Source organism: Ambystoma mexicanum, chromosome 9, assembly GCF_040938575.1.
Source record: "Ambystoma mexicanum isolate Mex_15411 chromosome 9, UKY_AmexF1_1, whole genome shotgun sequence".
NCBI lineage: Eukaryota > Metazoa > Chordata > Amphibia > Caudata > Ambystomatidae > Ambystoma > Ambystoma mexicanum.
This window is the reverse complement of record NC_090931.1, coordinates 1,158,721,962-1,158,794,050: the sequence shown is the minus strand read 5'-3', so window position 1 is coordinate 1,158,794,050 and position 72,089 is coordinate 1,158,721,962.

The following is a 72,089-nucleotide window of genomic DNA, read 5'->3' as shown; positions in this document are numbered from 1 at the left end:
CATTGGAAGCCTGGAAAAAGAGGACTTTCATATTTGTAAGTATTCAGCATGAAGCAGAGGAGAGTCACACGGTGACAATCTGCAGTGGGACTATATCGTTTCTGAGATAGCTGGGATGAAGGAAAGAAAAACAACATATTTGAATGACTTCATAAAATAAGTGATATTGAAAGCCAAAGGATGTGATAAGACAAACTAGGGCAAAGGTATGGACTCTAAAGAGCAGTGTCCCCTAAACTGATCCCGGGGGGGGGGGGGGGCACTGACAGGGAGAGAGGTGTGTTTAGAGGATTAGACGTTCTATGCGATCGCAAAGGAGCAATCATCCAGGGAGGAGGCAATCCAAACTAGAGAGCAGATTTACTTACACCACGGTCCTTGAGCGTGAGGAGAGGAGAGGGGTGGTCAGCAGTGTTGAAAGCAGCGTAGATGTCCCAAAGAATGAGTATTGGAAAGAGTTTGGAGCAGTGAGCATCAGTGTGAAAGTTGTAGGCATGTATGAGTGCAGTCTCAAAGGAGTGCTTACTGTGGAAGCCAAATTTAATTGGATTTCCAAGGCCAGTGTTTACAAGGTACTTAGTGATGTGGCTGCTGACCACATACTCAAAGGCATAAATAGATATTCTATCTGCCATTTACTTAATATTTTTCAGTACAGTGTAGTCTCTCGCCTCTACTCCTCTGTATTCCTTTCACCTTTTTCCTCCTGCTTTCTTCTATTCTTTTATGGTCTTTTATTTTCTACTTCCACGTTACTTTCCCATTGTTGTGCTTATCAGTTCTTAAATATTTGTTTTCAGACTTTGGGAACAGAGCCTGTCCAAATAAAGCCCTCCTTACCCTGAATAGACATGGCTAAAATGTTATGATGGAAAAGAAAACATCTCCAGGCAGCCCTTCAGCCAATATAGAATAACTGACCTCAAGCAATTTGATCCTCACATCCAATTTCTTCTGATTTTTCAAACAGTATATGTGGTTCAAAATTAAAAAGATGTGACTGGTAGGGTGACAAAATATTACAAATCATCTTGACATTGAGCATTTCGTTGCTGAACTCCCTTTGTGGGCAGGACAAGACTGTGAAGGGTGCAATGCCTAAAACGTGGTTGAAGACCCCCCTTAGTAGGCTACATCCCACAGAACATGACATTTCAACCATGTTGGTTCTCAGTGACCTCAACAATTGTGTATACTTTTAAACCATCAAAGAAATACCAACCATCTCCATTTATCAAAACATTCATATATGTTCATTCTAAAGGTAGGTTCTGCAAGCCTATCAGGAAAACAGCCATTACAGGCCCTGTAAACATTTTGCAGTAATCTTCTCAATCAATCTATTTATATATTTAGATTGAGAAATGATAATTTTACAAGACACTGACGGAATATGCCAAAAGTGATCATATTCATCATTCATCAACTCACATTGCTGTACAAACACTAATTGGCAATTGAAACCACCAATAGGTATAACTTAACTTGCAGAGAACAAGAACTGTTCTTCTTTTCTTCAACTCTCTCCAATAGGTGAACAGAATAGTTGGCTTTTCAGTCTAAATTAAATATTTTCTTGTAATATGTGTATGCCTGGATGATCTAAATGAATAGTAGCAAATGTATCGTTCATATTGTGGGGCACTCTTATCCCCAGACTACGACTGCGTTCCCCTTCAAGGCTGGAATATAACGTTTCATATATCCATGTATGTAATATTATCCATCTCCTGTAAACAAATCATTTTGTGGTTGCTGATAAATGCATGACAACCTGTTTCTTACACTTTTCCCGCTGACCCTCCAATGCTCGAAGATAAAAGATCTGTGTCAACTCTTGGGGCATGATATTTGCCATTTCCTTTATTAGATATATCAACAAGACATTTGAATCAACATTAATGTGGTCCAACCCAAGAGGGGCCAATGATCAAACCTGGGTGGTCTATGTTTTGGATGTATGAGTAGTTTGCTTTGTCTCAAGAAAAACCTCTTGTTATGACCCTACAAGATGAACTGTGGGTTCTACATGTTGTGTTACATTAGAACACGGTTAAGTTTCAATGCTGACAAAAGGTCTAAGTGGCCTCGAATGCTGGACCCCTTTGGAGTATGAGTTCTAAGGCCTATCCCTGGAAAGTCAGCTAAATAAAAAGCATTGGACAATTTCATCTCAGTCGTATTCTGCATTGCACCAACATTGGTCTGATGTCTAATAGCATCTATAAGATTATTTTCTATTACAGATTTGCATCCCCTAATCCAATGACAGCTTTGTTGTATTTTAAATACATGCTATTACAGAATGTACAGCCCTTTCTCCTCAAGATATCAGGCTTTAGTAAACAAGCACTCGGGGGAGAGAGAGAGAGAGAGAGAGAGAGAGAGAGAGAGAGAGAGAGAGAGAGAGAGAGAGAGAGAGAGAGAGAGAGAGAGAGAGAGAGAGAGAGAGAGAGAGAGAGAGAGAGAGAGAGAGAGAGAGAGAGAGAGAGAGAGAGAGAGAGAGAGAGAGAGAGAGAGAGAGAGAGAGAGAGAGAGAGAGAGAGAGAGAGAGAGAGAGAGAGAGAGAGAGAGAGAGAGAGAGAGAGAGACGGACGGACAGGTAGAAAGTGTACACAGAGAGAAAAAAAAGAGAGCGCAAGTGAGGGACAGAGGGAGAGAGAGAAAGGCAGAGAACGAGAGAAACAGACAGAGATGGGGAATGTGGTGTTTCTTTGGTTTTCCATTTTACTGTATCAGGCCTGTCATTTCAAGGCTATTCATACACGTCTGTGTTGGGACCTTCACGAGCAGTAAAGAGAGTAAGGGAGAGAGGCATGTTTAATTCTGCCAGCAGTATCTTGTATTTTTCTACGCAGAACATTCAGCAAATCCGTACAGCTGTGGGTGCACTGATGGCACAGAACATGGTGGGGAGTGCCTCGAGTTGCCCTGCACAATATAATCAAGATGGAACAATTCCTCAATTATTTACAACACATGAAAATAACTGATCACACAGGCTGCATTTGAATTTAGAAAACGCGAATACCTTTACAACATGTTTATCATATTGCCACTTAGTGCAGTTGCAAACAAGCAGGAAACCTTTGAACATATTCTGCCTTGTTTGTGCTTTTGTGTTTATGGTTGTAATCACCTTAGTTTGGTAGCAGATCTGCACGTTACATTACATGTGTCCTTTTTCTCCTTTGAACATCAGTTCTATATATTGTAGCGGCTTCTGATAGACTTTGAACAGTGCTGTCTGGGTTGTGACTCCGTCGATTGTGTATTGTGTATTGTTCAAGAAATCAATCTGATGTTAAGTCTAAACGTAAAAATCCACGTAAAACCCTCTGACAGAGGTCCGCACGGAGCACTTGAAAGCAGCACGTTAGAAATCACTCACAAGAAGTCGCCTCTCGTTTTTCTAAAAGTACTTACGAGTTGACTTTGAAGCAAGACTTTGAACACCTGCCAAACCCTCTTTGTATTTCTGAACGTCCACATCAAGAAAAAGCAGTAAATACTCTTCGCGTTTAAGGAAAAGGAAGCTATCAGCATTGTTTGCTTTTTAAGATAAAAGGAGCACTCCAGTGCAAAACTTCATAATCTCCAAAATGTGTATTTTGTTATGTGGTTCGATTAAAAACATTTGTCATCTCAGAGGCTATTTTAATATTTCTTCCAGAGCTCTGCAAACAAATGCCATGATATTTTGTTTAGCTGATAGCTTTTGTACGCCGCCTAATTATGAAGGAGTGAAATTACTGCACTTGGAGAGTTGAACATTCTGGCAACTTTTTGAACACAAAGTTTTCATAACTATTGACGTATGGTAGAAACACAACGAAGGTGCGGGTAAATTGAAAAGTGAAGAGGTTTCATATACAGAAGTAAATAGCTGCCCTACAGTTAAGGTGCAACCTATCATCCATAGGAAAAGCAAATATTCTATGGTTAGTAACTTTTGAGCTGTAGCACAAATCAGCAAATCGGTTGACATTCCTATATTTGTGCCCCGGCACTCCAGGAATGGGAAGATTTCTGCAAATTTGTGTTATGGTTCAAAGGATATAAAGTGTAAAAAAGGGTGTGTTTTTTAACTTTTCCATTAATTTTCCTATGCAGAAAATGTCACATTTTTGCTCACGCATACAGCCCAAACCGCTCGAAGGATTAGCGCCAAATAAGAAACAAGTCAGGCACGAAGCGCTCAAAGGAAATCCTTTCTTGTTTTGGGGTAAATCCATCCATTGGGTGTGCTGCTGTAGTGAACATGTTAGTCATATCTCCCATAATGCATTGCTGTTGCCAATCTTTTTCAGTTCTGAAAGACAGGCATTATGGGATTCGGGAATCAAGCTCTGAATTGAAATTGAAAAGTACACTAAAATGATATAAAGGTTTATAATTAGGGAGTATTGGGGGCAGGGAGTATATGGGAAGGCTGGGGAACAGTGATTGGTGAATCTTTGGGGTTTGGGGAGAGTGTCATTTCTTTTTCTAGCATTTTACCGAGATCGAGAAATGGCACGAATGGTGAAAAGAAAGAGTAAATACTTGTAAACTATAATACATTGAGATGAGTATTTCACGTAAATTTCGGATTTTCTTTTTAAAAACATATTTCAAAAAAATGCTTTCCAAATTAAATCAAAATGTGTATGGGGGTTGTATTAAGATTATTCAATGTCTCGTAATTGTGTATTGGGATGGAGAATTGTTTTATTTAATTATGTTTTGTGGATATAAAGTGAGCCATTTAGGTGCATTCATGGCTGAGCCATGGTTACATTGGGTCTTTTTTTGATTGGGTAGAGGTTTTCACGTGATGTGAAGAATCATTTCTCAATACAGTGTACTCTTCGGAGCAGTTCTCGAAGTTATGATTAGCATAGAAGTTGTACATTTTGATTTTTGGTTTGTTTAACGTTTGATTTGTTTGAAGGGAGGATGTGAGAGGTATAGGATGTAGACTAGTGTTGTCAGTTTTGGGAAAGAGGCAATGGGCACAGAAATACATTTGCACTATTTTGCCTGATTTCTCAATGTGTTAGATTTAACTAATGAAGAGTATGCAATGTAAAAAAGGTGTCTCTTAATCCAGTATTCTCGACGGAGTGGTTCTCAAATTCAGGATGTGTACTAAAGTTTGAACGTTGCTTTTAGGATTCTGTAATGTTTGATTTGTTTGAGGGGTAGATGTGAGGGGATACAAAAGAGGTAGAACAGTGTTGCTAGGTTTGGGAAAGGGGCAGCAGGCACAGAGATAATTTTGCACTATTTTTCATGATTTCTTGATTAGTAAGACATGAGTAATGAAGAGTAGTCAATGTGAAAAAGAATATGATTTTTTTCCGAAAGGAAAAGATGCATGAGTATTGATTCGAGAACTGTGATTCTCAATTCAGAATGTATATTTGTATATTTGAAGTTGATGGTGTTGTGTTAACTTTGTTATGTTATATTTATATGAACAAGAGTTCAGGAGGATTGCACAGTGGTGCAGCATAAGGTAAAGGTAAGCTTTCTTTTTCATTGGTTTGTTTCTTTACGTTTATGGTAGTGGGCGCTATCAAATCAGAATGCTTGGAACATGGGCTGCATTCTTTGGCATAAGCCTTGTTTATTTTTCCAATAATAAACACCTTTAGCATCTGCATGGTGCTAAGGGTGTTTTATATATATACATATATGTTTGTCAAAACAACATTAGCCATCTGCAACCTTATATAGGTGGTGCCACAGGGCTGGATTTGATAAACTCCAAATGTATGTGTAAAACAATCTCCCACGGCAAAAAAGCATACGCCTATACTCACCAAGTGGGAAAACAAAATTGCCCAGGCACACAAAACCTTATTGGATTGTAAAATGCATTTTATTTAAAGCACAATATCACAACGTTAAACGGACAAGCTAATGGCATACACCCAATACAAAACAACAACACAATTGAGCAAGAACATGGTGGTCAAACTCATGACTCGAACTTGCTGCTTCTGACAGAATAATAGAATCTGAACTGACACTATTTGTTGATTTTGACACTGCTATTGCTATTTGATTGGTTTGCAGTGGATGAAGCAATACAAATACAAATTAGGGCATAGGAAATTCAGTTTACAAAGAATACATGATATAGTACATGGGTGTATGACATCAAATAAAAAATACTTGACGATTGAATTTTAACAAATGCATTCTCTAAATCTCCTGTTTTGGAGGAAATGAGACATCATTGTTTGCAAGTGTTTCAGCTACAAAGTGGGCATATAAAGTGACAACAATCAGGGTTGCAAGCCAACATACACAATACAAGTCGACACAAAAGTTTTTCGGCCTCTTATGCTACATGTGTATAGCAGTTGTTGGGTAGGCCTTCATCAGGACGGGTGAATTCTTTTGTGGGAGGGATCCTATGAAATCTGTCAAAAAATAGACAGAACAGATCATCAGAAGGGACTGCAAGTGGGGTAGTCTACAAGTAAGAAAGCAACAATGCTAGTGGTGTTCCCACGGGGGAACTGAGAAGATTGTGGTGCTTACCGTAATCAAATGGCACAATGGCATGCTTCATCAGAGTGTCCAAATACACTGACGGGACTGGGTGTGTGGTGCAAAATGCCACAAGGTTCCTGTGGGAGAATGGCCAAAACACCAATCAATGTTACGTTCTAAAGGTTAAGCTCATTATATGGTGGGTGGTAGGGCTCTTACCATTTAAATTGGCTGTGAGATCACAGGGTGCATAATTATTGCGCGTGGGTCCAGATGTTCACAGAGGAAACGGCATACCACTAGGAACAAGAAAACAGAATGGGTCCTAGTATGAGAGATGCTGTAATGTAATGTAAGCATCTATGTGCATGGCCATGTTGTGAATACCAACGGCTGTGTGACATGCTCTAAGAAGTGGTCAGAGGTTAATAGCACCAAGTTTGGAGGGTGCAAAGTGTGAACAATGTGTGCCATTGATTGTGTGCAAAAATGACACATGCGTGACAGTGAAGGTCATAGTTATCACCGTGAGCTATGCGAACACGTCTGCTATTACTGTGCCTCCGCGTGCACGGGACCCACCATTGCTGCATCCCGTATCTTAACTAGGACAACAGGGGGGATCCCAAGTGTCTGCGCATTGTAAATGAGGTTGCGATCGTCATGCTTATTTAGACTAGAGGTGCAGTATAATGTTAACAAACCTGTGTGATTAGCTGGTGCCGGATGAAATTGATGTTCATCCTTGCAAAATAACACAAGCTTGCCAGTCTTTACCTTCCAAGCCGCATAGTATCGTGCGATGAAAGAAAGGGCTGCGTGCATCAGAGATAAATGCGGGTTGCCTAGCAGCTCCGGTGTTTATAGTCGTGGCCATTTTGTGGTCTAGGGTGGCTGTGGATACTGCCTGAGCGGCGTGCTGTCTCATAGTGATAAGCAGCCGAGGTGGACCAAATCAAAATAGTGTCTGATGTGACTAAGATACAATACACATTATGTGACTGTAAAAAAGGGTTTAATACTCAAAGGTTCATATTACGCAAAACCAAACAGGCACCTCGGTCGTCATGGAAACATGACTCATGAAAATGCCAGGTGAGTAGTGACGCGCAGACAGTGTTATTATGTATGCCCATGGTGACTAGGAGTGAGTCAAAGTGGGACTCAATGGGCTAACAATTTCAATTGATTTTTGGGTATTACGTTGTAGCATTTAAGATTAGGAGAAAAAGTAATTACATTCCGGTCATGGGATGCTGGGGAGGTTAAATGCCTCTGTCTGCACTAAGTGGGCAGTATCCAATGCTTCGAAACAAAAGACACATGTCAAATTAGTGTTTAATGTGACTATGATACAATACACATTATGTGACTGTAAAAATGGGTTAATACTCAAAAGTTTGTATTACGCAAAACAAAACAGGCACCTCGGTACTCATGGAAACATGACTCCTGGGACTGCCCGGTCCGTGGTGCTGCGCCGGCAGTGTCATTATGTATGTCCATGGTGACTGGGAGTAAGTCAATGGGACTAGATGGGCTAACAATTTCAATTGATGATTGGATGTTTAAGCTTAGGAGAAAAAGTAATTACATTCTGATCATGGGATGCTGGGGAGGTTAAATGCCTCTGTCTGCTCTAAGTGGGCAGTATCCAATTCTTTGAAACAAAAGGCACATGTCAGTTCACGTTCAGTTTTAAAATACAAGTAAATATAAAAACATGATGTTACAGCAGACCATTTTGCTATTTTCTGGTGCATCAAATAATTAAATAATGTTCCGGTGGATCACACCTCACTATTTATAGGAAATGTTTCCATTCTAGGGAGATGTTTAACCCTGCTCTTACTGTGTTGAGTCTATGCACCCACTTTTGTTCGAGTTGGGTTAGAATTTCGTTGATGTTGCCCCCTCTCCTGGTGGTAGCAACTTTCTGTATAATTAACCATTTCAAGTCTTTATTGGTGTGATTTTTCTTGATGAGATGGTCAACCAGTGGTTTTTCCGGTATCTTTGTCTTGATGCAGGAGCAGTGCTCACAAATCCTTGTTTTGAATGCTCGCATTGTTTTACCAATGTATAACAGCCCGCATGGGCACTCAATGGTATAGATGGCCTGTTTTGTATTACAATTGGTATGGTGTTTCAGTGTCCAATTCACCTTTCCATGTTTGAACACTTTTGTTGTTTCTGTGAACCGGCAAACAATACATTGTCCACAAAGGAAATGTCCTTGTACTGGGGGCAAATCCCAGAGCGTTGTTTGTGGTTGCACCGGTTCAATGAAAGTGTGTACCAGGTTTTCCTTAATGTTTCTGTTCTTTTTGAATGCGAACAGGGCCACTTTGTTAAGAGATCCTGTATTCTTAAACAGGTGCCAGTTCTTCTTGATCATCTTTTTCACCAGATTGCTCAGTGGGCTGTATGTTGTAACACACACTATCCTGTCTGTAGCTTTTTTTGTTGTATTGGTCAGACATATGGTTCGATCAGTGTTTGCTGCTCGTTTTCTGGCTTGTTTAATCGCTTTCTTTGGATATACTCTATCCATAAGGCGGGTCTGCAGATCTGTTGCATATTTCTCATAGGTGTCACGATCTGGACAATTCTTCCTGATCTTTAGGAATTGTCCATAAGGCAAATTGTACTTCTTTCCGTCCGGATGGTAACTTCCGAAATGAAGGAGTGTGTTTCGGTCCGTTGGTTTCCTGTATAATTCAGTTTTTAGCCAATCTCCTGATCGGTAGATGTGTAAGTCGAGAAAATCTATGCAATGAAAATCCCATTGCATTGTGAATTTAATATGTACGTTCCGTTGGTTCAACCAGGTTTCGTTGGTTCCTTTGCCAAACGAGGAATGCATCGTCAATGTATCTTTTCCATAGGCAATGTGGTCTTTGTAGGGGTTAGATGTTGCTGTGACGTGTTCAATTTCATATCTTGTCATATAAAGATTGGCTACATCTGGTGCAAAGGTTGCACCCATGCTCACACCTTTCACCTGTTTGCATATCTGATCGTGGAATAGAAAGAAGTTCTGTTTCATCGCCAGTCTGACGCACTCGAGTATGAAATTAGTTGGAGTGGATTCAATGTCATCCCATAGGTCTAGAAAAGTTCTAAGTGCCTCGAGGCCTTCCTGTTGGGGTATTGACGTGAAGAGGGCCTCCACGTACATGGTGGCCAGAATGTATTCTGGCTGCATAGTAATATTGTCAAGCATTAGGATGGTATCTGTGCTGTCTTTGATGTATGACGCCATTTGATTTACGAAAGGTTTTAAAAAATAGTCTGTGTAAACCGAAAGTGGTTCAAAGATGGAGTCACAAGCGGAGACAATGGGTCTCCCTGGAGGATTGGTTGCGCTCTTGTGAATCTTTTAAAATGTAAAACGCCAGAATTCGTGGATGGGCTTTATTAAAAAAAGAATATTCGTCGTCACATATCCATATACACCCAATACAGGCAGACCAGGTGACGAGGCCCTTACCCCTGTGGCAAAAAAATGCCACGCGTTCTGCTCAATCTAGAGCTTCCTCAGGCAACATTGATTTGTTTGATATGCGCATCCCGTTTATTTAAAAAACATCGATGTTTGCCAGGCTCTGACCCTCCTGTGGCAGGTCAGCTGACCACATGTCATGTGACCACCTTTGGATGTATGGCTCAACGTTACGGCCATGTTGGAATGGTAAAGAACTGCCAAATTTACTCTTAAAGCCTCAATGGACCAGAATTCATAATAAATATATTATAGAGTAGCATATACTTATGAATGCATTGTTAAAATAACATTATTAGCCACATCAGCGGCCCGGCCTGGCAAACCTTTTACATAATTCTAATTCAATGAAGGGAGCATTACGTATCAGTGTACACATAAATCATTAAAAGTCACAGCTGTCTGATATGCATATCAGTACCGGTGCAACACACCCTGCAAAAGAAGTGCAATTTAGACCAAACAGTACTAGCAGAACTAGACTAATCAACAATAGCACAGCACCTACACCCGTATGCTATACCAACCATTCTTTCTAGGACAATGTCCTGTAAAGAATTACTCACACACCAATTGATGCTCTAGCACAGCAGGCATGGGCCATTAGCTCAAATAGGAGATCAAAAGCAGAAATTCTGGCAAACCAACTGAATCTCTCTTTTAGTAAGCAAATACCCAATGTGCAAAGTTCGCTTTTCAATGCATATGGAATACATATGTAATGGTATGGACATGCAATTTGTTGTGCAACATTGATATGTTTTCTTCTAAAGTTTCTAAAGTTTTAAAGAGATGTTTGGATGTTGTGCCCAAAAATAATAATGTTCAAAGACAGAACAAGATGCTACAGAGAATAGATGACTGTGAAGTGTGTGAAAAAACAATACTTCTGGGTCACTCTATAGCTTGTCTTGATACAACTAGATGAACAAGAAAGTTGCATTATATATGGATGCTGGCTGCAAATCATCCTAACATGAAATACCTTATAGTTAAACTATATGAGTGCAAAACACCAAGCATGTCTCATGCACTTTTAAATCAAAAACCTTTGACTAGAACTGTAAAAGGTTTAGTTGGTACATTGCAAATGATATATATATAATGCATTAAAAAAATTATGGGCCTCATTACGACCCTGGTGGAATGGGTTAACGGGTGCCGCTAATGGAGGCGGACCCGTTAAACCCATTCCACCTGATTACAAGGTTCCCCTCCGGGACCCAGTAAGGACGCCTGGTAAGACCAGGCGTCCTTACTGGGTCCCGCGAGGGGACCAGGGAGCTAACAATGGGCCGGTCGTAATCGGCCCGTTGTTAGCTCCCTGCACCCATTCCCATTGAGCCCTATGGGGGCTCAAATGTGAATGGGGAAGGTCCGGGCCCGGTTCCCTGAAGGAGGAATTACCGGGCCCTCCAAACTTGGAATGACCCGGTAATTCCCCATTCAGGGAACCCGGACCCGGACTCAGTTTTGGTGGCAGCCATGCCCTTATTAAGGGCATGGCTACCACCAAAGTCGTAATGAGGCCCTATGTGTACATAGATGAAAACATTACAGGAAGTGCAAATGATGATCCTATGCTTTCAAAGGATATAGTTCTTCAACAGTATAAAACAAGTATTGCAATGTTTGAGTTGTCTTCTACTGAAGGATGTACATTGTTTGCCTATCTTGTTGATGCATATTTTTATAAGTCTCAAGTGCAACTAGTGTACATTGAGGAGAAAAATAAACAGAGTGTACAAGATGTTTGGAAATAACGTTATCTGTATTTGTTTCTAGAAAAACGATTTGAAACAAGTGAGCCACTTTATATTTGTAGATACTATGTTAGGTTTTATAATCAAACAATTATTCTTCCACAAAGTGTCTTGAATGACAGGGTAGTGCCTGATTTCCCTGTTGTATTAAAAAATGTAACATGTTTGAAGTGATTGCATTGCAAACTGTACATCCTTTTCAAGTTATTGTCAGATTAAAAACAAAGATTTCGAACATTCCTAAAATATCATTAGTGCAAGGTGTGAGAGGCAATGTGAATTATTGGAGGGTGGGAGAAGAATAAAGAAAATGCTCTCACTTTGCCAAATATCATAAAATGATGAAAAGGGATTAAATTGGAAAAGTGTCAAGGGCTGACATTTGAAAAAGATAAAGAAGGCCTGGAAATTGTTGTTCAGAAGTCTTGTTTCTTAATAAACTTTGTTGGTTTGGGGCTTTGTATTAATATTTGTCCTAAAGAAGACCCGAAGAAAAGAATGAGAAGCACTAGTACGAGTGGATACTTTTTGTAAAGGCTGAAACACCAAGAGTCGACATGTTTTATGGTGGAAATACAGTATATTATTTATAAAAAATATGGTGTGAGAAGTTAGAAACCTAGACTGAGTTGCATAATGTCCCGGTCCGGTTGTTCTATTGTAAAAAGTATGGTCAAGATCCATCTGTTAAAAGTATATTTTAGAAAAGAATTACCAGCTTTGAAATGTCACCTTAAGGAGAAAACAATCCAGACCAGTATAGTGTGTTCCCTGAGTGCAAATACTGTCGCTAAAAATTGATACGATACATTGTCTTGGTGAAAATATGGCACTGTAGTACTAACCCCACAATTGAATAATTAGTTGCAAAAGATATTGTTTGTGTGTGTGATTTATACTACATTTTACACATGCCGCAGGAACCGTAATTATTTAGCAGTGCCTGTGGCACCGGGAGATTACAACCCTGGGAGCCGGGAAAGTAAGGCGTCGGCAAGTTGTAAGTCCCCATTCTCATAAAGTCCTACTCTATGGAAATGAGGACCACAGAAGCAAAGGCACCATTGTTAACAGTGCCAGCGCTTCCGTTTTGGGTATGCCTACCATGGCCGCTGTGCCCAGCATAGTCAGACCTGTAGGGCAAAGCAGCTCCGGCAGGCAAACCCATTGCTGGTCCAGAAACAACTGTGTAAGTTTACCTGGACCGTTGTTTCCAGACCGGCAAACTGAGAATGATGCCCATTTTCTTCTGTTTTATGGTGTATACTTTTTTATCACTGTGAACTAAACAAGAGATATATATATTTGTATATATGATTTGGATAAAAATAAGAAAACAGGGTTGAAATAGGTTAAAATATCAGTTGAAATCCAAAATGCTCAAACAGGCTCCTAACTCTAATGTTAAGTGGTGAGAATGAGTATGAGTGAATGAAGGGCAGATATATAGAGAAACAAGTGTCTGTATAAGGTGCTATGTTATATGTTGAGGTAATAATACAACATCTATTGCATCTATACTAAACTGCAGGTAGCCCGTCTCTTTGAACCTATTATTATTGTAAGTTTTTTTCAACATAATGTTCATTTATATAATTGTTAGCATTTGTATTTAAACTGTCATATAGATATATTTGTAGAAAGTGAGCTAGTACATAATATGTATTACAAGTAGGGGTGTAACGTTATAATGGTATACCGTTATAGATACTGTGAACAGCTTAATTGAACTATAATAACCGTCACGTTGTTTATACTGGTATACCGTTTTAAGGCCTACAGCTATTAAGTGAGCTTGTTAATCTGATTTGGAAAGACTGCAGTAAGCAAGTGCTGCACATTCTGTATCTTGCACTGTATGATGTGGCGTTTGGCAGACAAGAGCATAGGGAAAGTGAGGCCACATTAGTAAATTGAGCTTTGATGCTGTGACCACTCTTTCTCTGTGATCAGTAGAGTCCGGTTAATGATCAGCCGATTTGTAGTTTTCCCACCAATTTGAAAGATGGGACACTACACATCCCAGAATTCAAAGGGGGGAATGAACTGGATGCCCTTCTGATGCATGTCCACAAAAAATGTTATCTCTGTAGTCTGTATGAACACTGGGCCTATCAGTGGTTTGTGCTAATATATAAACTGCCCCCTACCCCACTGTCCTCCATGTCGATTTACACATTGGCACTAGAGTTGTTGCTTCACTTGATCCTTCCCCTGCCTTCTGCATATGGCGCTGGACTCAAGCAGGCGGGACATATCCTACATTCAATTTGAAGTATCCAGAGCAATAGGGGTGAGATATTTCTCAGGTCTATCCTCGATTTGTGACACCACCCATGAAAACTTTTCTCCGTCTCAACTCACATGACAGGCTGTGGTGATGTGGTCGTCTAGGCCATATGTGTGCCGATATGTATTTTAACTTTGTCATTTTCAAAAGATTCTTGTGCCACTATCTTTAAGAAGGTAAATGAACATGTATTGCAAGAATCAAGAAAGAAATCAACAGCGCCCACTGAACACTGCCCTGTTAGGATTACATGGTCAGTGGTGACTCCAAAATCAGACCTTTATAATACACCAGGTAGATGGTAAACAAGCTATAGTGATTTGATCAATATGCAACCTTTCGGTGAGTGTGTGTTGGCTATGACATTTTGACAAAAGAAGCACAATGACATGGGCTTTCAGACCTCACATGGGTGAGTTTTCTCCCTTTAATGGGATAAAGCGTTAACAAAATAAACTTGTATGACTAATCGCAGCGAGGGGGCATGATACCAATGCCATGTGGTTCCAAAATAATGCAGGTCGAGGCTGATTTTCAAAGTGATGACCTGTGAAAAATTTGCATTTTAACACTTCCACTAGTCACTCTTTCAGTCAAGCCGATCAACGAGTGAGGGCCATGAAAGACCACATCTTCAGCCACCTTAGATCCCTGGAGGATTAGCTAAAAATGTGCAGAGACAAGTTTCAAAATGCTGACAATTCATAACCTTCAAGAAAATATTTGTTAAGATTAATTAACTCCACGATAGTTAACTAATTATTAGTTATAATAATTAGTTATTTTTTTAGAGATTAGTTATACCGCGATAACCATGATATACCGTCATTTGGCAAGAACGTAATCATACCGCCATAAATGCAATACAGTGACACCCCTAATTACACGACATGCAGCAGCGGACGTGTAGTTATGGGTAAGTTGCTCAACTCATAGGAAGAACAGTTTTTGGGCAGCTTATAATTTTCTCCCTCTAGACGAATCCTTGCCAGACTTTGCAAAAATATTATTTGGCCCGCTCAGAATTTCTTTGGTAGGTTTGGTGATGTTTCGTCAAGGGGGTGCAAAGTTATAGGTGTGCCCCAAAATCTTTTTTTTTCCACAGACACAATGGAAAAATGTTTTGCTCAACTCTACAGCCGAACCGCTGGACAGATTTTCACCAAATGTGTGGCAGGAGCAGTGGCGTGGTCCCAAAAGTGTGCTTTTGTAAATTTGGTGTGAATCCGTCCAGTTGTTTTTTTTTAAACAGACAAAATGTAGGTCCCAAAAAATGTGTGATATCTGCGTCTGCTTCATGGACCCATTTGCCTGTTCACTCTGATTGGCCCGGAATGCTGTGTGATCTCTGCGGACACCCAACACACCAGCTGATTGGCTGGAGCAAAGCGTTATGTGCGTCATATTTTACCAATACGCCTGCCATGTTGTATTCATGGATATCCATGGATAGTGCAGTGACGGACATGTTTTGGGGCATTTGGTGTTGGGTAGAGGGGCTGGAAAGGGTGGGGGGGTGAACGATGGTTCATGTGATGTATTTGTTTAGGTGGAAGAAGACTGTGTTGTGTGCGCGGCAGTTCGTGGACACTACGGTAGTCTGCGGGTAGGTCATCAGGGGAGCAGCTTATCTGGGGACTGCAGGCAAGCTTCATTAGAGTAGGGGAGTGGGATGTAGATGATATGAGGATGTTTGTATAGGCTGTATTATGCTGTGGTGGTTGTGGCAAGCCCCTAGACTGTGCGCCCACGAGTCTGCCCACTGGTTGCAAGCACTGTAATAGTATGTGTACAGGAAGGAACAGGGCCTCAGGCGGCTGGGTTATGTGTGTGTGGGTTGTGGCCACTGGACAGATTCCTGGGTACATGGCTGTATTGTGCTATGGTGGTTGTGGCCAGCAACTAGACTCATGGGTGCATGGCTGTAGGCCATGCACCCAAAAGTCTTCCCACTGGCTGCACACTTACTGTAATAGTATGGGCACAAAAGTGGACACTGCCTGTGGCAACTGCCTTATTGGGCTGCCCCGAGATTCTTGGGTATACGAGATTCGCACACTGGGTGCAAGAAATGTAATAGTATGTGTACAAAAGTGGACAGAGCCTTGGGCACCGCAGCAGTTTGTGGGTTGGTACTCGGGTGAGCACCTTATCTGGTGACTGCAGTTAGGTTTCATTAGGGTAGGGGAGTGGAATGTAGATGATATGAGGATGTTTCTATAGGCTGTATTATGCTGTGGTGGTTGTGGCAAGCATCCAGACTCTTGGGTGCATGGCCATAGGCCATGCACCCAAGAGTCTGCCACTGGTTGCAAGTACTGCAATAGTATTTGTATTGAAGTGAGCAGGGCCTGAGGCGGCTGCCTTATGTGTGTGGGTTGTGGCCACTGGGCAGATTCTTGGGTGCATGACTGTAGTATGCTGTGGTGGTTGTGGCAAGCCACTAGACTTATGTACCCAAGAGTCTGCCCACTGGCTGTACGTACTGTAATAGTATGTGTAGAGAAGTGCAGAGGGCCTTGGGCAGCTGGTTTATGTGTGTGGGTTGTGGCCACTGGCCAGAGTAGGGGCTGCATGGCTGTATTATGCTGTGGTGGTTGCTGCCAACCACTAGACTCTTGGGTGCGTGGCCAGAGAGTCTGCCCACTGGTTGCTAGTACTGCAATAGTATGTGTACAGAGGTGGACAGATTATGTGGCCTTATTGGACTGCCCCGATATTCGTGGGTGTATGAGAGTCTGCCCACTGGGTGCAAGAATTGTAATAATATGTGTACAGAAGTGGACAGGCTCTCAGACACCTGCCTTGGCACTGGCCAGGTTCTTAGGTTTATGGCTGCATTATTCTGTGGTGGTTGTAGCCTGCCCCTAGACTGTTGGGTGCATTAGAGTCTGCCCATTGGGTGCAAGCACTGTAATAGTATGTGTACAGAAAGGGACAGGGCCTTGGGCACCTTGATTGTGTGTGTGGGTTGTGGGCACTGGACAAATTCTTGGGTGCATGGGTGCATTATGCTGCAATGGTTGTGGCCTGCCCCTAGAGTCTTGGGTGCCTGGCTGTATTATGCTGTGACCCACGATAAGCACACACTAAGCACACCTGTATAATATATTTACAGTGGTATATTTTAGATATGATTGATAGTATGAGTCTTGCAGTTTAATGGAAGCTCTAGGTGCGGGGAGAAGAACTCAGCCTTGACATCTAGGCTGGGGCAAAGTGGACAAAAAGAAGTTCCCTTTTGGGGAAATCACGTCCCCTGCACGCTGTCTATGGCCTATGTCTTATAATGTTTGTAAGGTTATTAAATGTCAACCTTCACAGAGGGTGACAGGTCTAGCTTGTCAGTAGCTAATATAGTTTGCAGTCATTTGTAGGAAAATAATCAAAGATGTTTTCAAGAAAATAAACATTCAATTTGACAGTATGGGTTAAAAATAACAATAGTTATTTATTATACAAGTAGCCCAATGTGTTTCAAGTTTTTCCACTCTTAATCAGGGGCACGTAGTAATTTCAAATCTTTTCTACAAAGGAAAACATTGAAAAAATATTCTTAGTTCAACCATTCAAGATTGTGTATACTTTTCACACATAATTAAGTATATCATGACAAGTAACCCATAACAGGTGCTTATATATATATTTCAAGGGTTTCGAGAAACACATGTCTACATACTTGTACAAAGAAAGAAACTTTTGATTGTTTAACATTAACTTCATCTTTACACCACCACCTTAACAATTAGTCATATGGATCCTTTTATGTAGGACAATGTCAAAATCGAACACTTTAGTGAACCAGTAGTTTTTAGTCCTGGTTATAAACAGTATTCTTATTTAAAAGGTGATTGTGTTCTATGACCTTCTGAACAAACATCATATTTCCAAGTTTAAGGTGCATATATAATCAATTTATTGCACATGTCATGGCTAGCACCACAAAGTATTTGATGGAAAACCAACTACTAGTTGAGTGGGGAAGTCTCGTTATTGATAAGATTCTAAGTAAAAAACGTTTCAGGATATAAAGCCAGGCTAACCTTTCTCTGAGTCCTTAAGTTCCAAGGAATCAGGAAAACATTTTCATCCAAATTGGGGATGCTTTTAATTGTCATACTTCTAGTATGCTTCCAATCCTCATAAGAATTATAACGTGTGCTGGGATTTAAGAATATGTAAAGGTATATCTATTAATTACACCAATGCTGAACAGCAGAGCTGATTTGCGAGGTTAGGAATTGAATAGGTCTTACCGGTCAGTTGATGCTTTCTTTATTGAATATAACAAGGTTAGTGGATTCAGCCCGTTTAATACCAATACCTGGTCATTATAATTGATCTGGGTAACCCTTCGATAAAGGGCGATGTGGCCTAAAAGTTGATATTACCAAAAATGACAAGAGATGTCGCCACTGCTGACCAGTAGTAGTTACCTACTCATATGTATGTTCACAAGATTTATCGAACTCTCTCACCCGTATGAGAAAATCCCTTGTGCGTAAGAATGCGGCTCTTAATTTTGTGAAGTCCTTCAGTTGTCTATAGTGAGAGATGACAGGTTTCTTTCCCTAGTTAAGGAGAAGTACATATTCTCAGTACCATTGTATGTTAGAAACTGGATAGTGAACATAAAAAAGGCAGTTCAAATCGGGGTCTTACCGAGAAATGTGTTTGTATGGTAAGTTTATGATGTTTTACAGATGACGTTAGTCATAGGTAATAGTTAAGATCTTAGTCTTTCATGGAAAGTAGATCTGTAAGTGGGAGCCGTCTTCCCTGCTATTTCTGTAACCAAGTGATAATCAAATTTAAAGAAAGTGCTGACAGAGAGCAAGAGAAGAACCCCCAGTCAAAGTGACTTATTTGTCTAACTCAAGATTTTACGTGTTGCTTCTTCGGGATCGTATCGACGTATGGTAGCTGAAGCTTGAAGGCTGTAGGTGCTATTTTGTGAATCCTACTGGCTTATTTACAAGCTGGGTAATGACATCACTGTGCACATGCGTAGGTGACATCATGTACATTGTTATATTTTGTAAATTTGGCTTCATTTTTCAGTGGGCCATATATTATCTAGATATAAATGGCCAGTAGAGGAATAAGTTGACACAAGCGTGTGTGACATGTATCGCACATGCGCGAGTGACGTCATGTCCATGGACACAAATGTTAAACAATTGGAGAATGATATCAATGATCAGAATTGAAGGTGGTAACTACACTAATGGAAGTTAGCAGACGTTGGTAATAAAGTTTTGAAGATATTAAATGTTTTAGTTATGTGAAGTATATCCATGTGAAAAAGACTCATACCTGGCGATCACTAGATAGACCACTGTGTACAGTTTAAAGCATTAGTCCAGGTTGTACTATGGCTGGAAATCTGTGCAATAGTTATCATTTTGTAAAAATAGATATCGTTTTTAATAAGGAACCAAGGGCCACAACTGTCAACTTGGTTAAAAGAGTGAAATGGTTCTTAATGTTAATAATGACCGGTATGGTAATATAATTACTAAGACTCCCTTCTAGGCCATAATATACAGGTCCATATCTACCCATAGGTGGTAGATGGGAACTAGTCCCTACAAAAATTATGACCGCTTCTCTCTGGGTCTAATGGGTGTTTGGTTTAATCAGTTTTAGATTTAGGGGCATAGAACATCTGTAGTTCAAATGGCTATGTAAATCCATGTGACTTTATCTGTAAAGTGCAATAAACTGCATATATTTATCATTCAGCAAAAAGGATGTCTCTATTGTGGATGATTGAGAATGTTTATCTATTAGGAACAACTCCACTATACAAGAGAACTTCCCCATTCAACAACTTGCAAGTTAGATTGGAGTGCCATTGCAGAAGAACATGATTATTGTAACAATTTTGCTAACATGAAGATGGTAACAATGCCCTTTTTCTGCAATTGTTTTACTACCCCAGACCTGGGTGTACAATCTATTTGTTAACTAAATCACCTTATGAGCTCTGTGTGTTTGGGCTGTATTTGTTTACCTTAGCTAGAGGATTTATAAGAAGTCTTCATTAATTCCAAGCAGAGGTCATAACCTCCAATTTGTGTCGGGTGGGTGTACCAACTATTTGTCAACTAGACAACCTTATGAGCTGTGTGTTTAGACTGTATTTGTTTACCTTAGCTTGAGGATTTATAGGAAAGGGCCCAAGTAGTAGTCTTCATTAATTCAAAGAAGTGTCATTGCATCCAATTTATGGATCCAGAATAGTTCTTTGTGTTAGGAGTGGCAGGGAGTGGGAGTGGGTTTAATACCTCTAAGATGACTACTCCCATTTGCAAGATGTTGTGATTATTGTCCCTAAAGTGTCTAAAGATAGGTGACTTGATGTTCTTGGTCCTTATGCTTGGCTTATGTTCCATCCACCTATCCTTGGCCCTTCTGGCGGTCTTCTCCACGTAATATTTTCCACAAGGGCAGCGTAATGCATAAATTACGTTCTTAGTGTTACAAGTTGCAAAGTGTTTCAACATTATCTTTTTACCAGTGTTTGGGTGACGGATGTGGTCCCCTTTGATTATGCTCATGCAATGCTGACAATTGAGGCAAGCAAATGTCCTGTTCTTTTGTTTGCTCAGCATGCTTTGTTTTTGTTGTTTTGGTTTGCCTGCTTTAATCAGTTTGTCCCGGAAATTCATTCCTCTTTTGTAGGCCATCATGAGTGGTTCAGGAAAAAGTTGGTTAAGTGTTGGGTCTGATTTAATAAAGTTCCAATTTTTGTGGATGATCCTTTTGACTTGAAAACTATGGCTTTAGAATTATAAGGTGTGTATTAGGTTCTTGTTGTCCTTCTTCATGTTGCCTTTGAGGGGATCCACCCGTTGATGTGCGTTGATTCTTAGGATGGCCTTATCAAGTGCTTCTTCGGGAAAACCTCTTTCAACAAATCTGGACTTCATGTTCACATATTCTTCTTGTAATTCATCTCAGTCTGATGAGCTCCTCTTAAGTCTCAGTAGTTGGCTATAAGGTAGGTTTTCCATTAGATCTTTGGGGTCGAAACAGGTCTGGTGCAATGTGTTGTTGACGCTGATGGTTTTCAAAATATGTTTGTATTTAAACCATCTCCACTCCTTTTGATAGTGGCGTCTAGAACATTGACAGAAGGTTTCCCAATCTCCATTATGAATTTGATCATTTCGTTGAATCTTTTGAGGTATTGCCAGAATTGTGCTAATTTGTCTTCTGAACTAAATCCCAAAGATGGTGTCAATGTATCTTAGCCAGGTCTTGATTTTCTTTGTCCAGTGTTGGTTCTCAAGCACGTGGGTATTTTCAAAATGGTACATGAATATGTTGGCATATGAGGGGACAACTGAGTAGCCCATTGAAGTACAAGATATATGTAAATAGTACTGTGGCGTCTAGAACATTGACAGAAGGTTTCCCAATCTCCATTATGAATTTGATCATTTCGTTGAATCTGTTGAGGTATTGCCAGAATTGTGCTAATTTGTCTTCTGAACTAAATCCCAAAGATGGTGTCAATGTATCTTAGCCAGGTCTTGATTTTCTTTGTCCAGTTTTGGTTCTCAAGCACGTGGGTATTTTCAAAATGGTACATGAATATGTTGGCATATGAGGGGACAACTGAGGAGCCAATTGAAGTACAAGATATATGTAAATAGTACTGTCCATTAAACCAAAAAATAATTGTTATAGATTATGATGTTGATGGGTTCTATGGCAAAAACCTTGTGTATGGAGATGTGTTCATGTCTTTGCATAAACCATTCTAGGGCTTCTATATCTTCATTGTGAGGGGTGGAGGTATATAGACTGCTACCCTTTAGGTTTGGTTCACTTAAGGTTAGACAGTTGAAAATTTGCAAAAAGCCAGTTATGTCCTTCAAATATGTTGGAGTTTTTAGTACTATGGTTGGAGTGCTGTATCCAGACATATAGCAAAAGTTTGAAAGATGCTATCAGTTCCCACAACTATAGGTCGGAAGGGAGGATCCATTTTGTTTTTACAGATCTTTGGTAGTTCTCAGAAGACCAGTGTTACTGGGCATTTTTTGATGAGGTAATCCTTAGTTCTGTCGGAAATCCATTCCATTTTCAAGGCTTTGTCTATCACCTTGTTGATGATGTCTCTGATTGAGGATACTGCGTCATTATCCAGGGTTGTGTATGTTCTACTATCTGCCAGTAGTTTTAAGCAACCTTCATTGTTAAGTGTGGTGTACATGAGAACTAAGGCCCTTCCTCTGTCTGCCTGTTTAAGGGTGAGACTATTGTCCTCTGCTAGTTGCTTAACAATATTGAGTTGGTGTTTTCTGATGTTACTTAGGCCCGTGCTGTTGTATTTAAAGCCTTTCAGATCTTTTGTTGTTCTTTGTTTAAATAGGTTAATCAGAGGGTGGTTTACCTGTGGATGAAATCCTGTCTTCTTTTTGAGTTGTTCAAGAGTGGATTTCATCATTTACTGGTATCGTTGTTACTGGACCAACATTCTTATAATGAGGCCACTGGTGTTTTCTAATTCAGTCATGGCTAATTCTGATTCATTTACTATGCGTGGCTCTCCAAGTGGTTCTTGGCTTCCTGTAAGATAAGGTTGACTGCTCTCAGGAGTGTCTACATTTAGTTTTGCTTGAGGTTCTTCCTCTTGTTGGCTTTCATTGTCCAACATGCTTTTGTACTGCTTGAAATCTATATCTGTTATAGTGCTTTCACTCGCATTGAAAGCATCTTCATAGGAGTCATAGGTGTCCAATAAATCTTCTTCTTTTCTCCATGATTTAAAAAGTTGCAGTTGGGACATGTAGGAAAGTTCTCTATGTTGAGGAGGTTTAAATGATAGCTTCATATGATTAATCAGGCTGTGGTTGGGATGATATGATATGATATGGCATTTATAACGTGCCTATACAAAAGTGTTTCAAGGAGTGATGAGGCAAGAGAGGGGGAAGAGAAGGAAGACAGAGACAACGATATTACTAGGCCAGGTGACATTGAGATCGTGCAAGAGCAGGGGAGGGGGGAAGTGCAGGGGGAAAGAGGGAGTCGGCAGTGCATTACATAGGATAAACAGTAACATAAATGAAACAATAAATAAATAAAACAATAGATAAAACAATACATAAAAGTGCAGCCAGCTGGTGGCAAGTACAAGGGTAAGAGCAGACATCAGGTGTCAAGTACTGGTAGGGGGCTGTAGGGATACAGAAACAGCCCCCGAGTGCAAGTGTTGCCAGGGGGGCAGTGCAGGTGTGCAGCTGGTGGGGGTAACCTGGGCCCGAGATCAGAGGGACAGTTTTAGTTTCAGCCAAGAGATCAGCAGTGGAGAGGAGGAGAGAAAGCAGAAGCAAAGAGGAAGGTCTTGAGGTGCTTCTGGAACCAGAGATGGTTCTCTTCAAGTTTAAGAGAGGCAGGGAGGATGTTCCAGAGGGAGGCCCTAGCTGAAGAAAGAGATCTACCACCAACTTGTTGCTTGGAGAAGTGACTGACCCTGAGGGAGTTGGAGGCAGATGAGCGAAGTTTTACCAGGCTGCCTTCACAACCTTTGACTATGTATTTACCTTTTTCACATCTGGTTTAATATTATTTGTGTATGAGAAATGTTAGGCTATGTGGTATAGACACATTGGGCCTCATTACATGTTAGGCGGTAAGGGTTTACCAGTACCGGTGAGGGCACCGGTACCGGTAAACCCTTACCGCCTTACTACGAGTTCCCTTTGCGGGACCCGACCTTAATGGCTGGTTTTACCAGCCGTTAAAGTAGGGTGCCACAAAGGGACCTCGGTGCTAATTACGGTACCACAATTTGCGGTACCGTAATTAGCTCCTTCCCCATTCCCATTATGCCCTATGGGGGCAAAAATGGGAATGGGGAAGTGCCTTGGTGAATGGGGAATTACCGCCCCCGCTCACCTTGGAGTAGAGCAGTAATTCTGCCATCCACCAAGGCGAAAACAGTAAAATACCGGCAGCAACCATGGCGCTAATAGCGCCATGATTACCGCCTACCGTGTAATGAGGCCAATTGTTTCCAAAGCAGTACCCCTGTTTGGGTAGTGTATGTCCAATGGACACATGGTTTCCAAAGCAGTATTCCTGTTTGGGTAGTATCTGTCCAATAAATTGTTTTTCGAAATGTCCTGGCTGTTGGGATCATTTTTGGCTATTGTTTCTATGTCTTGGTACGATTTCAGGACTCTTTTTCTGGATGCAGCAGGACCAAGTCTTAGCCAGACTATGTTTTGAGATATCTCATATAAGGATGTACCGGTTAAATGGTCTGTGGCTTCATAGCAACCACATTCTCCAAGTGAGAGCATTTTTATGCCAAAGCTGTACAATTTTTGTGATAGTGTTTTGTCAGATAACATGTCATCCCAGTGTTCTTTCAGCTCTGTTCTCTCAGCTTTGGTTAAGTAGGCTGTGACATATCATGCAACTGCAGTGGAATTGTCTGCAATGTACTACACAACTATGTTTGCATTCCACTAGAGGGCAATGATTGCATTGTAATCATTGATGTACTTTGATGTTTCACTTCTTTGAATGCAGTATGTGTTCTTAGGCAATTTGCCTTTCACACTGTGTCTAACAGAATCATGAAGCTGTTTACTTGTCTTTTTGCTGAAACTGGTCAAGGGAAACCAAAGTGGAATTTGGTGAAGTATCTGTGTCGACAATACTTGCCACATTTATGTCTTTGAAACAGCAAAATGTGTGCATGTAGCTCACTAGGTGCACTTTCAGAAGGGATTTCACAAGTGACATATTTGTGAATGAACTGCAAAACAGTGAAATCACTGTCCTGACTAAATTTAGGAGCATCTTTTATCCACAAAAGCATGATATTCTTATCTCCAAAAGAAGTGTTGCACTTCTCCGAGGGGAGGAATTCTTTTATTACAGATGAAGTGCATGGCAATAAAGGGGTGATGAAAGTACCTTGACACAGGGTCAAGAGAAAAGAGTTCCCCTGGTGTTTTCATTCTAACTCTGCTTTGTTTTAGTTTGCTATGCATGGGAAATCTTGCAAGTCTTCCTATGCATACTGTGCACAACTTAAAGTAACAAACCAGGTGGGAGGGCCAAGGTTGCATAGCATACACCGTACATCTGCGTGATGTCAGAACCAGTATTCTTGCATACCACGCATGTTTTCCAAAAGATTTGTGAAACATGACTGCAAAACTTCATCTTTGTCTTGCACCTTTTGAAGTAGCTGTGCAGCAGACATGTTAAAAAAGTAACCTGTTTTTAATTTGTGTGCAACTCCAAAACATAGAGTTGCTAGATCATCTTCAAAGAATATCAATTCAACGCTTCGTAAAAAGCGGTATTCTGATGCTGTTATTTGTGTGCATCTTTCATCAGTAGGAAAGAGTAGAGGAAAGGCTAGTGCTTCTACACTTCTTACCCATATGCTGATTGGTGATCCTTTGTCTTGCCACATTTATGCTATCTTTGGAGTGCAGAGGGTGAATTGTTTACTGGTCTAAAATATTGGATTGTTTAATAGGATCTACAAGTTCAAATTGGCCAGTTGATGAGGAGTCCTGAATTATTTTGGCTGTTTCCCTCAGGTTTTCTTCAATGTTTATTTCTTTGTAGTTTTCGTTATTCCCTTTAATATATTGTAGGGCTTCTCTAACTTTGTTTAAGTCTACTAGTTTTTGCCAATTTGTTTTGTCTTTTGTAGGTGCACCATTCACCAGGGTAATCAAAGATTGATTTATTGGCCTTTGCACTCCCAGAGTGTCTACATCTTCTTTAAAATCTAATGGCAAATAAATTACTTTGCCACAAATGCCTTTTAGTAATTCAGAAGGAGGCAACTTGGCTGTTTTAGGTTGAAGGCATATTATAGCTTGAAATGGGTGTTCTGTTTAGATTATAATGCTCTCATACAAATTAAGCTGTTGGAGTGGTTTTGGAAGTGGGGATATTTCCAAGTTATTAGTGATAGCCTGTGAAGGCATTTGGTTATTATCTAGCTTTGAAGTGCAATATGTGCAAAGTATTGAGGGGTTAGTAAATTCATATTTGTTTTCTGCTATAATGTAGAAAGCTAATTGGAACCATTGGGATTCCTCTTTGTTTTCTATTTTATACTCTATATCTACAGTTTTGGTGCTCTTTGTATAAAAAGTTCTGCAACAACACACAAATTATTGGTTTGGTACTTCAGCAGATGTGCTTTTAACTTTGCTATTTCTTTTTTGTACGTGTGTATGAGAAGGTTTGCATCTGTGAGGCTGCCGCTACTCTTCTCTAAAGTACTGGTTTTTGTAAATGCTCTTTACTTCTAAAATACTTTCTCTGGATGTGCTCTATTTCTTGCTGGAGTTCTTTGGCTGGACCATGTAGGAGAATGTGATTTACATGTTCCAGTTCTAAAGCAGGACTTTTTGCATAGTACAGTCTCTGGACAAGATTCTGTATAGTGGAATGGTGTGTCGCTAACATTTTGATGTGGGGGAAGGTGCTTCTGCAAGCAGGCCAGCAAATGCAGGCTAATGAATGTCCTTGCAGTCCTGTGTATTTGCGCACTGGACAGGAGTCCAAGGTTTTCAAGATTTTAATTCTCATTTTCTCTTTCGCTTTTACATAGTAATTGAGGAATTGCCGTAAAGATTTGAAGGATTGTTTTTATTGGATGCTGTAGTAGGATCTACAAGTTCAAATTGGCCAGTTGATGAAGAATCCTGAATTATTTTGGTGGTTTCTATCAGGTTTTCTTCAATGTATATTTCTTTGTAGCATGCATTGTTCTCTTTAGGATATTGTAGGGCTTTTCTAACTTTGTTTAACTCTACTAGTAGCTGCCATATTATTGTGTCTTTTGTAGGTACACCATCCACTAGTTTAATCAAAGATTGATCTATTGGCCATTGCACTCCCAGAGTGTCTACATTTTCTTTTAGATCTAATGGCAAACATACTAATTTGCCACAAATGCTTTTCAGCCATTCAGAAGGAGGCACTTTGGTTGTTTTTGGTTGAAGGCATAATATCGCTTGAAAAGGGTGTACTGTTTGGATTACAGTGCTCTCATATAAATTAAGCTGTTGGAGTGGTTTTGGAAGTGGGAAGATTTCCAAGTTACTAGCGTTAGCCTGTGAAAGCATTTGGTTATTATCCAGCTTTGCAGTGCAGTATGTGCAAAGTATTGAGGGGTTAGTATTTTCATATTTGTTTTCTGCTATAAGGTAGAGAGCTAATTGGAACCATCGGGATTCCTCATTGTCTTGTATTTTGTATGCTATATCCACAGTTTTGGTGCTCTTTGTATAAAAATGTCTGCGACAACAGAGACATACTTGGTTTGGTACTTCAGCATATGTGCTTTTAAACTTTGCTCTTTCTTCGCTATTCTGTTCTAAAGTTACTGGATTTTGAAAGTGCTGTCTACTCTGAAAATATTTGCTTTGGAAGTGGTCTATTTCTTCCAGGACTTCTTTGGCTGTGCCATGTAGGAGAATGTGATTTAAATGCTCCAGTGCTAAAGCAGGACTTTTTGCATAGTACAATCTCTGAACGAGATATTGGGCCTCATTACACGGAAGGCGGTAAGGGTTTACCGGTACCGGTAAGGGCACCGGTACCGGTAAACCCTTACCGCCTTACTACGAGTTTCCTTTGCGGGACCTGACCTTAACGGCTGGTTTTACCAGCCGTTAAAGTAGGGTGCCGTAAAGGGACCTTGATGCTAATTAGGGTACCGCAATTTGCGGTACCGTAATTAGCGCCTTCCCCATTCCCATTATGCCCTATGGGGGCAAAAATGGGAATGGGGAAGTGCCTTGGTGAATGGGGAATTACCGCCCCTCCTCACCTTGGAGTAGGGCGGTAATTCCGCCATCCACCAAGGCGGACACAGTAAAATACCGGCGGCAACCATGGCGCTAATAGCGCCATGGTTACCGCCTACCGTGTAATGAGGCCCATTGTATAGTAGAATGGTGTGTTGCTAATATTTTGATGCGGTGGAAGGTGCTTCTGCAAGCAGGCCCAGAAATGCAGGCTAATGAATGGAATTGCAGTCCTGTGTATTTGCGCACTGGACAGGAGTCCATGGTTTGTAATATTTTCATTTTAATTTGTCTTTGTCTTTGACATACTGATTGAGGAATTTCCGTAAAAATGTGAAGGATTGTTTTCATACATGGCACACTGAGGTGCACGGCCATTTGTAGACATGACGTATTGGTTCGGTGCAATGGAGAGTTGATTGTAAGTTTGGTCGGGATATTTTTTCAATCAGTGTTTCTTCTGCCATATTTGTGCTGTCTACCTTTTCAGACCCTCATCCAGTGCTACGTATGGCCATTTGGTTTCTTTGCTCTTGTTTGTATGACTCTTCATTGAAATATGTCTCTGTGCTGGTTGTGTGAATCCCCTCACCTGCACAGAAGTTTACAAAGGTATCTATGTTGATATTGCGTATGTTTCAAAGACTTTTTGTATTTTACTAATTATTTGGTTAGTGGTTTCATTCTGTTTAAAATTAATATAAACAATGTCATTTTGAGGAGCATTGCACTGTCTATGAGAGCTTCCAGGATCAGTTTTCTCTGGTACGTTTGAAGGGTTGAGTGTGATTTCTCCCCTGTTTTTATAAGGTTGTGAAAGATTCTGTGGTGGAACATTTTTTTATAACATAAATGTTTTGGAATGCCTACCTGTGGCTTTGTTAGCATTGTTAGATGCAATGTTAGCACTAGTATAGTTGCATTGTTCTTAATACATTTCTTTTTAGTTTTACATTTTGGAAGAGGGGTCACATGTTTTTTCCTGCTACATGGTTCTGTTTTGCTCAGTGACTGTATTAGCTATTTAGTTTGAACTTTTCGTACGATCTCTGCCAGAGGCGGATGGCTATTTTGAAAGTGTTCAGTTTTATCTGCTCTATTTCTGTGTTGTTTTCTATGGAGTTGCTTTTTGGTAGGCATTCTCTTGTGTCTGTTAGAGAAAAAAGGAAAATGCGGGTTTCAAATGTATTTGTGTGTACTCTGCATGAGTGTCTGTATATGAGGATAGGCATACATAGAGTGGTGTGCGATTGTGGAAAGGGTTGCTACCTTTGGTTGGGAAGCTTGTACTGGTATGTTTGTGTGTTCCTTTGTGAAAGGTTTGCTTCAGTGTGTATGCAGTGTACGGTGCCTGAAGAAGTAAGGACATTACAATGTTTTCACAAAACTAGTGGGTGTTAACATACTGGTATTCAGATGACAATAAAAAAAGAGTGGACCTGCTAAGCTGCAATGTGTAAGAGTGAAGCAAGTGATGTTGGGTTGGATAGAGTTTTCTAGGCTACAATACAACAACACTGCACTGTCTGAGTAACAGGCAGAACACAATTACAGTACTGCACTTACTTTGCTCGATGTGAAGAGTAGGTTTTATGTTCCAGTAGATACATCACTGGCTTTCAGGAGGCTGTTCTTCACTGCAATTGTGAAAGAAGGAAGTTAGTGGGTATGTGTGTTAATTGCACAGCATTAGCACTAGGATAACACATTATTTTAGATTGTAGGAGGATTTGTTGGCAGGAAGAGTTAGTGTGTGTGTACAATTGAACAGCACTGCATAGGAGTGGGGACTTGGGAGCATCAGCGTCGTTGTTAAGGGGGCCAGTGGTGTAGTGATATGTGCGCCCTATGGGCTGCACTTTTGTAAGTGTGTGATATGCGGTTGCACTACTTGCTCTGGAAATTGATTAGTGCAAGTCCTAGTAGGGTGAGAAAAAGGGCAGACAGATGTAATGATTGGAAAGGAGAATGTTACCGTGTGCGGAATTTTATTACGTTTCCCACACATAGATGCTTGCTACATGAGTGTAGAAATCCTTTCCTGTACTTGCATTTATTTATTCAAATTTACAGATAGCACTGTTGCCAATGTACAAATGCATTTCTTGCTTTCCTTCCAATGGTGCATTTTGGTAATTTTGCAATGTATGTACTTGACATGCTTTGCTAACATACATGCAATTTCCCTTTTCTGTGTGCATTCGGGGCCTTTAACATAGTTCAATGAAGAAGTTTATAAACAAGAGCAACAAAAAACAATTGCCATCGACAATAATGGTCGAGGGTATGAAATGGTGCAACACACTTTTATGGCAAAAGAAACCCTTAAAGAAAAAAAGTCCCCAACAAACTTTGAACCAAATGTTCCTTTCACCCAAACAAACAGTTCAGTGTGCAAATAGACGTGCAGCACAATGTGTAATATACGCCAACAATCCTTTAAATCTTTACAACAATTCCTCAATCACAATGGAAAACTAAAAGACAAAAGTAACATGAACACTTTAAAAACCATAGACTCCTGTCCAGTGTGCAGCCACACTGGTCTTCGGGGACATTCATTAGACAGCAAAAGCACTTTTCACCACATTAAAATGTTAGCGACACACCATTCTACTATACGGACACTTGTGCTTTGACTATACTATGCAAAAAGTCCTGCTTTAGAACTGCAAAATTTAAATAACATTCCCCTACATGGAACAGCCAAAGAACTGCTTCAAGAAATAGAGCACATCCAACATAGATACGTTGGAGCTGAAGGTGAATTAGAAAATGTGATACCTTTAGAAAACATTACCTAAAACCTCATGAACATCATGATCCTAATAAAGACATACAAAAAATAAATAGGCATGTTTCAAAATACATCTGCTGGAATACTAGACCAAATGTATGTCGGTCACAGAACATTTTCTAAAAAGAACAGATAAATAGTAGATTTTGCCTACAAAATAGAAGACAATGAAGAATCCCAATGGTTCCAATTCCCCTTATATCTAACAGCAGAAACTAAATGCAACATACCTGACTCCTCAACAGTTTGCACGTACTGCAACAAAAAGCTTGACAATAACCAAATGCCACCACGTGCTATCACTAATAACTTAGAAGAAGTATTTTCACTTCCGAAAGCTCTCCAGCAGCTTTAACTTGTACACGAGCTTTACAAAACAAACAGTGCACCCATTGCGAGTTATAATATGCCTTCAACCCAAATCAGCCAAATTACCTCCATTTGAATTACTAAAGGGCATCCGTGGCCAAGTAGTATATCTTCCATTAGATATAAAGAACGTAAAGACTCTAGGAGTACAATGGCCAATAGATCAATCTTTAACTGTACTAGTTAATGGTGTGCCAACAAAAAACAACAAAAATTTGGCAACAACTACTCAACTTAAACAAAATTAGAAAAGCTCTACAATATCTAAAAGAAAACAATGAATACTGCAAAGATATAATCATAGATAAAAACTTAAGAGAAACCACCCAAACCTTTCAAGACACAGCAGCATCTGGCCAATTTGAATGTGTCGATCCTGTTACTACAGCCAACATTTTAGACCAGTATGGAATTCACCCACTACACTCCAAAGACACAATCAACAATGCATTATACATATATCCAATGCACTAAGCTCAAGGATCCCCAATGAGCATATGGGAACAAAGTATAAAATCATGTTCTTTTCTGTACTCTTTCCTACAGGAAAAGGAGGAAAATATGATGAAAGTTCCATGCAAATGAGTGCATCACAATATCGCTCTTTAAGAATGTATTCTGAAGACTCCAGATACAAACACAATTTCAAATACATGCTCCACCTCCTCTTTCAAAGTGAACTAGCAACTCTATGTTATGGACAGGCTCTAAGTTTTTAAACAAGTCAGCTACACAACTGCTTAATCAAATAAAAGGCAAAGGTGAGATTTTGCAGTCAAGTATCACACATCACTTGGCAAACATGTGTGGTAGAAAAGAATACTGGTTCCCATGTCACACTGATGTATGGTGCATATCATACCCTGTCAATGTATCAAGGTACTTTTACCATTGCTTCATTGCCATGCTGCATTTTATCTGCAATAAAACTACCCCTCTGCTCAGAGAAGTGCAACAATTCTTTTGGAGAAAAGAATATCAATCCAGAGGAGCACCACACATCCACAGGCTTTTGTGGATGAAATATGCTCCACAATTTGGCCATGATAGTGAACCACTGTTTTACAGTTTATTGAAAAATACATTACCTGTGACATCCCTTCAGAAACCACAGAAAGTGACCTACATACACAAGTGTTTGTCACAGGTTTCCCCCTTCTCACCTGTCTTTGTTGTTTGTGGGAGTTCTTCGATGGAGTTTTCTTTCGTAGAGTTCGGGTCTTGTATAACCCTGAGTGCAGGTCCTCGGGTTCCAGCGTGCGTTCAGCGTTCCGAGTCCTGGGAACGTTCAGATGTCTGGAAAGTCCGAGGAAATCCAGGAAAACAGTATAGAGTGCACACGGAAGACGAGTGCACGGAGATCCAGGATGCAAGGAGGACAAAAGGAGGGGGAATGAAGGAGGACGCATTTAGGGGAACCGGGAACCAGGAATCAAAGGAAAAACACAAGCAAACTACAGCAGCACACATCTAGCCACAGCAAGCGGTAGCGGTGAGACGCGCAAGGCCGCGGGGGCGTGTCCGCTTTATAGTTCATAATGCATACGGCGTAGAAACTGGTAAACAGTATTCCACGTTCGGTGGCCATGTTGGGAGTACTGCTGAGTGCAAGCCCCTATGGGTCAGGAACCAGGAAGTCCAGAAAGGACGCATCCCATGGTTCATGACAGTCCTACAATTCCAAAAACATAAATGTGGCAAATACTGCCAACACAGATATAAAAACAAAGGCAAATACTATACCAAATTTCACTTTTGCTTCTCTAGACCAGTTTGCAAAAAAAGGACAAGTAAATAGCTTGATGTCTCCTGTTAGTTACAGCTTTAAATGCAAATCCCCTAAAAATGCATGCAACATTAAAAGGGGAAAAGCATCCAAGTACATCAATGATTACAATGCAATCATTGTCCTCTTGTGGAATGCAAACATAGACATACAATACATTATAGACAATTCCACTGGAGTTGCAAGATATTGTGAAAACATAAAAATAATATGAGGCCGGGAAGCCCAGAAAGAAACACACCAACACAGGTTACAAAGACCATACAAGTGCTTTATTTAAAAGCTACAACAGTTACCAAAGTCAATTGACAAACGGATAGCTATTCGGCTCTCAGAGTAACATAACGAACTTCAACGAGAGTTCAATGCGTTAGTGAGAGAGAGCGCACATTGGAATACTTGGGTCTTTTATACTATTTGTCCAGCCCTTGGCCAACCCTCTCGCGGGTTAACCATTCTACGAGCCGGGCCTATGGGCTCCTTGCCAGGTCAATCCTATAATATATGCATTTTGATTAGTTTCACTGATATAGTTGTACATTTACACATAGGTCAACAGTAGGACAAGGTCTCAGTTCGCGACCCCGACAATTGGCCTGCAGGCATATTCATTATTCATGTGTACGGAGGTCACAACGGCCAGAATCTTACTCAGAATGTCATTCGGCCTCCATTTTGATGCTCAGGGTGACTTCCATATAACAAGAGAACCTAAAATGGCGGCTTAATCCAAGATGGCGACTTACATTACTTTCTCTAAGGTCAAGACCTTGCCATGGAGTTTGTTCGCATATGATGTTTAGGCAACTTGGCGTAGGCCAATGCACATACAATTGTTGCGATAGGAGGCATAATATTGTTTCATTTCTGACAATATGTCACAGCTTATCTTACCAAAGCTGAGAAAACAGAGCTAAAATACCTCTGGGATGAGGTATCATCTGACAAAACACTATCACAAAAATTGTACAGCTTCATTTTAAAAAGGCCGTCCCTTAGAGAATGCGGGTGCTACGAAGCTGCAGACCATTTAACCATTACAGCCTTATATGGTAAATCTGAACACATTGACGGGCTGAACCTTGGACCAGCTTCCTCCCGACAAAGAGTACTAAATTCCTACCAAGAGATAGAAAACATAACCACAAATGATCCCAACAGTCAGGACATTTAAAAAAAAAAACAATATAATTGACACATACTACCCAAACAGAAGTACTGCTTGAAAAAAATGTGTCTGTACAACATTGCCCAAAACTACAATTACAAAAACAATGTCACACCGAATGACACAAATGGCAAATATTCAATCTCAACTTGTGAAGGAAGCCTAGTGAAACTCACCAAACACAGTCTAATTAATCATCTAAACTTATCATTTAAATCTCCACAAATAGAGAACTGTATTACATGGCTCTACTCCAACTTTTTAAACAAGAAGGAAAAAAGACAATGGGCCTCATTACGAGTATGGAGGCAGCCTTAATAAGGGCACGGCTTCCTCCATACCGGGTTCTAGCTCCGGGTTCTGTGAATGAGGAATTATCAGGTCATTCCAACCTTGGAGGACCCAGTAATTCCTCATGCACAAAACCAATCCCATTCCCATTTAACCCCGCCATAGGGCTCAAATGGGAATGGGGATGAGCTAATAAGGGGCCTGTTAATAACGGGCCAGCTATTAGCTCCTTGGTCCCCTTACGGGACCCGGAAAGGACATTTGGTTTTACCAGACGTCTGTTCCGGGTCCCTCTAGGGGACCTCATAATGAGGCATCCCGTAATGAACAGTGCTGGTCACGTACCGGCACCCATCATTACGGGAGCGCCAGCCTCGTAATGAGGCCTAATGAATTATTATCATTTGAACCTGCATTCAAAGCAAATGAAAGCAGTATAACAGATGACAATTTCAAACAATAGAAACAAATGTTGGACAACGAACGCCAACACGAGGAAGAAATTGAAGCTCATCTAGACAAATGCACTTGTGAGGGCAGTAAACCGTCCCTTACAGGAATCCAAGAACCACTTGGAGAACCTCCCATTTTAAATGAAACAGACATAGCCATAACTGAGGTAGAAAATACCAAGTATCAATAAAAACAATCTGAGGAAGACCTGTCCATGCTCGAATCACAGCTAAATGATGAACAACTCACCATTTATCTAGACGTCACTCATGAAATTGAACATGGTTTAAAACATTAAACTAAATCCTGTAGCTCTAAAAATTATAAACCTCTGCTCCTGCATGTAAGTGGTGAAGCTGGTTCTTGCAAAACATTCTGAATTAAAATATTCAGCAAATTTCTAGAAAACTTAACAAACAACAACCTTTCAGCTGTAGAAATGCCCCCCACAGGTTTAGCTGCCTACATCATACGAGATGTAACTTTACACAGACTGGTAATCCTCCGCGTGGAACACCAAAACAAATTAGAATACTACAAATTATCAGCAGAAGCTGCTACTGAAGTACACATAAGTCTAAAACAAATGAAAGTGCTCCTGATAGATGAAGTAAGCATGGTTTACAACCTCATGTTGGCTTTAATTCATCTCAGAATGAAAGAAGTCTTAAAATCCAATTTTAAAGAACTGTTTGGAGGAAAACATGTTATTGTTTTCGGAGGCCCAAAACAAAAAAGCAAGTGACAATTACTAATTTTATAAGCTTGGCTGACCATGAAAACAAAAAACTCTGATGTCAAAATGACTTCGGTATACTGCACCTTAAAATTCACAATAACATCTACCAAGTGAAACAATAAATCATAGTCATATTTCAAATAGATTGAAAGGAAAACAAAGCGCACATATAGCTAGTATACATCATTACTAGTCTCTTGCCTCAACCTGTTTCAGTTCTATAAGCTTAGTCAAGAACTTTCTTCAGGAGGAACAAAGTATTATATGTCACTTCAGCCTTGTTATGGTTCCCAAGACCACCGGGGCATGTGATCTTGATACTGTATTCACAGGTGGATGTACTGGACAGAGGGGAGAAAATGCAAAGAGCCAAAATTAGCCCATTGAGTATAATAACTTATACCGTACTTTTCAAAGACAGTACAATTCTGTCACACTGGGGGAAAAAAACATATAAATAATTTACCTCCAGATTCTGTGGTTCGATCCTCAAGAGTCTCATAGAGTATAAAGATTAGCCGAGCTCGCCCACACCCAATTCATAGGCGAGAACAGTAACAATACAGAATTTAATATCAAAATTAAAGGAGAACCCTTCAAAACACCAACACATTGCCACTATTCACTGTTCCTATATTTGCCACAGGTAATCAGTTCAAAAAATCGTAAAGAGCAACAAATCACTCCCACAAAACTATTAGTTAACCATGCTTCACAAACGTTTTCCCAAAAACGCACGCTAACAATTTCCTTGTTAAGTTTAAAAACAACACAAACACTCATCATCTGAGTATTCCTGTGAGCTTGTAGTGATTTACTTTTTCTACTTATTCCAAGCAAGTTCAATGGAGTCACCAAACATCCACCAGGCGATCCAAAGTGACTTGCCTGACCAGCTGTGTAAACAAAAGTGAAAGTGCTTTCAGATACAAAAGCACCCTTCAAATTCCCTTCATAGTGTCATCATACAAACACCACACTCATGCTCGAGTAAGCTCAAGAGTTGTAAATGCTTGAGAAAAAAGCTTACCATGAGTTATAATTACTCCTCGTCTGGCTCGGTATCCTCAGTTTCTTCGTACTTGAGCCTGAATGCCGCGCTAGACGCTGTGCTGCTGCGCCATCTTGTTAGTACAGGTATTTCAAGCTTCTATGAATGTCTTACTGCAGAAGTCCTTTGTTTATTTTTGTTACCTATTATCGGTTCATCAACGGAGTAGATACTTGCTGCCAACCTCCGTATTCATTAAGAATATACCAAACTACAAAACTTTTCCAATGAGCAATGGAACATATGATCCATATAGTCTCCGGTATTAAGGGCATATCTATTAGACTAAAAAACTGTAATAGAAATAGAAAGGTACCGTTAAACTCCAAAATACATAAATTTGCAGACTTATTTTAAGAGCCATTTTACTTGATTTTATGCCATTCGATGGATTCATTGAGGCCCACTCGATCACTTTGTGTTCTGAAGATTAGAATGTGTTATTTATGAATCAAAATTCTATTCTTCACCTGTGGATTGTCCCCAATAATAACCAGAAGGACAGTCCATGTAAAGCTTTCCACTTCATGCATTTTCTCCACAAAATGTTTTACCAGAGGTGCTTGCATCACCTTATTTCTAAGGCAGCTCTTATGTTCAGTGATGCGAGTTTTAATCTTCCGATTGGTTTTGCCAATGTAGTGTAGACCACATGGACATGTGATCAAATACACTACATACTCCGTGTTACAATTTGAAAAAGACTTCTGTATCCATGGTTCACCCAGACCAATGTCTACTTGTTTGCTTTTTTTGGTAAGTTTACACACCGAGCAGTTACCACACGGGTAGTGGCCGACAACAGGAGGTAAGCCCGATTTGGTGGTGATGGTCCTCGTGGGTGCAACAGGTGCCCTGTATCGACTAGAACTCACACAGTTACCTATTGACCTAGATTTGGTATAGGCAAACAAAGGCAATTCAGGATTAGATTTAGTGGTCCTCAAAAATTTCCATTGTTTTGAAATGATGTTTCGGATGGCTAGGCTGTGATTAGTAAAAGTATTCACACAAACTAGTTTCTCTTTCACCTGTTTTTTAGGGTTATGCTCTAGAAGGGCTTCTCTGTTGTTATTAAAAGCATGCTTCGCTGCCCTTTTTAACAGTTTTCTCGGATAGCCTCTGTTTTTAAGCTTCAATTTTAGGTGGTGTGCTTACTACTCGTATGCTTCTTTGGTAGAACTGTTACGTTTCAAGCGGAGAAATTGACCATAGTGCAAGTTATCCCTCAGATATTTTATGTGGTGTGATTGGTAGTGTAGAAGGGAATTCTTCTCAGTCTCTTTATGGAAAGGCTTTACCAACATGTTTCCATTGACATGGTAGAGTGTTAGATCTAAAAAGTTAATACTGTCGTGTTTTGTTGTCATCGTAAAATGCAAATGTATATTTAAACTGTTCAATCATGTTAGAAAAGCTTTAGCTGCTTCACCAGAGCCCTGCCATATCACAAGAACATTGTCGATGTATCGTAGCCACGTTATGACATTCTCAATGACTGGGTTGGGTACATACAAGAATTGTTTTTAAAAAAACTCAACATAGAGGTTTGCCAAACTCGGGGCCATAGTGGCCCCCATGGCAGTACCCTCTATTTGTTGAATTTTTTTTCCATCAAATTGAAAAAAAGAAATTGGAAGTGCTAATGTAATGCACCACATAATGAATGAAGTAGGTACTGAGTCCTGGTCGGTCCGAGTTAGAAGAATCTCTTCAACTTTCTCAATGGTTTCCTGTTCTGGGATATTTGAATATAAAGATACTATATCTAGAACTAGCAACAGCTCTGTCTTAGGGTCAAAATCCATATTCTCAATTTTATTGATCACATCTTTACTATCTTTAAGATATGATCTCATTGTTCTGACATTACTCTTAAGATAGTGATCCCCAAAAATTGACAAAGGTTCCAATATTGAATTTATCCCTGCCACGATCGGCCTCCCTGGTGGGTCTACTAAAGTTTTATGGATCTTCGGGAGGCAATAGAAAGTGGGAATTGTAGAATCTTTGTTAATGAGAAATGCACTTTATTTTGGGCTAAACCACTCACGCTCTCTTGCCTTCTTTACGTTTAATTCAATGGTTCTCATTAATTCTTGAGTTGGATCGTGGCTAAGTTTTTTATAATATGTTTCATTCAATAGTTGCCGATAGCATTCTTCAACATATTTGTCGCGATTTAAGATCACTATACCACCTCCCTTGTCAGCCTTCTTGATGATGATCTGTTCATTCTGAGCTAAGTCTGTTAAAGCGGATTTTTCAGCTCTAGTGAGATTAAAAAATTCCCTATTTCTTGAGAGTTCTAGTTTCTCCAAATCTGCTATAACTCGTTTTTCAAACACCGGTGAAACAGCATGTCCTGGCGGGCAAAATGTAGACCGGAGGCGTAGACCTGTACATTTTTTTGTTGCCGAAGCAACATGACTCTCGTTGGCGAAAAATACCTTCAGGTTGATTTTCCGTAACAGCTTCTGGAATTCAAATCGAAACTGAAAAGGATCATGCAACTTCGTGATGCCAAACCCAAGTCCTTTATTTAGCACCCTTTGTTCAGTGTTGCTTAAAGAGTAATCTGATAAGTTAACTAAAAGCGACTCCCGCTGCGGGTCTGTTTCGAATTGTTACCCAACATCCCTCTGGGGGGGGGGCTGGTATAAAAAATGCCCTCTGTTGTGATTCTGGTTGCCTCGGCTTTGTTTTTGATTCATATTTCCTCTACCTCGCCCCCTTGTTTGGGGACCTCCTGCCCCTCCGGACCCCCCTTCTCCCGGGTCATCTGGGTCACTGGCACTACTGTCATTGCTTGTACTGTAAGATGAAGCCTGGAAACACAATCGCCGTGGTTGGTTCGACTGATGGGACTGATAAGGGGTTGAGTGTTGATAACCCTCCACTACATATGGAAATGATCTTTCATGACTACGTTTTGCTAAATCTTTCTTCAGCCTGGTTATTCGTTCCATCGTGGTATTTTCTTTAAAGGTTTTAATTTCTTTTTCAATTTCCTCTATTTTCTTTTTAAAGACATCAAGAGAGGTAAGTTTCTTTATATCCTCTTCCATTTTTTTCAAATCAATTTCAATTTTCACCGCTGTTTCCTTCGCAGTGACTATAATTAAAATTAACCAGTCCCTACCACAAGATTGGATATATAACTCCATTGGAGTTTGAATTTTTGATTGTCCAAAAAACACCGTGGTTGATTGGAGACAATCTAGCCTTGTGGGAGGGCTTTGTTCCTCAAGTCCTCGAGCATAATTGCTCCATGCATTTCTGTCCAGATCAAACGTTTATTAATTTGTACAATTTCATCCCAGTCAGTACTTTTATCCTGATGTTCTCCCAATTCACCGTTATTTAGAATAGAGATTGCATTCTTTAAAGCAGATGCATACTCATCACTATAGGAATATGTTCTGTCATCCGTCATGGTGAAAAAAATGTTTTTTAGACACACTGTGGATTCACAATGAAACTGCGGCAATGCTGCAGCATTGAAAGGTCTCCAACCACATATGTTTTCCCGTGACAACTTAGCCACTATGCACAACCATTTATAGAGGGAAACACACTTTCCTATCGACTTTGTCTGTCTAAGGTTATATTAGAATCAAAAAAACATGAAAGACAACAAAGTCAAAGTTCCCCTTTCCAGTGAGACCCACGCTATTTTCAGGGTATTGTACAAAAATATCAACATTTATTCAGTCTCATTATAAAAATATATAACAATTTGCATTCAATCTCATAAAAATACCATGTAGAAAAACATGAGTTTTAGTATCTGTTTAAAAACTACAAACAACACCCAAAACAAAAAAGCAAGTGACAATTACTAATTTTATAAGCTTCATTGACGATGAAAACAAAAAACTCTGATGTCAAAATGACTTCGGTATATTTAAAAAAAAAATGTTTTCAATTTGATGGAAAAAAATTTCAACAAATAGAGGATACTGCCATGGGGGCCATCATGGCCCCGAGTTTGGCAAACCTCTATTTTGAGTTTTTTGAAAAACAATTCTTGTATGTACCCAACCCGTTCACTGAGAATGTGAGAACGTTGCTACGATACATTGACAATGTTCTTGTGATATGGCAGGGCTCTGGTGAAGCAGCTAAAGCTTTTCTAACATGGTTGAACAGTCTAAATAGACATTTGCAGTTTACGATGACAACAGAACAAGACAGTATTAACTTTTTAGATCTAACACTAGTAAAGCCTTTCCATAAAGTGACTGAGAAGAATTCCCTTCTACACTACCAATCACACCACATAAAACATCTGAGGGATAACTTGCCCTATGATCAATTGCTCTGCTTGAAACTTAACAGTTCTACCAAAGAAGCATACGAGGAGGAAGCACACCACCTAAAATTGAAGCTTAAAAACAGAGGCTATCCGAGAAAACTGTTAAAAAGGGCAGCAAAGAATGCTTTTAATAACAACAGAGAAGCCCTTCTAGAGCACAACCCTAAAAAACAGGTGAAAGAGAAAATAGTTTGTGTGAATACTTTTACTAATCACAGCCTAGCCATCCGAAACATCATTTCAAAACATTGGAAAAGTTTGAGGACCACTTAAGAAATCCTGAATTGCCTTTGTTTGCCTACACCAAATCTAGGTCAATAGGCAACTGTGTGCGTTCTAGTCGATACAGGGCACCTGTTGCACCCACGAGGACCATCACCACCGAATGGGGCTTACCTCCTGTTGTCGGCCACTACCCGTGTGGTAACTGCTCGGTGTGTAAACTTAATAAAAAAAGCAAACAAATAGGCATCGGTCTGGGTGAAACATGGATACAGAAGTATTTTTCAAATTGTAACACGGAGTATGTAGTGTATTTGATCACATGTCCATGTGGCCTACACTACATTGGCAAAACCAATCGGAAGATTAACACTCGCATCACTGAACATAAGAGCTGTCTTAGAAATAAGGTGATGCAAGCACCTCTGGTAAAACATTTCGTGGAGAAAATGCATGAAGTGGAAAGCTTTACGTGGACTGTCCTTCTGGTTATTATAGGGACAATCCACAGGTGAAGAATAGAATTTTGATTCATAAAGAACAAAATCTAATCTTCAGAACATGAAGTGATCGAGTGGGCCTCAATGAATCCATCAAATGGCATAAAATCAAGTAAAATGGCTCTTAAAATAAGTCTGCTAATTTCTGTATTTTGGAGTTTAACAGTACCTTTCTATTTCTATTAGAGTTTTTTAGTCTAATAGATATGCCCTTATTACGGGAGAATATTTGGATCATATGTTCCATTGCTCATTGGAAAAGTTTTGTAGTGCGGTATATTCTTAATGAATACGGAGGTTGGCAGCAAGTATCTACTCAGTTGTTCAACCGACAATAGGTAACAAAAATAAACAAAGGACTTCTGCAGTAAGACATTCATAGAAGCTTGAAATAACTGTACTAACAAGATGGCGCCAGCAGCACGGCGTCTTGCGTGGAAGTCGGCACGAGCACAAAGAAACTGAGGATACCGAGCCAGACGAGGAGTAATTATAACTCATGATAAGCTTTTTTCTCAAGCATTTACAACTCTTGAGGTTACTCGAGCATGAGTGTGGTGTTTGTATGATGACACTATGAAGGGAATTTCAAGGGTGCATTCGTATCTGAAAGCACTTTCGCTTTTGTTTACAAAGCTGATCAGGCAGGTCACTTTGGATTGCCTGGTGGATGTTTGGTGACTCCATTGAATTCGCTTGGAATAAGTAGAAAAAGTAAATCACTACAAGCTCACAGGAATATTCAGATGGTGAGTGTTTGTGTTGTTTTTAAACTTAACAAGAAAGTGTTAGTGTGTGTTTTTTGAAAACGTTTGTGAAGCATGGTTGACTAATAGTTTTGTGGGAGTTATTTGTTGCTCTTTACGATTTTTTGAACTGATGACCTGTGGCAAATATAGGAACAGTGAATAGCGGCAATGTGTTGGTGTTTTGAAAGGTTCTCCGTTAAGTGTGATATTAAATTCTGTATTGTTACAGTTCTCGCCTATGAATTGGGTGTGGGCGAGCTCGGCTAATCTCTATACTCTATGAGACGCTTGAGGATCGAACCACAGAATCTGGAGGTAAATTATTTATATGTTTTTTTGCCCCCAGTGTGACAGAATTGTACTGTCTGTGAAAAGTACGATATAAGTTATTATACTCAATGGGCTAATTTTGGCTCTTTGCATTTTCTCCCCTCTGTCCAGTACATCCACCTTTGAATACATTATCAAGATCACATGCCCCCAGTGGTCTTGGGAACCATAACAAGGCTGAAGTGACATATAATACTTTGTTCCACCTGAAGAACGTTCTTGACTAAGCTTATAGAACTGAAACATGTCGAGGCAAGAGACTAGTAATGATGTATACTAGCTATATGTGCGCTTTGTTTTCCTTTCAATCTATTTGAAATATGACTATGATTTATTGTTTCACTTGGTAGATGTTACTGTGAATTTTAAGGTGCTTTATACCAAAGTCATTTTGACATCAGAGTTTTTTGTTTTCATGGTCAACGAAGCTTATAAAATTAGTAATTGTCACTTGCTTTTTTGTTTTGGGTGTTGTTTGTTGTTTTTAAACAGATACTAAAACTTGTGTTTTTCTACATGGTATTTTTATGAGATTGAATGCAAATTGTTATATATTTTTATAATGAGACTGAATACATTTTGATATTTTTGTACAATACCCTGAAAATAGTGTGGGTCTCACTGGAAAGGGGAACTTTGACTTTGTTGTCTTTCATGTTTTTTTTATTCTAATATACCCTTAGACAGACAAAGTCCATAGGAAAGGGTGTTTCCCTCTATACATTTTTGTGCATTGTGGCTAAGTTGTCACGGGAAAACATATGTGGTTGGAGACCTTTCAATGCTGCAGTATTGCTGCTGTTCTATTGTGAATCCACAGTGTGTCTAAAAAACATTTTTTTCACCATGACGGACGACAGAACATGGTCCTATAATGATGAGTATGCATCTGCTTTAATGAATGCAATCTCTATTCTAAATAACAGTGAATTGGGAGAACATCAGGATAAAAGTACCGACTGGGATGAAATTGTACAAAGTAAGAAACGTTTGATCTGGACAGAACTGCAGGAGCAATTATGCTCGAGTACTTGAGGAACAAAGCCCTCCCACAAGGCTTGATTGTCTCCAATCAACCACAGTGGTTTTTGGACAATCAAAAACTCAAACTCCAATGGAGTTATATCTCCAATCGTTGTGGTAGGGACTAGTTAATTTTAATTATAGACACTGCGAAGGAAGCAGCAGCGAAAATTGAAATTCATTTGAAAAAATGGAAGTGGATGTAAAGAAACTTACCTCTCTTGAGGTCTTTAAAAAGAAAATTGAGGAAATTGAAAAAGAAATTAAAACCTTTAAAGAAAATACCACGATGGAACGAATAACCAGGCTGCAGAAAGATTTAGCAAAATTTGGTAATGAAAGATCGTTTCCATATGTAGTGGAGGGTTATCAACACTCAACCCCTTATCAGTCCCATCAGTCGAACCAACCACGGCGAGTGCGGTTCCGGGTTCTACATCTTACAGTACAAGCAATGACAGTCGTGCCAGTGACCCAGACGACCCGTGAGAAAAGGGGTCCGGAGGGGCAGGAGGTCCCCAAACAAGAGGGCGAGGTAGAGGAAATATGAATCAATAACGAAGCCGAGGCAACCAGAATCAGAACATAGGGCGTTTTTTTATACCAGGGCCCCACCAGAGGGATGTGGGGCGACAATTCGAAACAGACCCGCAGCGGAAGTCGCTTTTAGTTAACTTATCAGATTACTCTTTTAGCAACACTGAACAAAGGGTGCTAAATACAGGATTTGGGTTTGTCATCACAAAGTTGCATGATCCTTTTCAGTTTCGAGTTGAATTCCAGAAGCTGTTTCGGAAAATCAACTTGAAGGAATTTTTCGCCAACGAGAGTCATGTTGCTTCGTCAACAAAAGCCTCCTGTCTACATTTTGCCTGCCAGGACATGCTGTTTCACCGGAATCTGTGGTGTTTGAAAAACGAGTTATAGCAGATGTAGAGAAACTAGAACTCTCAAGAAATAGGGCATTTTTTAATCTGACTAGTGCTGAAAAATCCGCTTTAACAGACTTAGCTCAGAATGAACAGATCATCATCAAGAAGGCTGACAAGGGAGGTGGTATAGTGATCTTAAATCGCAACAAATAAGTTGAAGAATGCTATCGGCAACTATTGAATGAAATATATTATAAAAAACTTAGCCACGATCCAACTCAAGAATTAATGAGAACCATTGAATTAAAAGTAACAAAGGCAAGAGAGCGTGAGTGGATTAGCCCACAAGAAAGTGCATTTCTCATTAACAAAGATTCTACAATTCCCACTTTCTATTGCCTCTCGAAGATCCATAAAAGTTTAGTAGACCCACCAGGGAGGCCGATCGTGGCAGGGATAAATTCAATATTGGAACCTTTGAAGGTTTTTTCGGATCACTGTCTTAAGAGTCATGTCAAAACAATGAGATCATATCTTAAAGATACTAAGGATGTGATCAATAAAATTGAGAATATGGATTTTGACCCTAAAACGCAGCTGTTGCTAGGTCTAGATATAGTATCTTTATATACATATAAATATAATTATGAACAACCTGAAACCCACCACGCAACTACTTATATTAGGTGACTTCAACCTAGGATTCAATGACCAAACGGACAAAAATGCCACAGAAATAGCTAGTACGATCAAAGTACTAGGCCTTACTCAAAAAGTAACTACACCCACCGACCTTAAAGGGAGAATATTGGACTGGGTAGCGGACCTTAACTGCTCTGCCACCATCACCTCCATCCTGCCTTTAGCATGGACAGACCATTCTCTGATCTCCTTTCACTTATCCACTATCAGACCCACACCACTGGCTCGACCACGAGCGCCACCATGCCCAACCAGAAGCAATAAAAGTATTACGGTACAAAAAATCATCCCGCCATACTGCCTACTCTTAACGCACTGCCTGATAATCTCAACCCCAGCAGCCTAGTTCAGGAATTTAAGAATATTATGCTCACCACATTGGATAAAATTGCTCCTATCAAACTCAGACCGAGAAAACCCATATCCCACCTAAGCAAATGGTTCACCCCACAACTCAAAGACCTTTGTACCTTAAAGAACAAAAGCGAAACAAATTGGAGACTATGCCCCTCTAGTGAGAACAAAGCCAAATTAACTGCACTTTCCTCACACTACAAAAAGGAAATCTGCCAAGCAAAACGCGACTCCTACGACGAACGTATTGCTAATTCAAACTGAAGCATGAAAGAACTCTTCTGTATACTCAAAGAACTAGAGTCCCCTATAGTTATCCCGGACGTCTGCACCAAGGACAAATCCTGGTGTACAGATATACAACAAGCCTTAGCGCAAAAAATTGATACACGTCAGAATAAAATTCAACTAAAAAAGAAGGCTCTAAACCTACAGCAGTCACCCAACACTCTCCTGCCCAACGAGCCACCACCGGTACACAATGCCACATTCCACTTCTCTAAAATGTCCATCCTAGAGGTAGAAAAAATGATCCTATCTTTGAAGCCTTCAAACTGTAAAGGTGATATCTGCCCTGCACAGCTAATAAAAGACGCTGCTAGAGAACTCTCTCCATTTATAACCAAACTGATAAATGCCTCATTTGCAACAGGTACCATACCTGCCAACCTCAAGCAATCCTGGGTGCTACCACTCCTCAAGAAACAGACACTTGATCCCCTCATTCCTACAAACTACCGGCCCATTACCACGGTCCCATTTTTACTAAAAATACTGGATAAGGCCGCCAACACTCAAATTCAGAAGCATTTAGAATTGCACAAACTCCTTGGCAGCAGACAATCTGGTTTCCGTCCACTGCACAGAACTGAGACTGCCCTAATTGACCTTAAGTCCCAGATAGACGAGTTGAGAGACAAAGTAAGGACAGTACTCCTGCTTCTACTCGACCTTTCCGCTGCATTCGACCTGGTCAACCACAAGGTTTTATGTCGGCACCTTGACTCTGCAGCTCACTTCTCCACGGACGCTATCAAGTGGATCGAGTCCTTCTTGAGTGAATGGACCATGAGAGTCTTCTCCCCCTCAGCATCAGCCAATCCTACACCCATCCTATGCAGTGTTCCCCAAGGATCTTGTGTCTCGCCTACCCTCTACAACATCTTCACTAAGCCACTGTTCGACGATCTGGACCAGCTGGGTATCACCTACACTAACTATGCAGATGATACTCAGATTCTCCTACCACTTTCTGGGGATTACGGTACGGACATGGGCCTAGTGAACAAAGTTTACCTTATCATCCAAGCATGGATGGCCACACACGGCCTATGCTTGAACGATGATAAGACTGAACTAATAATATTGGGCTCGCAGGCCAATATTAAAAAACTAGGTCAAGAATACTCATCTTTCAATATTGACGGCAATACTATTAAAGTCTCCAAGGAAGTAAAAATGTTGGGATTCTACCTGGACTCCACACTATCCTTTGACAAGCAAGTCAAATCCCTTACCTCGGCTACGGCTTACACATGCAAACTTCTCAGAGCCGGTAAACCGTTCCTCTCCGACAATAGCTGTCTGATCCTGGCTAGAGCTCTTATACTCTCTAGAATCGACTATTGCAATGCCCTCTACATTGGGATTAACAAATCCACCATTCATAAGCTCCAAACGCTACAAAATAATGCCTTAAGAGCAACCCTTGGCATAAATAAGACAACCCACATTTCTGCCTTGAGACGTCAACACAAATGGCTCTCCACATCCAATAATATTCTTCCAAAAACACTCTCTTTGACACATAAAGCATTGAACAATGTGGCCCCTAGCTACCTTATAGACAAACTTCAGAGAAGAACTTCTCTCAGACCCACTAGAAGTGGGAACACCAACTGCCTAAATATCCCCAAATACAAACTCACTACCATCAGAGGTAATGGCTTCACCGTTAAGGCAGCCAAAAGCTGGAATTCACTGCCCCAGGCATTGAGAGTTGACCAATCATATCTACTCTTCAGGAAAAACTTAATAAAACACATCACTGCCACTAATCCTTAGCTTCCCACCACCCTCTCCCTGAGGACACTATCATGTAATTAAGAAACAGTATATCCTGCTATAATCTTTCTGTATGTAAATACTGCAGCCTATGTATATGTAACCACACAAGCTCTACATCCTCAGTGCATGTACCTTTACCTCAGTCCTATTTTTCATATTGTATATATCCTGTAATCTTGCAAAAATTGTTCATTTTGCTATATGTAAATTCTGTAACCTGTGTATACGTAACCATGTAAGCCTTGCAGTTCCTTGTCGTTGCGCCCATTTACTTAAGAGTCTGGTGCGCTTAACAAATGAATAAACAAACAAACAAACAAACAAATATCCCACAACAGGAAACCATTTAGAAAGTTGAAGAGATTCTTCTAACTCGGACCGACCAGGACCCATTACCTACTTCATTCATTATGTGGTGCACTATAATAGCACTTACAAAATGTTTTTTTCAATTTGATGGAAAAAAATATTCAACAAATAGAGGGTACTGCCATGAGGGCCACTATGGCCCTGAGTTTGGCAAACCTCTATGTTGAGTTTTTTGAAAAACAATTCTTGTATGTACCCAACCCGTTCACTGAGAATGTCAGAACGTGGCTACGATAAATCAATGATGTTCTTGTGATATGGCAGGGCTCTGGTGAAGCAGCTAAAGCTTTTCTAACATGGTTGAAAAGTCTAAATAGACATTTGCAGTTTAAGATAACAACAGAACAAGACAGTATTAACTTTTTAGATCTAACACTCTACCATGTCAATGGAAACATTTTAGTAAAGTCTTTCCATAAAGAGACTGAGAAGAATTCCCTTCTACACTACCAATCACACCGCATAAAACATCTGAGGGATAACTTGCCCTATGGTCAATTTCTCCGCTTGAAACGTAACAGTTCTACCAAAGAAGCATACGAGGAGGAAGCACACCACCTAAAATTGAAGCTTAAAAACAGAGGTTATCCGAGAAAACTGTTAAAAAGGGCAGCAAAGCGTGCTTTTAATATCAACAGAGAAGCCCTTCTAGAGCACAACCCTTAAAAACAAGTGAAAGCTAAAATAGTTTGTGTGAATACTTTTACTAATCACAGCCTAGCCATCTGAAACATCATTTCAAAACATTGAAAAATTTTGAGGACCACTAAATCAAATCCTGAATTGCCTTTGTTTGCCTATACCAAATCTAGGTCGGCCACTACCCGTGTGGTAACTGCTCGGTGTGTAAACTTACCAAAAAAAGCAAACAAGTAGACATTGGTCTGGGTGAACCATGGATACAGAAGTCTTTTTCAAATTGTAACACGGAGTATGTAGTGTATTTGATCACATGTCCATGTGGTCTACACTACATTGGCAAAACCAATCGGAAGATTAAAACTCGCATCACTGAACATAAGAGCTGCCTTAGAAATAAGGTGATGCAAGCACCTCTAGTAAAACATTTTGTGGAGAAAATGCATGAAGTGGAAAGCTTTACATGGACTGTCCTTCTGGTTATTATTGGGGACAATCCACAGGTGAAGAATAGAATTTTGATTCATAAATAACACATTCTAATCTTCAGAACACGAAGTGATCGAGTGGGCCTCAATGAATCCATCGAATGGCATAAAATCAAGTAAAATGGCTCTTAAAATAAGTCTGCAAATTTATGTATTTTGGAGTTTAACGGTACCTTTCTATTTCTATTAGAGTTTTTTAGTCTAATAGATATGCCCTTAATACGGGAGAATATATGGATCATATGTTCCATTGCTTATTGGAAAAGTTTTGTAGTGTGGTATATTCTTAATAAATACGGAGGTTGGCAGCAAGTATCTACTCAGTTGTTGAACCGACAATAGGTAACAAAAATAAACAAAGGACTTCTGCAGTAAGACATTCATAGAAGCTTGAAATACCTGTACTAACAAGATGGCGCCAGCAGCACGGCGTCTTGCGCAGCAGTCAGGCGCAAACACGAAGAAACTGAGGATACCGAGCCAGACGAGGAGTAATTATAACTCATGATAAGCTTTTTTCTCAAGCATTTACAGTGTGGTGTTTGTATGACGACACTATGAAGAAAATGTGAAGGGTGCATTTGTATCTGAAAGCACTTTCGCTTTTGTTTACACAGCTGGTCTGGCAGGTCACTTTGGATCGCCTGGTGGAAGTTTGGTGACTCCATTGAATTTGCTTGGAATAAGTAGAAAAAGTAAATCACTACAAGCTCACAGGAATACTCAGATGGTGAGTGTTCGTGTTGTTTTTAAACTTAACAAGGAAAGTGTTAGCGTGCGTTTTTGGGAAAACGTTTGTGAAACATAGTTAGCTAATAGTTTTGTGGGAGTGATTTGTTACTCTTTACGATTTTTTGAACTGATGACCTTTGACAAATATAGGAACAGTGAAAAGTGGCAATGTGTTGGTGTTTTGAAGGGTTCTCTGTTAATTTTGATATCAAATTCTGTATTGTTACAGTTCTCGCCTATGAATTGGGTGTGGGCGAGCTTGGCTAATCTCTATACTCTATGAGACGCTTGAGGATCGAACCACAGAATCTGGAGGTAAATTATTTATATGTTTTTTGCTCCCAGTGTGACAGAATTGTACTGTCTGTGAAAAGTACGGTATAAGTTATTATACTCAACGGGCTAATTTTGGCTCTTTGCATTTTCTCCCCTCTGTCCAGTACATCCACCTGTGAATACAGTATCAAGCTCACATGCCCCCGGTGGTCTTGGGAACCATAACAAGGATGAAGTGACATATAATACTTTGTTCCTCCTGAAGAAAGTTCTTGACTAAGCTTATAGAACTGAAACATGTCGACGCAAGAGACTAGTAACGATGTATACTAGCTATATGTGCTCTTTGTTTACCTTTCAATCTATTTGAAATATGACTATGATTTATTGTTTCACTTGGTAGATGTTATTGTGAATTTTAAGGTGTAGTATACCGAAGTCATTTTGACATTGGAGTTTTTTGTTTTCATGGTCAACGAACCTTATAAAGTTAGCAATTGTCACTTGCTTTTTGTTTTGGGTGTTGTTTTTAAACAGATACTAAAACTTGTGTTTTTCTACATGGTATTTTTATGAGATTGAATAAAAATTGTTATATATTTTTATAATGAGACTGAATACATTTTGATATTTTTGTACAATACCCTAAAAATAGTGTGGGTCTCACTGGAAAGGGAAAGTTTGACTTTGTTGTCTTTCATGTTTTTTTGATTCTAATATACCCTTAGACAGACAAAGTCCATAGGAAAGGGTGTTTCCCTCTATAAATGATTGTTTTCGGAGACCTCCTACAGTTAACACCAGCCAAAGACCAACCTCTTTTCATAACAGTAGGACACAAACAATGCACAATACCCTCAGCAGCATTGGAAATGTAAAGCACTGGCAACATTTTCACTACAGAGAACTAACTCAAAACATGAACCAGTCCGCAGACCTCACCTATGCTAACATTTTAAAAAGCATTAGAACTGGTCTGCTTGATAACTATGCAAAATACACCTTAAATAGTAGACTAATCCATGAGCTACATGGACAACACACATCTGCTCCTGATACCATGGAACATTTTAATCAACAAAATCTAAAATGTATGCCCTTAATGCCAACCTTTGCAAGCTGTAGTAAATTCAATGAGACAGTGTTGAAACAAGAAATGTAACCAATACTGCCTAGCAACTTCACAGATAAACTAGAAGTACACATCATGACACTTTCTATGTGTCAACAAGCAACAGCATGACTAAATAGTTTTTGGCTTCCACATATATCCGCATGACAACAACATTCAGTTTGTCAACATCCACTTTGACAAACTTGCGGAAGTTAAAAAAATTGGATGGACAATAGCACGTTTCCTTCTTTTCAAACACATGTACGTATGCAGAGAGAACATTTCTCTATCTCTTGCATATGCTGCCACTATTCATAACTCACAAGGTCTAACCCTAGATCAAGCATTGATTAACATTGGCAGCACAGTCTATATAGAAAACATGAGTTATGTAGCACTTTCACGACTGCGTACAATCAATGGTCTATTCCTAGTTAACTATGATGCAAAGAAAGTCAACACTGAGATTCCTTGCATCCTAAAACACAACAGGCTACAGGCACTATACAACAACATCTAGATATGTACCCTGTGCCTCAAAAAAAGAAACCTTTAAAAAATACAAGTTATACAAACAGATGCTGTAGCAGATCTCCCAACAATACCCCTTAAAAAAAAAACAACTCTTTCTGCATCAAACAATACAACCACAAAAGGTCTAGTACAAAGTCAACTGAACGTCCATCAGAAAAGGAAGATGCAAATGTCAATTCTCCAGAAAGATCTGCAAGCCCATCAAACGATCCACAAACAGAACTCTCTAGTCCATTTAAATTCAGCAACACAACTGGAGTAAATTGTTATGCTAATGTGACGATGGATCTTCTCTTTCAATTGCAACCAATTGCTCACAACATTTACTTGAAACGGCTCTGACCAGTTGTGTTTTTCAAATGCTTGTCCTTCACAGAAATGCCACAAATAATCTCCACATCACTTACAGTGGGCCTCATTACACGGTAGGCGGTGAGCCATGGCGCTATTAGCGCCATGGCTCATGCCGGTAAAATACCGGCACCGCCTTGGCGGAAAGGGGATTTACCGCCCCATTCCAAGGTTGGAGGGGCGGTAAATCCCCCTTCCACCATTGCCCTTCCCCATTGCCATTTCTGCCCCATAGGGCTCTATGGGAATGGGGAAGGCGCTAATTACGGCACCGCAATTTTGCGGTGCCATAATTAGCTCTGAGGTCCCTTAGCGGGTTGGATTTTAATGCCTGCAAAAAGCAGGCGTTAAATCCCCCAACCCGCAAAGGGACCTCGTAGTAAGGCGGTAAGGATTTACCGGTACCGGTATTTTACCAGTACCGGTAAATCCTTACCGCCATCCGTGTAATGAGGCCCAGTGTCTCAGGTATAAAGCAAGAATTGGACTACTGAGCAGGAATGGTACATTTACCATAAACACACAGGAAGTGGCACAAAAATTCCTAAAGTACTGGAAACCAAAAACATCCATATGAATGAAATCTTCCAGATTTCATACATGTGGAGAAATACATGCACTCTCTGCAACCATGTTTCACAAGACCACATCCCTAATGAACGATGTGTATATTTATCCATACCAATTTCTGAATCCATTCCATTTCACCAGCTTCTGCAGAATCCAAATCATGGCATATTATGCCCTTTTTACAATTCAAACAATCGTTCCACCATACAAATAAACTCACATAGCCAATGTGTCATAGTAATGCTTCTAAGGTACAGTGCACATGGTACCAAAAATAATTGGAAGCATACATGCTTCACACACGGCCAAATATCTCTTGGAAAGAAAACTTTCACAACAGTAGGTATAGTATAACACACTGGTACCACAACCACTTCAGGGCACTACACTGCATATTTAAAAAAATAAGAGGTTGGTTTTAATGTAACAATACCTCTGTTACTCCAAAACATAGGTTACTAGTACATTTTACAAATACCTACTTAATATTCCTTCAACCCAAATTTAGTCACTAAACTATAGCACAAGTAACATTAGGAATAGCCCAGTAGGTATCTAACAACATACATAATACTACAATATCACTATTCAAAGTCATTCTTGTTAGAATACTCCAACAGGTATCTAACTACTTGAAAAATAACCTTAATTCCAAAACATTTCAAATATGCCATTTAAATTCTTATACAACAAAACATCTTCTAACTTCTAATGTAGTTAGAATTCGCCAACAGGTATCTAACTACTTCAAGCATTCCCTTAATCACAACATACTTCAAACAAACATACTATCACCCTTACACAAACATAACTTTAATCAGGTTTGTTAAATCCAGTATGGATTTTTATTCCAATGACCCAATGATTATTTAATGTCCAAACAACAGCAGTGTGTCAAACGCTAATGTTGTGCCAAGCATAGTACTTATAATGTACTGTTTATGAGGGTCTAAAAAAATGTATATCTAAAATTGTATACAACTACATCTTTTAAACTATCCTGCTTAAGTAATTGTACTGTTTTTCCCCAGAAAATAAACCAGAGATTCCAGCATCATAATGCTATAAAACTCAGTAACCATAGCAATTACTATACACATATTACTACTGTGGTGGCCATATCCAGTGGCCACAACTACCACAATACAATTAACTATATAAAAAGTATGTACCATTCACCATCAACTAAAAAACTGACCCTGATGCCCTGCATTCGAAATGATGTCCACAGACATCAAAATTGACAGCGGACTCTGCATTTCCAAACCCTTTTTTCTCCTATGAAAATAACTCCACATTAGCTACATTCCACTTACCTACCATTTATATGGCCTCTTTCAGCCATCAAATAACCCCAAATGTCTTTTCCAAGCTGTCCATTCACAGCGCTGTCCGCAAAATACTGTGGTGTCCGCGGACAGCTACAACACCTGCCCGACATATTTCAAGCTACAAAAATAACTCAATATCATCTACTTCCACTCTCACGCCCTTCCCAGCCCGTCTTTCCACCACCTAATATCCCCATGTGTATTTCCCAGTCATTTCCCCCAATGTGCTGTCCGTGGACATGGCGGCTGTCTGCGAATCCGACATGCCGGGCTTTACCAATAATCTGCTCCATCTCACGCTTTTTTGACATCCAATCAGCAGGTGCATCCTATGTCCGCTGACCTTACCTCGCCCTCTGGGCAAATCAGAGGCAGGGTCATGGAGCAAACAGGGAAGGGAGTCCGCGGACCGAACCCAAGTATCACCATTTTTTTTACCTACTTTTTGGCTGTTTTAAAGTAAACTAATGGACAGATTTGCATCAAATTTTAGAAAGCACACATGTGACCAAGCCACCACTCCTGCCACAAATTTGGTGAAAAACCATTCAGCGGTTTGGGCTGTAAGCGTGAGCAAAATTTTTTTGCAATGCCTCTGTGGGAAAAACACACTTTTTGGGACCCCTATAACCTTGCCCCCTGCACGAAACCTCATCTGACTTCACAGAATCAATTGAACAGGGCCATATTTATGTTTATGTGCCAATTTATGTGAGTTTTCGTCCAGGGGAGGCAAAGTAACAAGCTGGCCAAAAAATGCTCTTCCCATTGGTTAGGCATTTTAACTATAACTACAGGACCGCTTCTGCAGGCCCTGTAATAAAAGTCAAAATTCGTTTGGGGGTTTGTGGCTTGTGAAGCATTGATCCTACAGGATCATAGATTTTCAACAGTTGATGAGAGCGTTGTCATGTCTGTCTACAGGACCTGGTCAGAGAACGGGTACTTTTTGCTAGTCTCCAATGAATAATGTATTTGTGTGTGGAGACTAATGCTCCTTAACAGATGTTGCTCTTGTTAACCATATTTCATGCCAGGGCTACCTCCTGGTTTGTGTACTGCAAGTCTGCCTGTTCAGTTATGCTACCATTCAGAAATTAAGTGTAAACTGGTTACACCTTTAATTTGACTTCTCCGAACCCCTCATCAATCTAGGTTCTGAAAAACTATATAAAAAAGGTTTTGTAAAACACAGGCTACCAGATCAATATATTACCACTAGGAATAACCAGGACAAGGTATGTGTTGCAATTGTAATCAAATGGGTTAATTATTGAATATTATGTGTTACATGTATGATAAATAGAGTTTCTGGTTTTTATTGTTTATGTTTTGTCACTTTCAGTAGTGTTTTACCACACTTTACAAATTGTTGTATTTATGTGTTTATACATGTTTGCAGAAGATAATTGAGAGCAACAGTGTTTTTTCAGTTCATATGGAAAACATCCGTTCATTAACATACATACTTTTTATAGTAGAAACATCATGGGATATATAATGTTCTCAAAGAACAGGCTATCAAGGGAACAGTCTCTCAAAACATGTAGTCAACAAGCTACTGCTGAGAAAGCTGACAACAGATGTCTGTGAGACACTGATCCTGGGAAGGATGTAGGACATTTTGTGTACATAATGATGCACGTTATTATCATCCATGTCAAGTTCCATGATGTGTGGGGTCTTTGTGACAAAGGATGGCACAGGCCCCAAATGTACATATGTGTTGACATCAGTGTGAAATCACATAAAATGGTGTTACAGGAATTGACATGAACTTTTGATACTTGATGATATAATGTAAAACAAAATTACAATACATTGTCATGAGTAAACCGAAAAGTAAACAACATGTGTCATAATGTATGTTATGTTATGCTGGGTTGACTCATAGCACACATCATTGCCCCTTTTATGGTTCCCAGGTGCTTTGTGAATTTTGAATTGTTACTGATATTATTTATTGTGAATGAATGGGACATTTTGTTTCTAGCGTACAATGTGGACAGAATCAAATCTAAGTACGTCTTATTTTCACGGATACACCAAAGTGAGATAAAATGATTTGCTAAGATTATACACAGTTAAGTGATGATGCAGGGGTGAGAACCCAGTCTGAAACATAGGCATTTGAGCACATATATCTTCGAGGCACTAGTTGGAAGAAAGGTGTCTTGTTTTGTCGTTCAAGAATACTCCATGCACACAACTTAATAAAACCACTCCTACAAACATATACATCCTTGTAGACAGGTGTTAAGGAAAAAGAGGATAATTGCAGCTTTGCTTTCAGTATCTCGAACAGAACCCTGAATGTATCAGAATGCAAAGCAGTGTGACACAACATATTTACTTTTTAGTTTTGTAAATGTACTTTCACAGTGCAACAAAATATGTTGATGAGGTCATCTGGTTTAGTCTTAGTTTTGTACTGACATTCAAGTGGAGAATAGGAAGGGTTGGTGGGGCTTCAATGTGCTGGAGTAGGGAGGGCCTTAAATGTGTAACAATATTTTGCACCAATGTACTTTGTTGCCAACACTCACGTCCCTCTAACCTGTTGCTTTCCTTATCTCAACATGTGTGCAGGAACAGAAGAAAAGAGCCTGGGAGCATGAATGCATATACAGAAAATACAATGTTGGTTTGTTTTTATTTGTAGAAGAAAACTATTATTTGTCCGTTGTTGAGGCTGTTTAGCTGAAGAGTGGCACATTTCAGGGTCATTTTAATTTTTGTGACAAGTGAACGCGTGGTCGCAAAAATGGCAAAAGTTGATCCACTGACATATTTAGTTTTACCAAAAAAATGATGTAAAAGATATTCTGCATTGCTTTTGAGGGACTTTATTCTAAAACTGCACATATTGGAATACCCACAAAGACACCCTGGGGGCGCAAATATGAATGCTGCAAAATCTCTGTTAAATCCTCTTTAGCTGAAAAACATTATTTTTCACTAGTCAGGGACGATTGTAGCAAATTTTGAGATATGCTTATTTTTAGCGGTGCATGAATTCATGATCATATGTGTACAATTGCTTAAGGTAGCATCTGCCCACTGACAAATACTTTACTTCATAAAAGAGGATGTAACATTCATAGATTGTGCAGTATTTTTGAATAATTTCAGGGGACAGGTGAGGCAGCTATGGGAGACTGTATACAGGCATAATCATGAGAAGTATGGCCCTTCGCCTACAGTATGCCAAGCCCACTCTCCACCCCCAACACTAAGGCACCACTTGTTATATATGTAAACTTGTCATATATTTGCCCAATTGAAAGCAACCATATAAATGGCAACATATCTGAAGCGTCTTTTATACAATCATTGAATCGCATTAAAAGAAGTGGTGTGAGTGCATGCACAATCCTTTTTTGGGAAGTCATTCTCTATGTTTTACAGTCTTTTGAAACAGGCAGATGTCTCGAACTCAGGCTTTACTTAGCAGCCTAATCATTCAGTTACTCAGAAAAAGGGTTATCACTGTCACACATTTTCTTTGTAGATTCACGTGTGAACAAAATGTTGTCTCGGAAAAATGTGTTCATTAAATACATTGATATTTTACCACCAACCAACAAAACATGTCACTCAGTGAGGTCCAACCATAAACAGGCAACCTATTCAACACACAATTACCATTTTAGTCACTAAAGACCGATACTGCAACACACACGGGTGACACAAGCACACACTAATACGATTTTTTATTGTTGCAATCTGAAACTCCTAGCTAAACTCACACTGTCCCTAAAGGATGAACTAAACTCCCCCTGGGAACAACCACCGAGCATGGGTCAAATAAAGAAAAAAAATCCCCTCTTAAATGCTAGATGGTTTCTTCCTACGACAATTAGCCACTTTATGCTCTATTTTGAACTTTTATCTGATTGGAAGCAATCCGTTGGCTGGTTGGATAAATGGGTCATGATATTTGGCCTGCTACCTATGTGGGGGGTCTGCGATATAGGACACGGGAACAGTGGATGAATTCAGCAATACCCCGATGTAGATCATACAAAAATGTTGTTGCTATTTAACCTGATTAATCTCTGAGTTTAATGGAGGGATACATGTCTCTCCTTCCATTCCTGGTAGACAGGCGGTGCAACCCCTCGCCCTCAGTGATGTCCCACGCTCTACAACACATACTTCATTTGAGCGCTGTCCCAACCAACCTTACATACACTCATACAAACACACTGCACAATCTGATTGAATGAGTTTCCTTGTCTGCTGGCTGTTTTAAAAAAGAGCACATTTTGACATGGGAAACAATTATCCTAAAATAGTTCTGAGAGTTCGTGGTAAAAAATCAGACTCACTTGTTACTAACATTGTCGTTGTTGCAGACTTGTTTTCTGTCTTGTGGTGAGACACTGGGGAAAACATGAAATACCTTGACTCAGTTCCTTCTGTTATGATGGTAAAAGTGGTCGCATGTACTTTGTTCTGAAAAAAATATGTACATTTTTGTTTTTTTCTTACCGCAAAGTCACTGGTGATGTCGGTATTGAATAACTTTGGTTTTTGACAACAGTAATTTCTGAATCCATCTGTGAAACCTAGATGGTGAAGGTGATCTAGAAGTCATACAAACAATGAGAAAGCCCTTTCCACTCTCCAATTCCAGATGGTAAATATTTTTCAGTTACTTCAGTTGCCATTGAAAACCACAATATAATGCTCCGATGTGTTCGGAATTGAAGATGTTAGGAAGTTTTGGTTTGTCGTTTCTGTAAATAAATATTGCAGCTTACAGTAAAATATGGCTTAGTTCAATTGAGCTAACTGTGCTGAAAAGGGGATTTGTTCTGCAATTTACTTGGACAGATTATAAAATATATATATATATATATATATATATATATATATATATATATATATATATATATATATATATATATATATATATATATAATCCATTGAATAATTGCAAATATGCCTCTATTTTCCAACTATGGAAGTCCAAAAACTGCTCAGAATGTAACTCCTGTCATGTTGTGAGTGTTAAACAACTGTGATTAATGCTTGATTTGTTTAGCAAATGCATTACAGTCATCCTTGAACTTTGTGGGAAAAGCTTTTGGCCTGATTCATAAAAAGGGGTTTGTATGCTTGTGGGTATGTGGCATGCAAGCAAGCAGAGAAAATACATGAATTGTATGCTTGTTCTGATTCAGCATAAATGCAAAATGTGAGTCTGACATAGATCGGAAGGGATCCTGATGCATAAAAAGAAGACCATGGGCCTCATTACGAGAATGGAGGCCCATGGTCCATGGAGAATGCCTCAGTTCCGAACTCCATTACCGGGTTCCTGCAATGGGGACTTTCCGGGTTACTCTGACATAGGAGGACCCGGTAATTCCTCCTTGCAGGAACCCATCCCCATTCCCATGTGTGCCCCCATAGGGCTCAATGGGAATGGGGAGTGAGGTAATAACGGGCAGATTACATCTGGCCCGTTATTGCCTCCCTCTTCCCCTCGCGGGACCCGGAAAGCACGCCTGTTTTTACCAGGCATGGGGTCCGGGGCCCGCGATGGTAAGCTCGTAAACGGCCCTCCCGGAATGAAGGGGGCCGGTCCCATACCGACCCCCTTCATTACGGGAGCGCCAGCCTTACAATGAGGCCCCATGTATCTGCTTCAGATATTCATCTCGTTTTCGTGTGTCTGGTATCTCCTGTCACAGTCCATGAGCAGAAGAAAGCACAATTCTCCAGGGGTAAGAGAAAGCACCAGGCAGCACTGATATGCCACAAGCAGGAATGCATTACATGAGAAGGTCTTAATACTTTTAGTTTTTACCTCCCATGAGAACATGTAAAAAAATGGATGTTCAGTGACAGGTTATTTGTGACCCACCACTGGAAATATACTCATTGGCTGAATGATTCCTGAATGGATGGGGGGCCTGGGGTCAGCTCTACGTGTGTGTGGGCCAGTAAGCCAATTAATTAACAAGTGTCAAGGACACAGAAGCACTTGAACATGCTTTGGGGAAGTAGAGCTGATGCAGATCATTTGCACTACCAGGCAACCACTGCTTCACCATGCAACTCTCCTTTGTCAAATTGGCACTGATTCACCCACAGATCATGTATTTTGCACATCATCTACGGTAGAGAGATTGGACCAGATTCTCAAAATATAGTGCAAAGAAAAGTTGCACAGAGAATGTGCTCGTTTCATTTGCTCCTCATGCAACTTTCTTGACTAAGGTGACCTAGGCATTTCTGAGGGGTGGGGGTCTGGACAGCCCTCTTGCATACATTAGGCTCCCTACAACCACATGATTGCTGGAAACACTTTTCACGAAGGTGGCCCATTAAACGGGGTGTCTCAGTGGAATCAATACAATACAAAAGCTTTTCCATCCAATCCACGTTTGGAGGAAGGACATGCTAATATGACAGCGGTGCAGCCCACAGCTGCCAGACTTCAAAGGAAAACCATGACAGGGCCGGAAATAACCCTGACATGATTTGCACTTCTCCCTGTGTCTGTTTTAAAAGGTGCAGGGGGTGACCCTTGTTTCTTGTCTTTTTAAAGCGCATCTCGTTTGTGAATTCATTAATGATGCACTTTTAAATGCACAGAAATGCCCCCTTTTTTGTGCAAATGTGCAAAGGGGAAAGGAAGGTAATCTGAATAAGAAACCCTCATTTAAGTGCACTTTGTGAGTTGGGCTGATACTTTGTTTTGCACAATTGTTCTAGCGCATCTCCTCACTTGCGCCGACAAACTTTGAGAATGCATTGTGTACTCGAGAACTTTAATCATGTATGTTTGATCTCTTCATTCAGTTTCCATTTTTTTAGATTGTTGAATGAGTTGTGGCGGCAATACAGTAGTAAAGTAGAAGTGAAAGATTTCAGCTAGTGGTAATAAAATCAACTGATCATTTGAATTTGCCTTTATTTGGAAATGTTTGTAGTGTATCTTTAATTTTATCCATAACCTGTCCGTTTTGTGATACTGAACCCAACTGGTTTTAAGTTGTTATCTTAATATATTGTGAGTTACTACTATTTTCCCTCAATGGAGAGGTACCTATATTGCCACCCTTGATGACTAAGCAATGTATTTACTGTATCATTGTTGGCTTATTTTTGTTTCATATTAGTGATTGAAATAATATACTCTGTGTGGTATTCTAAGGAGGGAAAGGTCTTTTCAGATCCCCCTGGAATTCCCACATTAAATGGATCTCGTGTTTACCCGAATGGAGGGAGGCACCCCCACGTTTTTTTATCGATTCTAATAATTGGGCCTTAACATAAATTATGCAAAAGATGGCAGACAAAGCCATTCGGGCAGACGTTCAGACTCCATTTTGTGCTACCCTAAAATGGCAACTTTTTCTATGCGGTGTCATGATTTTGCAAAAGCCATCTCTCCCTCTGCCCAGTGCCACGCACAGTGAGCCCAGCCAACCCCCTCCTCCTCTTCCTGGCAGCTCTGTTCTGATCCTTTTCTCACGGAAGTGATTGGCCATGTATTGTTGCGAATACTCAGTATCCTTCTTTCTTCCTCTGAGCTCATTGCCCTGTGTGTGACCGGAGCAAGCTCTGGCCTCTGTGTCCATCCGTCTCCACAAACCTGCTTGTGCCACCTCAACCCTGACCTTTAGGAGTTACTGCTTACAGACCCTTTGCCCATATTCCTCTCTCCCGCTTTGAAGTAACTGCTGGATAACCCTTCCCCTCTGGACCGCCCTCATTGCCCACCATATACCTAATCCAGTGTGATTGTATATCCTTCTGCAAAATTAAGACCAATCCATCCACTCGTTTGAATCGTGAGGCACCAGGGGGAACAAATCACAAATAAAGGTCTTGAAGATAAGACATTTGGGACAGGAGCCAAAAGTACCATTTCCTCCATAAAAGCATAGGTTAGAATGTACATATATTGGTCCACATTTTATAGCCGGCTCCATCTAAATGATAGCTTTGTGTCTAACATTACTCTTTGTATGCCAATGGTCATTGTGTAGGTTAGATTACTTAGAGGTGTGACATCTTGTGAACAAAGTCTGACCTTCACCCTGTGAAGGTGAGCCCAGTTGACCCACGTGCCAACTGAACCGCCCCAGCCCCAGCAACCAATTGGAGGCCAACATCGCCTACACTGTATATGGGGCCGTGTGGGTTGACCAACTGTAATGTTTGAACTGCACTATATGTTATTATGTCACTTGTGACGATTCTCATATAATGTGCTGCCCGTGTAATGTTTGGCACAGTGCTCTCAGGGCAGCAGAGTTCTCTGTGCACACAACTTTATTGATATAATCTTTGTTCAACTTGCAATCCATCTCCTGGTCCCATTCCATACAGGGGTGCGTCCTTTATTTGTTTAGTTTTTATATCTTGTTGGGACCAGGCACCTTCAGTATCCACGCCTGATTTCTGTTGCAATCACTAATGTTTTAGTCACATTCTTGTTTTTAAAATGTTTCACTTTTTGCAATTCACATCTATATTTTCTGATTCCTCTTCAGTCAGATATTACACTATTTTAGACAATGGGTTGCATTATTAATTTGGCACTATTTGACCAATGTCTTCCTTCAATCCTCTATTTCATTGTTCTGTACACATGCATGATCGGTTTGTATCACCATACTCATCATGCGAACCCCCTCTCTTTCTTCTTCCGGTTGACAATTGTGTATGATAAACATTCTTATTAAAAAATAAAGAACCCCACTAACTCCAACACATTATGAAAATGCCTTAGGTGCATTTTGTTGAAGAAATTGTACTGGCAGTGAGATGTTTGGAATGACGGTACAATATAAACAAATCATTAAATAAGTTGAAATTGATTGACAACATACCAATTGAGCACATTGGCCAACTCTTAGTCGGTAAAGGTCCAGGGCCCAAGTTATAGGCCTGAGTAAAGTGAGGGCCTTAACACTGGGCCTAGTGCCATTATGAGGCTGGTGAAGCCCACCAAACCCGTTATTATTGCCATTAGCACCCTGAGTTTCCAATCTGGAATCCTGGGTGCCGATAACAATGTATTTTTTTGAATGGACAGGATGCCTTGCAGCGTCCCATTCATTCAAAGAAAATACTGACTTAAGATGGCTGCCATAGAGACGCCTCTCCTACACTCCCATGGTGGCTGGTGTGCCAAGACGGAGGCTAGAGCATTGGTGGTGGTTGGTGCTGTCAAAACTATAAGCTGAGTGGGTTAGTGTGCAGGGAGGGGAAGAAATGGTGACCGAAGGGGAGGGTCGGGTTAAGATAGCGGGGGGGTGCAGCCATTGGGCTTCTCCGAAAATTGGCTGAGATTGTGGGATTCAGCCTGCAATCTGAGCAACGTAATTGGCTGGCTCTCCCAACGCGGGTGCTAATGTTGTTTTTAAGGTGGCATTTGTTATCGTGGTGGGGCCTAACAAGCTTGCAAGCTGCATGTTGAAGGCTAAGAGCAACAAGTAGCTCACTAACCTTTAAATGGTGTGAAGGTTTGTAAAAGAGTGGCCTAACAGACACTATTGAGTTGTCCTTGTCATGAAAGAGTGTTAGATCTATTTGACAAGATGTGTTAATTATGATATAATTAATCAGCAGTCTGTAAGCGATATTCAATCAACACTACAGCTAAGTTAATGCCTAGTCTGGGATGCCGAGGAAAACCCTTATTGATGTATTTTTATGTCCAGTTCAGTGCTCTGGATGACAACCCTTGTATAACACCCCCCTCTTAGAATCCCCCTGACCCCACTGAGCCAAGAAGTAGGTTTGTTTTGCAAATTAAAAGGTTTATTTGAAAATTTAAACAATATATATATATCCCACTTCTATAAATAAATTGATAATGGATATTACACTTGTGAATATGAGCAGTAATCAGCAAGAGGTAACCTATGAATAGGAACAGAAGAATAAGGTGGGAAAGAATGCTTTATATGGTTCAAGGAAACACAATGATGAATGAAATGCAGTACAGAAAATAACTTGATATGGCTTCAACAAAAGATAATGTAATCACTTTTCCTTGACAATTCACTCCCCCCCCTATGCAATGTAATAAATGGAAGGAGAGCACACAGGCTTCAAGAATCCCAACAAAATGCAATACGAAATGCAGTTCCCCCCCAGCAAGCTTAGAGGAAAACAGGTAGAGGTTTGAAACACAGGCGAATTACTTTGAAATGTGGTGGCAATGAAGTGAAAATGCTAAAATTGATTTTAATTCCCTGCAGGAGGTTCAGGGTGAGGGAGAGATACTTTATATTAGTTCAGGCTCACTTTAGCAATGCTCTATGCATAACTACCAGGATGCAAACGGATTTTAACAAAGTAAATCGCGATTGCGGAAAAAGTATAGGGAGTAGGAAGTTGGTTCTAGGTTCGTTGGAAAGCCTAGAATCACAGCTTTAAAATTTCGTTCCTAGCCCAAACGGTTCAAGAGATACAGACGATTTAATAAAGGTAGTTTTTCGGATTTAAAGTAAAATCAAAATGACAGCTGACAGCTTCCAGCTGCAGAATTGACAGATGACAGCTCGCAGCTTTAGAATGACAGATAACAGGATTACTAGGAGGCAGTTCTACTTAGCTAAAATAGTTTGGATTAGATTATTTTAAACTAAGAGATTGGTTTTGGCACAATGATTACTCACATTATATTTTTGAAATAAGCCGTCAAGGTCTGGTCAGGTTGGACGGGACTTCCGGCGGGTGGTTCTGAAGTCCCGGCTATCTGGGTCAGCTCTGCTCTCTGGGTCTGTCAAGCACCGGTTCTGGTCTGTCTGGATCTCTGGTCTCTCTGGATCTCTGGTTCTGGCCTCTGTCTGGATGGGATGTCAGCCATCAAAATGCTCCGCAGAAATAGAAAATGAATGTCTCTACCTGTCCCAGCAGTCTCTTTTTATGTGTTTTAAAAAGTGGGTGAAGAGGCTAGCATCACTAAGCCTGCCCCTCTCTTGATTTGATAGGTCAATAGATTCTTTGGTCCCTGATTTGGGAAGGGATAGTGTGTCAGAGTGATGTCATTTTTATGACCTGCAGAAATGACACTCCCCTCGTCAATGTGCACACAAATCTATTCCTGATCCAAATACATATTTCCCAGGTACACAGTTGTTTGACATCACATACACACATCATATATTACTAAAGATAGTCCCTGTCCCGCCCGACTCTGGCGTTTCTAGGAGCTTGCATTCAAAAATTGCAACTTATTTTCGATTTTAGTGGGTTTTGCAACCTTGGTTTTTCATCAAAAATTATACAAAGGTACATTTCCCTTCCACGTATATCCCAGTAACCTTCCATGTCTCTAGCTTACATACATTGTCTACAATATTCATAATTAGCGGGGTTTTGCCCCAGAACATGGTACAAATTGGAGTTTGGACTCAAATCGTGAGGGCATTTTTCAAACTAAGACTCTCAAAGTTGTACATTCCTGTCATTTGGTTACAATAAGTTATAACTGTTTCTATAAAATATATATTTGTTGCAATTCAACTCCTCAAAGTGTTTGGGTCCGCCTCCAGAAGTCTGGGTGGGTCAGTGATCACATGTCTCTCCTTGCTGGCAAATTAACATACCCCAATCAACAGAAGGAGCCTTTTGTGTGGGCTCCAGCAGGCTGCCTGGAAGTCTCTACTCAATCAATCAATATCCTGCCTCCTGGTGTGGGAATCTCTGAGGTGTTAAGGTTTCCCAGCCTCTTGGCCTCTGGAAACAGCAGGTGGCTAAGATTTCCAATTAACCAACAAGCTTTGAAGTCCCTGCCCCTCTTGCAACTCCTAAATACAGTTTCCCTGTCAGAGTTTAGACTGCTCTTTTCCTTGATAGTATAGGGCCCTTTCTTAACGTTGTTTTGATGGCATCCTTACAGTAGAGTGTTGATGTGGAACCCCCCACAAGAAGGTTGTATCTTTGGAGTGGTCTTGTGCCAACTGCGCAGTTCTCCTGGATTCTGGTGTGAATGTGGGTGGCGATAGCTCATCCCCACATCCACCCAGTCTATTGATTTAGTTTGTCCTGGGATAGAATAATGGGCAGCGACAGCTCATCCCCACATCTGCCCAGTCTATTGATTCAACATGGGTCAAAACCCTTCACAAGTCAAACTATGACTTAAATAGAAATATTCAAATATATCTATGCAATCAAATATAATTAGATCAAAGCACTTTACAATGATCCAGTTTGTTTGAATGCAATTCATGATTCTTACTTACTACTGCATTTTATTAAATCATGTAATGACAGGATTTCATGATAACAATATTTTACCAAAATCAAACAATTCATTATCCATACAATATGTTTCCCTTAGAGTGTGACAAACTACATAATCTAATTCCAAACATCTAGAACTCATGAAGTGGTTGTAAACTAGGGTTAATAGTGACATCTGCTGGGCAAGAGTAGATTCATTCTTTTCTTGTCTTTTTAACGTGGGAAAATCAGGTCAGGGAGCCCTCGAAGGAACACCTCTTAAGAGCACTTTGGAACGCGCTTGGACTGGCTTATCATGTGCCATGTCATGCCCTGCTTCCAGACATTAAAGATACCTAAGGACCACCTGTGGCTGAATAAATAAACGCTTTCGCCATACCATGTAGGTTTTATTTATTTTGATGTTCTCAATGTTATTGTGCAACTTTCTTGATTTTACATTGTGGTTGCATGTATGACCATTTTTGGTGGCAACATTTTTGTTTCTATATTGACAAAAAAGACCACATTTTGCCGTAAATTGCTCTTTCTTCCGGTAATGTACATTATGGTCTAAGCTAAAGTCACCCTGTAGTTACACCTGCAATATCCCTGAAGAACATGAGATGCAAAAGCTTTGGCTGCATTTGTGATCTAGTTTTTATGTACAGTGCTATGAAAGATGTAGTCCTTCACAATGACATTTGCTGCAGCAACATGGGATCCACACCCAATGTTCAAAGGCTTGCAAAACTGTAAAATACAGATAATATTGAAATATGCCAGTAAAAGGGAAGAAAGCTTACAGTAATATTTCATAAACTAGGTAATTTACGATTGTAGTGTAGTTCGGCAGAACATATCTACCACCACAATATAGTGGCCGTATAGTATGGGAAAATCCCACAATCGTTATCAGAGGTGCTGCGCAAACTGTTCAACACCCAACAGCAACCCATTTTGCATATTAGTCATGAGACTTGAATCGAGCAAAATCGGTGTAATTCCCCAAATTGAAAATGACCCTGCTCCAACATGACAACACCCACATGTGGAGGAATTCATAAATCTGGACCCATATTTACATCGGTGCACAGGTATTGTGCAGTGCTGTGCACTGCAACACCCAACATTGGGGACTTGGCTGGAGTATAATCAAGGAATCATAGTTGCCAGCAACATAAAGCATAATGTATCCTAACAATATACGGTGAATCTAGATTTTCCAACAAAACAGCCGTGCTTCTCCCTAGATTGGTCTTCTAATGTATTTTAGCACAAGTAGAAATGAAATGCTTAGTAACAGAATATGGCGAAAAACTGTAACAACAATGTAGCTCATAGTTCCCACTATAAAATGTCTGACGACCCAGAAGCCACACATTAAATACGCATACAGAAAGCCTTTAAAGATACATCTATTGAGAAGCACATTATTAAAAAGGAATCTGGATTGAGCAACAAATTGCAGCTGAGGGGCAGGACTCTAGACTCTTTTGGTTAGTGGCACAATGGGAAAGGAAATCTACTCGAGTATTCGATTAATTATCATATTTCCCATGAAATAGGATCTTCTCATTTTAAATGACCCCACCCTTCCCTGACACCAATAAAGATTATATATATCAGATTCAAATTATGTAATGACTAGGCTATTAAACTACAATAGTTTATGCAATACATTTCTTCTGTGACCATAAAACAACTAAGGGTAACCCCAAAACCCCAGGCTCCTCTGAAAAACTTTGCCCTTATGATATCTATTGAGACCATTTTTGTATCCTACTATAGACACATTTTTATAAATCAACACACATGAATTAAATAATTTGGAGCATCAAGGTGATGAATCCACTGTTCATTAAAGGAGACTGTGTTAACACCATTGGCCGATATCCCTAAAATATATGACTCTTATGCTAAGCGGCAACATCTTATTTTGGAGGTTTCAAGATTAGACGTAATCTATACATAAAATGCTAAACATTTTGTTTGGGTTTATGCATTAACTAGGTACAACCAGATAATCAACCTTCAGATAATTATTTGAAAAAATGTAAACAGGACAATTGCTACATATTGCCATGTTCCAGGATTATATGCAGTGCTTTGAACTCTAAAGATAGAACAATGCTTTGGGTGTATTTCGGAGAAATCATTCATGCTGTTATAAGCCTGGGTCCGCCCGGGTGGGCTCTGAGCACATGCAATTAGACACCCAGTTGTCCTTTATGGGACAGCTCCACCATATTGATTGCACAGATGTTGTTATATTAATGAAAATGAGGGCCTTTGAGTTTTCTGCAAACTGTCATGCTCACCCTTATTCTCAACCCACAACTCTGCTCTAATAACCCAAAGTTCACAGAAAGCCTTTCCTTCCACTCACCTGCCCTCTCCCCTCCCCTGTATCGTACCCTGTGGTCTAGCCAGCATGTGCCTGCAGATAACATATTTCCTCCCACCATACAGCACAACCTATTTTTTAAAAGTCCTTCCCCTTGCCCATTCCCTATGACTACAATGACTGCTGCCATCCTGAATGTCCAAACATGTCCAACCTCCTCATGGCAGAACTGTACATCTTAACAAACAGTGCACCACTCTATTAATCATCTGTAACCCTTCTGAGGATCTCTTAGTCCAAGTGGCATTCCCATTGATGCCAAGCTCCCAATGCACAGACCGTATGCACCGCTCTAGCGTGATGCTGCTTACAGAAGAGCACCATCAAAAAGCTCCTAATGTCATCCAAAACACAAGACTCAAGGTAAAAATGTTCCACCTTATCCCCCACCGCACCAGTCTCAGCAAAATGTGTCCAATGGATTGCCCTGAAAACAAAGGGATCCAGATGAAATATATTTGCTCACTTCATGTTATCCACTTTAAAAACCTAGTGTTTCTGTGTGCATGGTGGTGATGAATTGCCATCTGACAAGAGTGGTAAAGCACTGGCTTTTTTGATTTGTATTAAATAATACAATGGTGCAATTAATTCAATCTCTCAATTGGTAATCTGTTGATCAGAATACCCTTTCATAAACTCTATGCCAAAAGCATAGTGTGCATCTGTGCCCTGCTGCATCAATACCCTCAATGCAGTGCTTGTTCTACCAGTGGCACAAAGCAGGTTCAGCGGTTACAGGTACCTTCTTGACATCTGCAATACCATCCAAGTCGCTACAGCACAGGTGCTGCACTTAAAATATGTACCCATGATCCAAAAACTGCATAGCTCTGGAGATCCTGTCCTGGTGGCATGCTAGACTGTACATTTAGGCCATATCTGACTTAGGGTATTGGTGGCCAGTGTCTCTCAGAGTTATCCTAGCCACATCATGATTTTGCACATGTGTCAGCCCTGTGGGCCCAGTTGAGCTGTGGAAGGATTCTGTGTATTCCTCTCAGACAGGGCCAACCCCTGTCCATTGACAGGACTGTAGCCTTGTGGATTGCTTCTCTTTGTTCCTTTGGAAGGGTAGGTAACACTCTCTCCCCCAGGACAGAAACTCCACAGGATGCTGGTCTGGGAAAAGAAACCAAGAGGAACACCCATTCACAGAGAGCTAGGCATCACACCAGGGTGCTGCACTTTTGAAGGGCTTTGTTCTTAGAGAGGGGCAGGCTAGCTTTAGGTCAATCACCTGGAGTAGTTTTCCTATAAAATGATTGGTCTTCCACCACTTCTTTGACTCATTTTGTAGCATCTTTAGATCACCACTTGAGAAGATTTGATTGGAGCCTGCTGAGAGAGCAGACCTTTCTAAAGTCCAGTTGTGAGGTGAGGGTAGGTGCTCCAATAGCAGAGGGGAGCTCTGTCCTTTAATGATCCCCAGGGGCCATTGGGGGTGATCTGCTGCTGGAACAGGACCTGCCTCTCTGCCAGCTACAGTGGTACCCAGGACCTCACCATGTGGGAGTACCCCTACAGTTGTATGCCAGCATGCCCCTGTATTTGGGAACCCAAGAACGAGGACCCATCTTGTCCTGAGTCCCTTGAGTGGAACTCAGAGCAACCCAAGAAATTATCTGCTGCTGGAGCAAGAGCTCCGGTCTGCCAGTCACAGCAGTACCCAGTACCTCACTGTGTTTAATGACCCCTACAGTCTTCCAGCCTACCCATATTTTGGAGCATATGTAAATGACTTGTCTTGTCCCTGAGCCCTTAGAATGGTACTCTCAACACCCTGAGAGACAAGACAGCCGGGATCCTACTGTTTTTCACCATTCAACTGCTAGGAGCATTTTTCAAAAACTATTCAGCAAATTTGAAAAAAGCAGGATCTTCCGTTGCTGCCCATTGTTTTTTCCTAATCTTGGCACAGTGCCAGAAAGTCTGGGTCGGACTGCTAATGGCCCCCTTGTTCCTTTCTTGGGCCCTAGAGTCTGGTTAGGTCACTGTGAACCTCTTTTGCTCACAAGTATATATACTTGTTCAAGAACATTTTTGTGTGTGCTTGCCTTTCACCCCTGATTCATTACCCAGAGCACTGCATCTATTACCTTTGCTTATTCTGTGTTCTTTCCTCAGGGGTTGATTTTGTGTAGTGTTTTTTCTAGTTAGTTATTATTGTACATGGTGTGTTTAATTGCAGTGCATATATTTATATAGACCATGAGTGGACATTCTTTTAATTTGGACGATAATACTTTGCTGTTTCAGTTGTGTGACATATCACAGGATTCCGTCACTTCTCGCCAGTGGGGAGCCTTTCCCTTTTAGATTAGGGAGGTGAGCCAGCTACTTAATAGACTGCCTAGTGCTATAGTCAAGTAGGACCTCCATGGGAGAGACACCCCCCTCTTGAGACAAGAACTCCAATCCTTATGAGGCACTCCCTAAGCAACATATCACTAACCCGCCTTCAAAAACATCTAATGAATGGAGTTATGAAGAACAAACTAGAATCTGTTATTGTCAGCCAACACTCTGATTGTACCTATGAAACAACACTTATATGGTACTGTGACAAAGAAAACCACTGTAAGACTACAGAGAATGAATCAAATAGAGGAGAAGGACTTTGACACTATGTCCCATGGCAGCGTCATAAAACATGGAGGCCGAGACCTTGAGCGAGAGAGAGAGAAAGAGAGATAGAGTTTGAGAGAGAGAGAGAGAGAGAGAGAGAGAGAGAGAGAAAAAGAACCAGCAAGTTTCAAATCAGCTGGCAGAAGAACACTGAAGGAAACTTTGATATGTGGTTCCGATGACAGAGAGAAATCTGACTGCAGCTTTCAATGCGTGCTGTTGGAAGGGAGAGGGGACACAAGAGACCGAGATGGATGCAAGTTGTCCTGAGCCTGAGCGAGAGATAAGTGGTGGCATGGCCGCAAGCAAGTCGTGGTGGACCTGGAGGTCTTTGAATAACACTGATACCACTTCCATTAAAGTATAGTGGAGAAAACTGACTGAAGAAGGAACAAAGAAACGAGAAACAAACATGACAATTAAATGAGAGGGTCCCAGCCTGTTAGAAATGCCAGTGAAGATATCCCTGAACAATCCGGGTAACAGGGAGAGCGGGAGACCTGGGAGGGGGACTGAAGATAATTACTGGAATGCTCATACTCATCCCAGTCAAGATAAAGGGGCTCATTACAAGTGTACCGGTATCCCGTTGATAATTCCAGTGGGATACTGGCAAACTGTTCCTATTGTTTCTGCTGCCTGATATTCTGGTAATATGGGGTTATTACAAGCTGCAGAAGGGTCGGTAAATCACCATTCCAGGGATGCCCATAGGACATTATTTGCAAGTGTGGGCCTGATTAACTAGCAGGTCAGACATGGGGGCAAGTTGGCACTGCCAACTTGTTTTCCCGGTCTGT